General features: G+C 32.8%; 3 protein-coding genes and 1 long non-coding RNA gene across 5 annotated transcripts; all 4 read right to left on the bottom strand.

The window, feature by feature from the left end:
- Positions 1–32863: 32863 nt before the first annotated feature.
- LOC130934301 (uncharacterized) lies at positions 32864–34060 on the bottom strand. The gene has a single exon (XM_057863887.1). The coding sequence runs from the start codon at positions 34058–34060 to the stop codon at positions 32864–32866; it is 1197 nt and encodes a 398-aa protein (XP_057719870.1).
- Positions 34061–34496: 436 nt separating this feature from the next.
- LOC130934300 (glutathione S-transferase T3-like) lies at positions 34497–35867 on the bottom strand. The gene has a single exon (XM_057863886.1). The coding sequence runs from the start codon at positions 35865–35867 to the stop codon at positions 34497–34499; it is 1371 nt and encodes a 456-aa protein (XP_057719869.1).
- Positions 35868–41693: 5826 nt separating this feature from the next.
- Positions 41694–44040, bottom strand: LOC130932462 (beta-fructofuranosidase, insoluble isoenzyme 1-like). The gene is made up of 5 exons (XM_057861793.1): positions 43181–44040; positions 42522–42680; positions 42183–42421; positions 41990–42083; positions 41694–41873 (listed from the first exon to the last, which is right to left on the bottom strand). The coding sequence occupies exons 1-5, from the start codon at positions 44033–44035 to the stop codon at positions 41694–41696; spliced, it is 1527 nt and encodes a 508-aa protein (XP_057717776.1). The 5' UTR covers positions 44036–44040.
- A 10160-nt stretch (positions 44041–54200) lies between these two features.
- On the bottom strand, positions 54201–58400 carry LOC130935961 (uncharacterized). Of its 2 annotated transcripts, XR_009068014.1 has the most exons (5): positions 58063–58400; positions 57806–57927; positions 56267–56407; positions 55385–55471; positions 54201–54671 (listed from the first exon to the last, which is right to left on the bottom strand). It is a non-coding gene; the product is annotated as an uncharacterized LOC130935961 (long non-coding RNA). The 2 variants fall into 2 exon arrangements; XR_009068013.1 differs by lacking the exon at positions 54201–54671 and having other exon boundaries at positions 55215–55471; positions 58063–58392.
- Positions 58401–72089: the final 13689 nt, after the last annotated feature.

Genomic DNA, 72089 nt, shown 5'->3' with positions numbered 1-72089 from the left:
CTTATGCATTGATGTTCTTGTATATAATTTGAAAGAATGAAAAGAATGAGAAAAAAACAAAAGAAAAAGAAAAGAAAAAAAAAGGAAAAAAAATAAAAATAATATGGAAAATAAAAAAAAATAAATAAAAAAGAAGAAAAAAAAAGAAAGGAATAAAAAAGGGGACAAAATGCCCCAAATCAAAGTATAGTCCAATAAAATCAATGCATAGGTGTTGTGAAATGAGAAGGAAATGCATGAGTATGTGAAAAAGTGAGAAATGGGTAGTTAGGTTAGCTTTGAATTTGTATAGGATGTCATAGGCTAGGTGGGAAGTTTAAGCTTATCAAAGATTCAAACTCCAAGCTCACTTAACCATATATGCATCCTACCTTGACCCTAGCCCCATTACAACCAAAGAAAAGACCTCATGATATATGTATGCATGCATAAAATATTTGTTGATTGTTAGAAGAAGAACAAATCTTAGAAAGCATAATTAGGAGAGAATTGAGAGAATCGACCCTAAACACTTGAGCGAATAGAGTGCAAACACATCCGGTGAGGGTTCGATGCTCAATTACATGCTTCCACCTACAATCATCACTTTTCATGCAAGTTTGTAAAAATATTTAATAACTCAATTCGATTGTGGATTAGACTTGCTAGTCCTTAGCCCTTGTGCATATATGCTTCTTGGGAATTGATTTATTTTGACCAAGCAATTGCATTCATGTAGATAGTTACATATAGGTAGATTGCATTTAGTTAGTCTTCATTGAATAAATGTTGATGCCCTTTGCTTTCTCTTGGCTTAAGCATGAGGACATGCTTGGTTTAAGTGTGGGGAGGTTGACAAACCCCAATTTGACGGTTTGTCTTGTATTGATTTTAGGGGATTCTATAACCTTTTACCCACAATTATTCAATGAAATAGCATGGTTTTGTATATTCTCCTTTAATTGTGCTTAAGAGTGAAAACATGCTTTTTAGGTCTTAAAATAGATAAATATAATTTACCTTGATTCCATTAGATGCCTTGATATGTTTGTTAAGTGATTTCAGATTTAGTAGGCAAAGATTGGATTAAAGGAATGAAGAAAAAGCATGTAAAGTTGGAGAACTCATGAAGAAATGAAAGAACCGGAAAGCTGTCAAGCCGGCCTCTTCGCACTTAAACGACCATAACTTGAGCTACAGAGGTCCAAATGATGCGGTTCCAGTTGGGTTAGAAAGCTAACATCCGGGGCTTCGAAACGATATAAGATTTGCCATAGTTGCTACAAGTATGGTGGCGCGCAAGCGCAAAGTACGCGCACGCGCCGTTGCTGCCACCTAGTTCACTTAAAGCAACATGTGGCCAGCGATTTTAGAAGCCTTATGGGCCCAATCCAACTCATTTCTGATGCTATTTAAGCCAAGGATTGAAGGGGAATCAAGAGACTTTTTTTCCACACTTCACATTTTACATGTTAGTTACCAATTAGTTTTAGTTTAGTTCTAGAAGTTAGTTTCTAGAGAGAGAAGCTCTCACTTCTCTCTAGAATTAGGATTAGGATTAGGATTAGTTCTTAGATCTAGGTTTTAATCTTTGCTTTCTTCTACTTCTACCTTTCAATTCTTTGTTGTTAGATTCATCTTCTTCTACTCTTTTGTTGTAATTTCCTTTATGTTGTTCTTACATTTTGTTGTAGATCTAGTATTGTTCCCTCTACATTCTTTCAATTCAATAAGAGGTAATTCATAATAATTGTTCTTCTTTGCTTTTCCATTGTTAATCTCTTGCCTTTGTAGTTAGATCTCTCTTTAATTCTTGCAATTTATGTTGTTTACTTTTATTGCACTCTATGTGTTTGTTAAAATGTCTCTTTTAGTTTTAGTGTAGATTTTGTTCCTCTTGGCCTAGGTAGAGTAATTAGTGACACTTGAGTTATCCAATTCCTTTGTTGATTGATAATTGGAGAGATTGCTAATTGGTTTGGAGTGCACTAAAGCTAGTCTTTCCTTGGGAGTTGGCTAGAACTTGTGGCTCAAGTCAATTCATCCATTTGACTTTCCTTTATTTAGTAAGGGTTAACTAAGTGGTAGCAATGAACAATTCTCATCACAATTGAGAAGGATAACTAGGATAGAACTTCTAGTTCTCATACCTTGCCAAGAGCCTTTTATAGTTGTTAGTTTATTTTCATTGCCATTTATTTTCATGTCTCTTATCTAAAACCCCAAAATACATTTCTAATCAATAACAAGACACTTTATTGTAATTCCTAGGGAGAACGACCCGAGGTTTGAATACTTCGGTTTATAAATTTAGGGGTTTGTTTTAGTGACAAACAACTTTTTGTATGAAAGGATTAGTGATTGGTTTAGAAACTATACTTGCAACGAGAATTCATTTGTGAATTCTAAACCGTCAAAAATCCAATCGTCATGGTCCCCCCACCTTTCTGGCGTTAAACGCCCAGAATGGCACCCATTCTGGCGTTTAACGCCCATTTGTTGCCCCTTTTGGGCGTTTAACGCCCAGCCAGGTGCCCTGGCTGGCGTTAAACGCCAGAATTCCTTTATCACTGGGCGTTTTTCTAAACGCCCAGGATGCTGCACACCTGGCGTTAAACGCCCAGAATGGTGCCCATTCTGGCGTTTAACGCCCAAAATGGCACCTTTACTGGCGTTAAACGCCCAGAATGGTGCCCATTCTGGCGTTTAACGCCCAAAATGCCCCTCACTGGCGTTTTTTCGCCAGTAAGCTTTTTTTCTCTGCTTTTTGAGCTGAATCCTTCTGTAACTCTGTGAATTCCTTCATTTTTGATACTTGCCTTTGTAAAAACAAAACATATAACATGCTAATGACTGGGTTGCCTCCCAGCAAGCGCTTCTTTACTGTCTTTAGCTGGACTTTTACTGAGAATCACTCAAGTCTCAGTTTTGAGCATTCCTGCTCAAAATTGCCTTCAAGATAATGCTTGATTCTCTGTCCATTAACAATGAACTTTTTGTCAGAATCAATATCCTGAAGCTCAACATATCCATATGATGATACTCCTGTAATCACATACGGACCCCTCCACCGGGATTTAAGTTTTCCTGGAAACAATCTGAGCCTAGAGTTGAAGAGTAGAACTTTTTGTCCTGGCTCAAAGACTCTGGTTGACAACTTCTTGTCATGCCATTTCTTTGCCTTTTCCTTATAAATTTTTGCATTTTCAAAGGCATTGAGTCTGAACTCTTCTAGCTCATTTAGCTGGAGCAATCTTTTTTCACCAGCTAACTGAGCATCCATGTTTAGGAATCTGGTTGCCCAGTAGGCTTTATGTTCCAGTTCCACAGGCAGATGACAGGCCTTCCCATACACCAGTTGGTATGGAGAGGTTCCTATAGGAGTCTTGAATGCTGTTCTGTATGCCCACAGAGCATCATCCAAGCTCTTTGCCCAATCCTTTCTTCGGGCTATCACAGTCCGTTCTAGGATTCTTTTTAGCTCTCTGTTAGAGACTTCAGCTTGCCCATTTGTCTGTGGATGATACGGAGTTGCCACTTTGTGGCTAATTCCATATCTAACCATAGCAGAATATAGCTGTCTATTGCAGAAATGAGTGCCCCCGTCACTGATTAGTACTCTGGGAACACCAAACCTGCTGAAGATGTGTTTCTGGAGGAATTTCAGCACGGTCTTGGTATCATTAGTGGGTGTAGCAATTGCTTCTACCCACTTAGATACATAGTCCACTGCCACCAGAATGTAAGTGTTTGAGTATGATGGTGGGAATGGACCCATGAAGTCAATTCCCCATACATCAAACAATTCTATCTCTAGTATCCCTTGTTGAGACATGGCAAATCCGTGAGGCAAGTTACCAGCTCTTTGGCAACTGTCACAGTTACGCACAAACTCTCGGGAATCTTTATAGAGAGTAGGCCAGTAGAAGCCACATTGGAGGACTTTAGTGGCTGTTCGCTCACTTCCAAAATGTCCTCCATACTGTGATCCATGGCAATGCCATAGGATCCTTTGTGCTTCTTCTCTGGGTACACATCTGCGGATCACTCCGTCTGCACATCTCTTAAAGAGATATGGCTCATCCCATAGGTAGTACTTGGCATCTGAAATTAATTTCTTTCTTTGCACTCTGCTGTACTCCTGGGGTATGAACCTCACAGCTTTATAGTTTGCAATATCTGCAAACCATGGAGCTTCCTGAATGGCAAAGAGTTGCTCATCAGGGAAAGTCTCAGAGATCTCAGTAGAAGGGAGGGACGCCCCAGCTACTGGTTCTATTCGGGATAGATGATCAACTACTTGGTTCTCTGTCCCTTTTCTGTCTCTTATTTCTATATCAAACTCTTGCAGAAGCAACACCCATCTTATTAGCCTGGGTTTTGAATCCTGCTTTATGAGTAAGTATTTAAGAGCAGCATGGTCAGTGTACACAATCACTTTGGATCCTACTAGATAAGATCTAAACTTGTCAATGGCATAAACCACTGCAAGTAATTCTTTTTCTGTGGTTGTGTAATTCTTCTGTGCATCATTTAGAACACGGCTAGCATAATAAATGACATGCAGAAGTTTGTTATGCCTCTGTCCTAACACTGCACCAATGGCATGATCACTGGCATCACACATTAATTCAAATGGCAATGTCCAGTCTGGTGCAGAGATGACTGGTGCTGTGACCAGCTTAGCTTTCAGGGTCTCAAACGCCTGCTGACATTGTGTGTCAAACACAAATGGCGTGTCAGCAGCTAGTAGGTTACTCAAAGGTTTTGCAATTTTCGAAAAATCCTTTATGAACCTTCTGTAGAATCCTGCATGCCCCAGAAAGCTTCTGATTGCCTTAACATTGGCAGGTGGTGGTAATTTTTCAATTACCTCTACCTTTGCCTTATCCACCTCTATTCCCTTGCTTGAAATTTTGTGCCCAAGGACAATTCCTTCAGTCACCATAAAGTGACATTTCTCCCTGTTTAAAACCAGGTTAGTCTCTTGGCACCTTTTCAGGACAAGTGCTAGGTGATTAAGACAGGAGCTGAATGAGTCTCCATATACTGAGAAGTCATCCATGAAGACTTCCAGGAATTTCTCCACCATATCAGAGAAGATGGATAGCATACATCTCCGAAAGGTTGCAGGAGCATTACACAGACCACAAGGCATCCTTCTGTAGGCAAACATGCCAGAAGGGCAAGTAAATGCTGTTTTCTCTTGGTCCTGAGGATCTACTGCAATTTGGTTGTAACCTGAATAGCCATCCAAAAAGCAGTAATAATCATGACCAGCTAGTCTTTCTAGCATTTGGTCTATGAATGGTAAAGGAAAATGATCCTTTCTGGTGGCTGTATTGAGCCTTCTGTAGTCAATACACATACGCCACCCTGTGACTGTTCTTGTAGGAACCAGTTCATTTTTTTCATTATGAACCACTGTCATGCCTCCCTTTTTGGGGACAACTTGGACAGGGCTCACCCAGGGGCTATCAGAAATAGGATAAATAATCCCAGCCTCTAGTAATTTAGTGACCTCTTTCTGCACTACCTCCTTCATGGCTGGATTTAGCCTCCTCTGTGGTTGGACCACTGGTTTGGTATTATCCTCCAACAGGATCTTGTGCATGCATCTAGCTGGGCTAATGCCCTTAAGATCACTTATGGACCACCCAAGAGCTGTCTTGTGTGTCCTTAGCACTTGAATCAGTGCTTTCTCTTCCTATGGATTCAAAGCAGAGCTTATAATCACTGGAAAAGTGTCACCCTTTCCCAGAAATGCATACTTCAGGGATGGTGGTAGTGGTTTGAGTTCAGGTTTGGGAGGCTTATCCTCCTCCTGAGGAATTTTCGAAAATTCCTTTGTTTCCTGTGGTTCTTCTTGATTAGGCTGAGCATCCTTGAAGATGTCTTCAAGCTCTGATTCTAGGCTTTCAGTCATATTGATCTCTTCCACCAAAGAGTCAATAATGTCAGCGCCCATGCAGTCATTTGGTGTGTCTGGATGCTGCATAGCTTTCACAGCATTCAACTTGAACTCATCCTCATTGACTCTTAGGGTCACTTCCCCTTTTTATACATCAATGAGAGTCCGTCCAGTTGCTAGGAATGGTCTTCCTAGAATGAGAGTTGCACTCTTGTGCTCCTCCATTTCCAGCACCACAAATTCAGTTGGAAAGGCAAATGGCCCAACCTTGACAATCATATCCTCTATTATGCCTGATGGATGTTTAATAGAGCCATTAGCAAGTTGGAGGCATATCCTGGTTGGTTTGACTTCTCCAGCCAACCCAAGCTTTCTGATAGTGGATGCAGGTATTAGATTGATGCTTGCTCCAAGATCACATAGGGCTGTCTTGGTGCAAGCACCTTCTAATGTGCATGGTATCATAAAGCTTCCTGGATCTTGAAGCTTTTCTGGTAAGCTTTTCAGAATGACTGCACTGCATTCTTCAGTGAGAAACACTTTTTCAGTTTCTCTCCAATCCTTCTTATGACTTAAGATCTCTTTCATGAACTTAGCATAAGAAGGTATTTGCTCAAGTGCCTCTGCAAACGGAATCTTTATTTCAAGAGTCCTCAGATAGTCTGCAAAGCGGGCAAATTGCTTATCCTGTTCCGCTTGGCGGAGTTTTTGAGGATAAGGCATCTTGGCTTTATAGTCTTCAACCTTAGATGCTGCAGGTTTATTCCTTACAGAAGTGGTTGAAGAGGCCTTGTTAGAGGGATTACTGTCAGCACTCTCAGGTGTCTGATCTTCCCTTGGCGTCTGAACGCCAGGAATGGGTGAAGATTGGGCGTTAAACGCCAACTTTTCTCCCTTTTCTGGCGTTTGAACGCCAGAACTGGGCAAGGAATGGGCGTTTAACGCCAGCTTTCCTTCCTTTTCTGGCATTTGAATGCCAATAACATTCCTCTCTGGGCTCTTACTGTCCTCAGAGGGATTTTGAACAGTGGTTTGGTTATCTTCTGTCAATTGTTCCTTGTTTGGCTTTTTGCTCTTTTGAGCAGTGGTATTCAGTGTCTTCCCACTCCTCAGTTGAACTGCTTGACACTCCTCTGTTATCTGTTTAGATATTTGCTGTTTTGCTTGATTCAACTGCAGTTCTATGTTCTTGTTAGCAACTTTAGTTTCATAGAGAATCTCTTTAAATTCTGCTAACTGTTCTGTCATCAGGAGCAATTGTTTATTAAACTCAATCATCTGTTCTTGAGGATTAGGGTCAGTGACTACTGTCATGACTTCCTCTTCTGGAGAGAACTCATTGCTAGAGTACAAATATTGGTTTCTAGTAACAGTGTCTATAAGCTCTTGAGCTTCTTCAATTGTCTTCCTCATGTGTATAGATCCACCAGCTGAGTGATCTAAAGACATCTGAGCTTTTTCTGTAAGCCCATAGTAGAAGATGTCTAACTGTACCCACTCTGAAAACATTTCAGAGGGGCATTTTCTTAGCATACCTCTATACCTCTCCCAGGCATTATAAAGGGATTCATTATCCTCTTGTTTAAAGCCTTGGATGTCTAGCCTTAGCTGTGTCATCCTCTTTGGAGGGTAAAAATGATTCAGGAATTTGTCTGATAACTGTTTTCATGTCTTTATGCTTGCTGTAGGTTGGTTATTCAACCACCTTTTAGCTTGATCTTTTACAGCAAATGGAAACAGTAATAGTCTGTAGACATCCTGATCCACCTCTTTATCATGTACTGTGTCAGCAATTTGTAAGAACTGTGCCAGAAACTCAGTAGGCTCTTCCTGAGGAAGGCCGGAATACTGGCAATTTTGCTGCACTATGATAATGAGTTGAGGATTTAGCTCAAAGCTGCTTGCTTTGATGGGAGGCGTGCAGATGCTACTCCCATATGCAGCTGTAATGGGGTTAGCATATGACCCCAGAGTCCTTCTGGACTGATCAATCCCACTTAGGTCCATAATGGATAAAGGGAAATGATATGGATTGCCAATAGAAAAATTTTGTTTTTTTTTTGAATAAACCGAAAAATAAAATAAAAACAAAAGGAAAATAAAATAAAATAAAATAAATTCAAAAATTGAAAGAAAATAAGATCAAAGCAAATTGAAAACTGAATCAAGTAGTTAATTAAAAAGATTTTGAGATTAGCAATTAGAAAGATAAGATTGAAAAATTTTTTTGAAAAAGATTTGATTTTTGAAAAGAGGAAAGAGAAAAACAACAAAATGACACCAAACTTAAAATTTTAGGAAATCAAACACTAATTTTTCGAAAAATTTTAAGAGAAAAACACAAAGAGGACACCAAACTTAGAATTTTTACGGATCAAAAAGGGACTAAGGACATGCAAAATCGAAAATTAAAAGAAAAGTAAAAGCATGCAATTGACACCAAACTTAGAATATGAAACTAGACTCAACTAAAAGACTCTAAACCAATAAAAACAAAACAGTCCTAATCTAAGCAACAAGATAAGCCGTCAGTTGTCCAAACTCGAACAATCCCCGGCAACGGCGCCAAAAACTTGGTGCACGAAATTGCAATCACACTTTTGCAATCCCGCACAACTAACCAGCAAGTGCACTGGGTCGTCCAAGTAATACCTTGCGTGAGCAAGGGTCGATCCCACGGAGATTGTCGGCTTGAAGCAAGCTATGGTTATCTTGTAATTCTTAGTCAGGATATCAAAAATTATCAGGATTGATTGTGAAAAGCAAAAGAACATAAAATAAGTACTTGTTATGCAGTAATGGAGAATAGGTTGAGGTTTTGGAGATGCTCCATCTTCTGAATCTCTGCTTTCCTACTGTCTTCTTCATCAAACACGCAAGGCTCCTTCCATGGCAAGCTGTATGTAGGGTTTCACCGTTGTCAGTGGCTACCTCCCATCCTCTCAATGGAAATGTTCAACGCACCCTGTCACGGCACGGCTATCCATCTGTCGGTTCTCAATCAGGCCGGAATAGAATCCAGTGATTCTTTTGCGTCTGTCACTAACGCCCCGCCTTCAGGAGTTTGAAGCTCGTCACAGTCATTCAATCATTGAATCCTACTCAGAATACCACAGACAAGGTTTAGACCTTCCGGACTCTCTTGAATGCCGCCATTAGTTCTAGCTTATACCACGAAGATTCTGATTAAAGAATCCAAGAGATATCTACTCAATCTAAAGTAGAACGGAGGTGGTTGTCAGGCACGCGTTCATAGTTGAGAATATGATGAGTGTCACGGGTCATCACATTCATCCGGGTTAAGAACAAGTGATATCTTAGAACGGAAGCAAGCATGATTGAATAAGAAACAGTAGTAATTGCATTAATCCATCAAGACACAGCAGAGCTCCTCACCCCCAACCATGGGGTTTAGAGACTCATGCCGTGGAAGGTACACAAAGAAAACGTGTAAAGTGTCATGAGGTACAGATACAATGTCAAAAGATCCTATTAATAGTGAACTAGTAATCCTAAGGTTTACAGAAATGAGTAAATGACAGAAAAATCCACTTCCGGGCCCACTTGGTGTGTGCTTGGGCTGAGTGTTGAATCTTTCATGTGTAGAGACCTTTTCTGGAGTTAAACGCCAGCTTTCATGCCAGTTTGGGCGTTTAACTCCAAGTTTTATGCCAGTTCCAGCGTTAAACGCTGGAAATTCTGAGGCTGATTTGCCACGCCGAGTTGGGCCATCAAATCTTGGGCAAAGTATAGACTATTATACATTGCTGGAAAGCCCAGGACGTCTACTTTCCAATGCCGTTAAGAGCGCGCCAATTGGGCTTCTGTAGCTCCAGAAAATCTACTTTGAATGCAGGGAGGTCAGAATCCAACAGCATCTGCAGTCCTTTTCAGTCTCTGAATCAGAATTTTGCTCAGGACCCTCAATTTCAGCCAGAAAATATCTGAAATCACAGAAAAACACACAAACTCATAGTAAAGTCCAGAAAAGTGAATTTTAACTAAAAACTAATAAAAATATACTAAAAACTAACTAGATCATACTAAAAATATACTAAAAACAATGCCAAAAAGCGTACAAATTATCCGCTCATCAACAAGCATCAATTTAAGTTTGGTGTTGTGATGAGCAGATAATCTATACACTTTTTGGCATTATTTTTACATAGTTTTTAGTATGATTTAGTTAGTTTTTAGTATATTTTTATTAGTTTTTAAGCAAAATTCACATTTCTAGACTTTACTACGAGTTTGGGTGTCTTTCTGTGATTTCAGGTATTTTTTTACTGAAATTGAGAGACCTGAGTAAAAATCTGATTCAGAGGCCGAAGAAGGACTGCTGATGCTGTTGGATTCTAACCTCCCTGCACTCGAAATGGAATTTTTGGAGCTACAAGAGTTTAAATGGCGCACTCTCAATTGCGTTGGAAAGTAGACATCCAGGGCTTTCCAGCAATATATAATAGTTTACACTTTTCTCGAGTTTAGATGACGCAAACTGGCATTTAATGCCAACTTTCTGCCCTATTCTAGCATTAAACACCAGAAACAAGTTGCAAAGCAGAGTCAAACGTCAGAAACAAGTTACAAACTGGCGTTCAACTCCAAGGAAGACCTCTACACATGAAAGCTTCAATGGTCAGCCCAAGCACACACCAAGTGGGCCCAGAAGTGGATTTCTGCATCATTTACTCATTTCTGTACCCCTAGTAACTAGTCTAGTATAAATAGGACTTTTTACTATTGTATTTTCATCTTTGGATTATCTTTTGATCCTTTGATCACGTTTTTTGGGACTGGCCTCACGGCCATGCCTGGACCTTCATCACTTATGTATTTTCAACGGTGGAGTTTCTACACACTATAGATTAAGGGTGTGGAGCTCTGCTGTTCTTCGAGTATTAATGCAATTACTACTGTTTTCTATTCAATTCATGCTTATTATTATTCTAAGATATTCATTCGCACTTCAAACTGATGAATGTGATGATCGGTGACACTCATCACCTTTCTCACTTATGAACACGTGCCTGACAAACACTTCTGTTCTACTTGCGAAAGCTAGAGTGTGTATCTCTTGGATTCCTGGTCCACGACGCATGGGTGCCTCTCCTGACAACAGAGCCTTCCATTCCATGAGATTAGAGTCTTTGTGGTATAAGCTAGAATCCATTGGCAGCATTCTTGAGATCCAGAAAGTCTAAACCTTGTCTGTGGTATTCCGAGTAGGATCTGGGATGGGATGACTGTGACGAGCTTCAAAGTCACGACTGTAGGGCGTGGTGACAGACGCAAAAGGATAGTAAATCCTATTCCTACATGATCGAGAACCAACAGCTGATTAGCCATGCGAAAAACCGTAGAGGACCTTTTTCACTGAGAAGATGGGAAGTAGCCATTGACAACGGTGACGCCCTACATACAGCTTGCCATGAAAAAGAGTATGAAGGATTGGATGAAAGCAGTAGGAAATCAGAGATTCAAGAGGGATAAAGCATCTCCATACACTTATCTGAAATTCCCACCAATGATTTACATAAGTATCTCTATCTTTATTTTATGTTTAATTATATTTTAATTATTAAAACTCCATAACCATTTGAATCTGCCTGACTAAGATTTACAAGGTGACCATAGCTTACTTGGACGACCCAGTGCACTTGCTGGTTAGTTGTGCGAAGTTGTGAAAAAGAGTGATATTACAATTGTGCGTACCAAGTTGTTGGCGCCATTGAGATCACAATTTTGTGCACCACTCTTCCTCCATGTAGCTACAGTAGCTACCTCCTATGGTGGTTGATCAAAAATAGAGACGAGCCATGCCTTCCAAGGATCTTCTTCCTCTGACCGAAGTGGATCTCTTCCATTTTTGGTTATGGAAGGTTTGAGATTACTTCACCACATCTTACCTTTTGTGGTAAAAATCTTAGCCACTCCATACCTCAGATTTTCTTTTTCTTACCGCCATCATCACAATGGCCTTGCTACTAGCTTCTTCCACCTTCTTCTGATAACTTAAACTTTCTTCCATATTTCCTATGAAGTGACCGAAACTCGAAGAGAGAAGAGAGAGAAGAGAGAGAAGAGAGAGAAATTGAAATGCTTTTAGTGGAACTAAGAAAGAGAATGAAATGAATTAAGTTTCCCAAAACCCATGCCTAGTAGCGTGTAATACACTTAAGGCAATCAAATCAAGTTTCACTTTCTCTTTCCTATTTCCAATGTCTACATTAAGTGCATTTAATCAAAATTTGAAATCCATCAAATGATGAATGTGATATCCGTGGAAGCATGCAAGGTTCCCTCTTTCTCATTTTTCCAATTTGAACCAAGCTAGTGAATCTCTTCTTCAAAATTGATTTGGGCTAATAATAATTAAATTTAGCCCAAAAAGTATAATAACCATTCAGCCACAACATTTAACATTCTTGATAACCAAGGCTGATCTTTTTTAACATCTTGGACTTGCTGTTTTTTCAGCCCAGTAGCAAAATCTGCACAACAAAATTATTATTAACACATATGAATTAACATTAAATTAATAATTTTGCAATTAGTCATATTAATAATGTTTGATCATCACTAATTTAATTTGGAGTTTTCTAAACTCATCAACATGCTAATGTTTAAGTGTGAAAAAGTTGATGAACCATAATTTTATGGTTTATATTGTATTGAATTTGGTGGATTTTATCAACTTTTTCTACATTTAGTCACTAAAATAGCATGGTCTTGTGAATTTCTTCTAAGTGTGCTTAATGATTGAAAACATACTTTCTAGGCTATTAAATTGCTAAATTTAATTTATTTTTCTCCCATTTGATACCTTGATATGTTTGTTTGAGTGATTTAAAGTTTTGAAGGCAAGAATGACTTGAAAGAAATGAAAAAAAAAACATGCAAAGTGGAGAATTCATGAAGAAATGAAAATTTGCTGAATTCATGGCGACGCGTATGCGTGAGAGGGAAGTCTGCCAGGTGACGCGTACGTATGACAAGCATTACGGGAGCCACGTTAGACTTTTCTGTTGGATCTGACGGAGGCATTTGGACAGAGGGACTGATCCGTCCAACTTTTAAGGACGTCAGGGAGTTAAAAGTATTTTTCGATAGTCAAAGACGAAAATGTTCGCGAGAAAAAAAGGTCATAAACCTATTTGTCGTTTACTCTTATTAAAATAATGAGAAAGTCACGCAACAACCTTCACCACACTATAGTTAGTCGTTTGTTGTCGTGATTCGCATTGGACGTTCACCGTTTGCTGTTCACCGTTCACTGTTCACTGTTCACTGTCACAGTTCGTGTTCGCCGTTCACCGTTCGCTGTCCCCTGCGTCGTCCTTTCTCTCCCCATCGAGTGCGACTCCTAATTCCTCGTCCAGTGATTTTTTCTTCTCTTCCAACCTCAATACTAAACACTAATAGTGAGTATTTAATCGTTCTTCTACTATAATTTTTACCCCTGGAATTTCTTTGTTGTTACTTAATGTTTGTTGTGCTAAAGTTTGTTGCAATTATTTGTTCTTGGTGCTCTATTTTATTGCAATTTATCGTAATGATTATATCCTCGTGTTCATATTTGCTAGATTTTTTTAATTCTCTTATTTATTTTTTCGCACTCGACATGTTCGATAAAATATTTCAACTAGATTTCTTTAAATTCTCTATTTATTACTTTTTCTCTCGATTTTTTTTAAGTTTTTGTGTCTTGATGACATCATAAATTGGTTAGTACTCTTTTTGAATTATGCAAATTTCTACGCTAGAAATGAAAAAGTTAATTAGCTAAACTTTAGTCTTGGATTTCATTTCTCTATCTTATGTCTATCCTTGTAAAATCTGGTAATTTTGTTTTAGTACACCTATAAACTTGATGTGAACTTAATGACTAATTTATAGCAAAAACTAAAAGCAAAAGACTACCGTTACAACTAGTATCAAAAAATAATCTCTGACTAACTTTCTTGTGTTCATATTGACTTAGGTATCTAACTTCTATATTATAGGAAATAAATTAATATGGCATATGTGTCATGAGACAGAAATGAATTTGCTAATATATATAAATGGGATCTCCAATTCTCCATTGCAATGATTGTTACTTAAGATATTGTTTAATTTTATAGCACATACCTTATTGACTTAAGATCTTCCCACCTATCAATGTCCCTATTTCATGTGTTTATAGAAAGGTGTATTCGGTGCAGCTGTGCGTACATACATGGGATGCTATAAACATTGCTAATTAGTTTAATTAGTGAAAGTAACATTAAGATTATTATGAAGTATCTATACAGCCCAATTAACTACTTAAGCATCTATGCAGACTTCTATTTTTTTTCATGACTTTTTGAATATCTAAAGTTGAAAATCACCAAAGCCTATGCCAATAAAATTCCATCTCTCTGCTGTTCTGATTTAATTCTTTGGATTGCTTGCTTCTTTTTTTTATTATTTTAAGTAAGAATCTATATATGATTGTTATTCTTTATTTTAAATAATATAATTTTCATTTATTTTTTTATGTTTTATTATTCTTACAAATATGAAGAAAAGAAGGCTAATAAAAAAGTATTAAAGTCTTAAAAAATTTTTCAAAGATACTGAAAATACTAGATTAGCATAATTTTTTAATACCTCAATTTTTAATTTTATCCAATTTTTAAAGTGTCATCCTCTAATATTGTTTTCTCTTTTTTTTTATATTATTGCAGATATTAAAAAGAGAAGGCTTGTACAATTCGAAGAAGAAAAAGATGAACATGTTAAACCGAATGTTATATATGTTAGAGAAAATGTTCATCTCTCAAATGATGAAAATGGTAATTAATTTTATTGTCCTAATTGATATTTTAAACTTTAATATTTTTTTTCTTAATTTATTTATTCACTAATAAAAAATGTTAGCTCAATGTTAGTCCACTAAATTAGTGAAGTGAACCAGTGACACTTAACTCACAAGTAGCTGGCTAGCTGACTTTACTTTTTTTCTAATTTATTTCCTCCTCTTTTTGTTGAATTCTTTAAAAAACCAGGTAAAAGGAACAGCCTAAATCAATATTATACTCTTGTCCAAATTGGGGTACCTGTAAAACCCAGGGAGGGATATGATTTGTATGATTTGGAACTCACTGCTGTGAAGGACAACACTGAGTTGCAGAAGCTGTTGATTGAGACATCAAGCAAGTCCATTATTGTGATTGAGATCAGAGGAGGAAGAAAATTGAAAGTGTGAAGGAAGATGAAGAAGAAGAAAAAGGTCAAAGTAAGAAGAAGCAAAGTGGGTTAAAAACTTAAAATAAAGGGATGTTAAGAGCAGCCAGGTTATCTACAACTTTGTAATTGCCAGGGGACGGAGTGATACGGTACAACAAACACCACACACTCTTTCATTTCATTCACTGTTTGCTACCATCAACATTCACTTCATTTTAAGGTAATAATATGCATGCATGCCAGGTAACTAACCTTGTTTTCTCTATGTTTAATTATTATTTCTATTTTCATCAATAATAATCACAATCATGCCCTTAATTCTCTGTATTGTTCAAAGATAAATATAGATACATACAAAATAATTTCTAGGTGGATACATTGCATTGCGGCTTCCACTCTTCAATCTTCCATCGTTTTTTTTTTTTTTTGTCTTACTGTCGCCACTCGGTTAATCACTTAATCCTTATCTTTTGCTTTATTTATTAATTTATTTATTTGTTTTCATGGAATTTCTGTTTTAGATGTTAAAGAATGAAGAACTACAACAATATGGATTTAATAATAGAAAAAGAAAAGCACCAAAATTTACTTGAACTTGCAATTAGCTAGTTAAAGTTATTGTTAGGAGTAATTTAATAGTGAGTGATTTATTTTATATGAATATGAAATATTAAGTTCAAGTTTTATTATGATTATTAGTTCCATATTGGTTCAAGGTTTTATGATATTGAGTTAGCCACTGACAGGTTTTCGATTGAAAACAAGCTTGGTCAGGGTTGCTATGGTCCTGTTTACAAGGTATAGAATCTAACTACAGCATATTAATCCTAAGATCATGATATCTAATTACTGATATTACGTAGAGTACCTATTTGATTTCTACAGGGCATATTACCATATGGCAGGGAAGTAGCAGTGAAGTAGTTATCAAAGACTTAAACACAAGGATTCGAGGAATTCAATAATGAGGTAACACTCACAGCAAGACTACAGCTTGTGAATCTTGTCCCATTGTTTGGTATGCCAAGAATATTTGGATACATGAATATATTTAATAACATGAACATATGAATATTTTGTAACATCAAGAACTGAATATCAAAACTTGTTGAATATCAAAACTTATTAGCTATGTGATTGTAATTTGTAATCACAACCTCTTAACACTTGTTGATTTGTTAAGTGTCCCTCTAAAATATTTTTTTTATTTTCAATTCTAAGTTGCAAGATTTCAATCACCGGCGTAGACAAGACCATCTTCTTCTGCCGGTCATGAACCTCAACAACATAGACCACCAACATTTACATTTAAAGGAGATTTATGATTGAATTGTTAGCATTCCATGTTTGGATTTGAAATGGTATCAGATTCAAAGAAGAAGATTAAGGAAGAAAGGAGTTGCAGAGTGAAGGAAGAATGAATAGCAGAGTTGTTCTGCACCTTTGGTATTGAAGATTGAAAAAGGTAAAGTGAAAAGTGAGTCACATGGGTTCAGTTGTGTAACTTATAGCACAGTTGTTACCCATTGTAAATCACACGTGTTCTAACAAACTAAGCTAACAGAATCAACTTGCTAAGCTAACAACTAACTAAGCTAACAGCTAACAACCAACAACTAACTGTGTGTGTATGTGTGAGCTAAGCTTAACAGAATGCTAAAGCCAGCTAGCTCCCTTTCTCTTAGCTTACTCTATCATGACCCCTGCTGTTCAACTTCCTTTCTGGTGCTCACAGATTCATTTGGCTTACTAGTTGTCTTGCCATTATGACTCCTGCTGTTATTACTACTGTTTTTGGCCTCTGCTTTCTCATATTGTTCTGAGTTCACATGCTTCTTTGAATCTTCTCCTTTGAATCTGACAGAGAGGGATTTGTATTGTTCCAAGTCTTCTACCATTAGCTTTGTTCTTGACTCTAGAAAGGCAACACTGGGCAGTGACTTTGTTAGTACATCAGCCAACTGCACAGTTCCAGGAACATGAGTGACTTGAACAGCTTGTTTAGTAACATAGTCCCGAACAAAGTGTAAGTCCGTCTCAAAATGCTTTGACTTTGAGTGTAGGATTGGGTTCGCCGCCAACAATACTGCACTAAGGTTGTCACAGTATATTGAGGGAGATGCTTGAAGTGGACTTCTTAGTTCAATCATGAAATTCTTTATCCAGATCAACTCAGCTACTAGGTCAGCCATAGCCCTGTATTCAGCTTCAGTGCTGGACCTTGCAACAGCTCCTTGTTTCTTTGAGCTCCACGACACCAAATTTCTTCCAAGAAAGACACAAAATCCTCCAGTTGATTTTCTATCATCTGGATCACCTCCCCAATCTGAGTCACTGTATGCTGCAATGTTGTGAGGGCTTGTTTTGTGTAAATGTAACCCGAAGCTTGCTGTGCCACTGATGTACCTTAGTACCCTCTTTACCAGCTTCCAATGCTCATCCAGAGGTGTGTGCATAAACTGTGAGAGTCTCCCAACACAATAAGATAGCTCCGGCCGAGTGACTGTGAGGTACTGTAGGCTCCCTACAACTGACCTGTAAAGCTTGGGATTGTGAAATACTGAACCACCAAAGGCAGAGAGTTTAACTGAGGATGGAAGAGGTGTGTGGCAGGGTTTACAATTTTCCATATGTGCCTTTTTGAGTAACTCTTTAACATACCTTTCTTGGGATAGAACTAGACCACCAGCCTCAGTCTTGGTTACCTGAATCCCAAGGAAATAGTGTAAATCTCCCAGATCCTTGAGAGCAAATTTGTGATTTAGTTGCTGAATCACTTGGTCAATTGCCTCTTTTGAATCCCCTGTGATTATTATATCGTCCACATATACAAGCACAAACATTGTAGAGTTTTGTTTGAAGCTCACAAAAACAGAGACATCAGATTTTATGGCTCTAAATCCAAGGTGTTGCAGAGCAGTAGAAAGCTTGTGGTACCAGGCCCTTGGTGCCTGCTTCAGGCCATAGAGCGCCTTTGTGAGTTTGCACACTAGCTGACCATCTCCTTGCTCGTAGCCTCTTGGTTGCCTCATGTATACATCCTCGGTTAAATCACCATGAAGGAATGCATTGTTCACGTCCAGTTGTCTGATTGTCCAGCTTCTACTTAAGGCCAAGGTAAGCACAATTCGAATCGAGGTGGGTTTGACAACCGGGCTGTATGTCTCAGTGAAATCGAAGCCTGGCCTTTGTGAAAAGCCCTGTGCCACCAACCTGGCTTTGTATTTTTGGAGGCTGCCATCAGAGTTGTATTTAACACGAAACACCCACCTACTGCCTACTGCTTCTCTTCCTTTTGGTAAGGGAACCAGCTTCCAAGTGTGATTTTGAAGAAGAGCATTATACTCTGCATCCATGGCAGCCTTCCAGGCTGGATTTATTAAAGCATCTCTTACTGATCTCGGTTCAAGTTGAGCAGAGAAAACCTTAGGCTTAAACACTCCATTCTTACTTCTTTTTACCATGGGATGGACATTTTGTGGTGCAGGCAGGGGTTCCTCTGCTAGAGGGAGAACAGTTTCAAGGTCTGAAATAGGGATTGGGACTGGTGTGGCTGATGGTGCTGATGGTATAGGGAAGAAGGAGGTGGGATTGGGTGGTTGTGTGTTTGTTATAAATGATGGGTTAGGATTTGAGGTTGGTGGTTGTGGAGAAGGAGAGTTGGTAAAGCTGGGCTGAATAGGAGTTGGTGTATGTGAGGTATCATCGGTGTTTTCTTGTAGGTTATCTGTTGAGGTTGAAGTTAGAGCTGCAAGGGTTCTTAGAAGAGGAATGATTGGAACTGACTGAGTTTGGGGTGTGGAGCCTCCTTCTTCTGGCAGAGAGGGTTTGAACTGTCCATTTTTGAAGGGAAACTGGCGTTCATCAAACACCACATTGCTTGTGATTACTACTTTTCCTTGTTTGGTAAGGCATTTGAATCCTTTATGAATTGTGCTATAGCCTAGGAATACACAGGGTGCTGATCTGAAGTCCAATTTGTGCCTGTTGTAAGGCCTCAAATGAGAAAAACATAGACAGCCGAACACTTTGAGGCTTGTGAAATCAAACTATTTTGCAAACAACTTGTTGAAGGGTGATTGACCTTGCAGCACTTGACTTGGCAGCCTGTTTATCAAGTATACTGCAGCTGAAAAGGCTTCTCCCCAGTATTCTGTTGGCATCCCAGCACCTGCAAGCATTGCAAGTCCCTTCTCCACTACGTGTCTGTGCTTCCTTTCAGCACTGCCGTTTTGTTGGTGTTCATGGGGACAGGAGAACCTGTGAATTACTCCTTGTGCCTGCAAATCTTTAGCTAAGCTTGCATATTCAGCAGCATTGTCAGATTGAAGCATCTTAATCTTAGTGTTCAATTGCAATTCAACCATTTGTTGGAAACATTTAAAAACTGATTTAACTTGAGACCGAGTTTTAATGAGATAGAGCCAGGTATATCTACTATAGGCATCAATAAAATTCACAAAGTAATAGTTGCCATTCAAATCAGAAATAGGAGCAGGGCCCCAAACATCTGTGTAAACTAACTGTAAAGGAGCAGTATAGACAGTATTAGAAAGAGGATAAGGGAGGCAGTGAGACTTCCCAATACAACATGACTCACAAGGATTTTTATTAAAAGGGGCAACAATGTTACAGGACTTTAAGACAGCAGTAACAATATTATTGGAAGGATAGCCTAGTCTATTGTGCCAAAGAAGAAATTGGTTGTTATCAGATGTGGAGACAGTTGAGACAAACGCAGCTGAGTTTCTTGATGGAGTGAAGTTGAGGAACTTGTACATTCCCTGTTCAACCTCTCCATGTATAACAATCTGTTTAGTTGCCTGAGATTTTACACAGCAGCCATTAGAGTAAAATTCAAAATAAACGTCATTATCACAACAGAATTTGTACACACTTACTAAATTCTTTGTAATATCAGGGACATGAAGTAGTTTGTGCAGCAGGAAGTTTTTGTTACTTAAATCAGTTTTAAAATAAGAGTTTCCAACAAGGTTAATGTGCAAACCTGATCCGTTCCCAACTATGACTTGATCTGTGCCTTCATAGTTGCTTTTCTCACTCAGGTTTTGCTGGTCTGATGTCATGTGGTGTGAGGCACCCGAATCTGGATACCAGTTTTGGTCTTGTATAGTTGCTGGTGTAGCCAAAATGTTGCTTAAGTTGGCTTGAATTTCTTGCAATGGCTGTGCAATTGACCTATGTGTTCTTGAGTCATCATTCCTCTCATACCTATACCAACATGTCTTGGCAGTGTGTCCAGGTTTATCACATACCTGGCAAACTGGTCTAGCATCATATTTTGAATTGTTTCCCCCTTGAGTTCTTGAATTGTAATATTGTCTAATATTTTCATTGCTAACATTGTTCCCATCAGTTCTTGAATTGTAACTGTTTGGACCAAATTGCTGTCCACTTTCATTATAGAAGCTTCTGCCGCCTCTCATGTTCCTGCTACCACCACGAGTGCCACCTCGAAATCCACCTCTGTTGTTAAAATTCTGTGAGTATCCTTGTGTGCTCTGTGCTACATTGGCTTGTATAAAGGAATCGGACTTTCTAAACCTTTCAAGCATGCTTTCATGAGTCAACAGCAATGATTCTAGCTCTCCAACAGTAATGCTCACTGGTCTTGCAACCACAGAGGTGATTACAGTGCCATATTCCTCAGTCAGACCATTCAAAATTGCATTAACATGATCACTCTTCCTCATCGGTTCCCCTACAGAGGCTAGGGCATCAATTGTCCCTTTTAAAGCTAACACATACTCACTGACAGAATTTCCTATCTTGATCGTACTCAATTTGTTCTTTAATTGAATAATCCTTGCTCTAATTTGTGAAGAGAAATGGTCATCTAACCTTTTCCAGATCTCGTGAGAGTAAACACAGCCTACCATCCGAGTTGTGAAGGGTTTGGTCATGGAAGCGAGGAGCCAAGACTTCAACAACGCATCTTGTCTTTTCTAGATCGCGAATTCTGGTGTTATGCATCCAGATCCATCAAGCCGTTGAGGAATTTGTTCTCCCGTGATGTGATGAAGCAGATTGTGACCTTCGATCGTGGACTCCGCTTGATCTTTCCATTGCAAGAAGTTATCGTCATCGAGCTTCATAGAGATTGGCGAAGAGGTGAAGCTTGGTACCATGAAATGGTATCAGATTCAAAGAAGAAGATTAAGGAAGAAAGGAGTTGCAGAGTGAAGGAAGAATGAATAGCAGAGTTGTTCTGCACCTTTGGTATTGAAGATTGAAAAAGGTAAAGTGAAAAGTGAGTCACATGGGTTCAGTTGTGTAACTTATAGCACAGTTGTTACCCATTGTAAATCACACGTGTTCTAACAAACTAAGCTAACAGAATCAACTTGCTAAGCTAACAACTAACTAAGCTAACAGCTAACAACCAACAGCTAACTGTGTGTGTATGTGTGAGCTAAGCTTAACAGAATGCTAAAGCCAGCTAGCTCCCTTTCTCTTAGCTTACTCTATCAGGATTAAGTTAGGATTTTTCGAATTTATATGTTATGGATTATGACTATGTAAAATTTGTAGAATTTAAACTTTTAAAATACGTTGTTGCTATTTTTATAAAATAGATTCGAATCCCAATATTTGCTTAAGCGAACGAGTGAGCTGACGACTCGACCAACCTAAGTTGATTTCGTGTTTAACACTTTTTTAATAAGTGCAGTTAAGACATTAGCTAGACCCAAACAATAATCATCATTAGCCCAACACTTCTTTGTGTTTTAAATAATTCTCATGTAACTCCTGGTTTTATTAATTTGGAAAGAAAAAAGTCAAATTCTAAAGTTAAAATATAGTTATATATAATTAATTATCATTGATTCTGTAACTTTTATTATATATGAACCCTATTATCAATTTAAGTGTGATTAACCCTTCATTTATTATTTTACCAACTCTCTCGTTCTAGAGGATCTTTATCTCACTTTTAATTGGGTTCTGTGACCTCTTTTCTTTGCAACTACTTGCCTAAAGCTTAGGTTATAGTCATGATTCTTTCCTTTGTAGAAAACTTGAGTCTGGCTAAGGAATATCAATTTACAGTAGAATGTGTTGAAAAAAGTAAATCACTTGTGGTAGAATTATCTATTATCCACGTATCTCAGTGCCCATATCTTAATTCTAGATTAAGATCAACATTGATGGCTCAGTTAGTGAATTTGGTTTGGCAGCTTGCAGTAGTTTCATTCGAGACCACCATGAGAATTTTATTGAAATTTTTAGTGCAAGTTTAGAAGCTTACTCTATCACTCTGTCTAGCTTAACTCTCTAGTATCTTCCTTGGGCTTTCAATTGCCTCCCAAGAAAGATATCACAATGTTTCGGTTGAAGTAGATTTCATGTTTGCTTTGGAGTTCCGCCAAAGCAGTTTAAAAGTTCTCATGCAGCCTCCCCTCTTGTTGCATATATCTTTTTTTTAATTGTTTATAATTCTCTTTCTACTATAATTTCGTTCTAATTCTTTACGGATTTTGAGTTGTCTTTCCTCGTGCTCACTACAACATTTTGGGTCTATGGTCACGGTTTTTTTTGTCACGGTAAAAAACCGTGACCATAGACCCTCTATGGTCACGGTTTTTTACCGTGACCAAAAAAAAAAAAGCTGTGGTCACGGTTTTCAGAAAAAGGGTGACCATAGAGTACCTATGGTCACGGTTTTTTAAAAAGGGTGGCCTAAAAGGGTCTATGGTCACGGTTTTGGGGGGTGACCTAAAGGAGTCTATGGTCACGGTTTTTTACAGTGACCAAAAAAGGTCTATGGTCACGGTTTTGGGGGGGGTAGCCTAAAAGGATCTATGGTCACGGTTTTGGAGGTGACCTAAAGGGGTCTATGATCACGGTTTTTTACAGTGACCAAAAAGGGTCTATGGTCACGGTTTTTCAAAAACGGTGACCTAAAAGGGTCTATGGTCACGGTTTTGAGGGGTGACCTAAAGTGGTCTATGGTCACGGTTTTGGGGGTGGCCTAAAAGAGTCTATGGTCACGGTTTTGGGGGGTGGCCTAAAGGGGTCTATGGTCACGGTTTTAGTGAGTGGCCTAAAAGAGTCTATGGTCACGGTTTTTTGAAAGGGTGACCTAAAAGGGTCTATGGTCACAGTTTTTGAAAGTGACCTAAAGGTATCTATGGTCATGGTTTTTGAGAGTGACCTAAAGGTATCTATGGTCATGGTTTTTTAGAGTGACCTAAAAGTATCTATGTTCTATTTGCTTAAATATGAAAGCTAATTATTTTATTTAAATAAATTATCTTTATTATTATTTAATTTATATTAGCAAATCCATTTTTAAGAATATAATTAATTTAATGTATATACATGCAGTGCAAAAAAAAAAAGATTACATCGACGTTCAATTTTTTGTATTGCCACACCTTAAAAACTACTCAAACCATTCAACATCCATCACAAAAATTGAATAAATACAAGTATTTTTATTAAATGGCATGACAGTTACATTCTTAACTTTTAAGTAATTATTATTTTTATAAATTTTAATAAATTCCATTCACATAAATTTTCATGTAAAATTAGATAGCCAATTAAGTTTTTTTGTAATCAACACTTTTGTGTGTGTCTGTTTGTGTGCATTTCCGTTATATTGTTACTATATATAAAATATGAAATATTCATCTTCGTTGTGGATTTTTCTTATTAATAATGTGATGATTAATTTTAGAAAAATCAATAAAAGAATGGATTTTTCTTATTAATAATGTGATGATTAATTTTAGAAAAACCAATAAAATAAATGTATTTAACTGTACAATCTCATTTTAACTTATACTGATATGTTTGTATTGTCTTATAATGTTATTATCTAATTGGAAAAGTGAGTGCATCTAATTAAAGAGTGTCCCCCTGAAATTTCCCCATTCCCTTCCCGAATTTCTCCATTTCCTCCTCATCATCTTCTAAGTTAGGGTTAAAAGAAATAAGAGAACCATAGTGCCTGCCCAGCCACGTGCACCCTCCTCCCCTCTCTCGTCGTTTCAATGCCCGTCCGTTAGAAGCCATCGCTCCTCTCTTCACAAAGACACAAACTCATCGCTCCTCTCTTCTTCTCTGAGAACCGTAGTCCATAGAAGCCACAAATCGAGTAGCTGCTGCATGCGTCCTGTAGCCACCGCAGCGATGGGTTCGACCACCACAGCCCCTATCGCTCCTCTCTTCTTCTCTGAGGACCATAGTCCATAGAAGCCATGAATCGAGCAGCTGATGCGTCTTGTAGCCACCACAGTGACGGGTTCGACCACCACAGCCCCCACCGCTCCTCTCTTCTTCTCTGAGGACCATAGTCCATAGAAGCCACGAATCGAGCAGCTGATGCGTCCTGTAGCCACCGCAGCGACGGGTTCGACCACCACAGCCCCCACCGCGTCGTTGTCGTCGCTGAGCTCGCCTTCTCTGTGTTCGCCGGTGTCGCCTCCTCTACCGTCGCCGTTGCTCGCCTTCCTCCTCGCCACCGGTAAGTAATACTCTGTTTACAAACTTTATAGCTATTTCCTTGGTGTCTGCTTGCTGGTTTAGGGTTTAGAAGTTGATTTTCTGATTATCTGGATTAGCTGGATTAGCTTAGGTTATTGTTAGTAATTTGTTAATAATTCATTTGCTGAGTAGCTGGATTTTCTGAGGTTATTATTTACTGGAATAGATTTATTTGTTTTTTCTTATTTTCTCTTCATGATTTTTTTGCCCAGGTTATTATTTGCTTGCTGAGCTTATTGTTTGTTGAGCTTATTGTTACTCTATTCGTGATTTGGTTATTATTTTTGATTTTCTGTTCATGATTTTTTTTTTAGGTTATTATTTGCTTGCTGAGCTTATTGTTATTCTATTCATGATTTGTTTGTTGAGCTTTTTTGTTGCTGAGCTTAATTTATTTTGTCATTGGTTGCTGAGTTTATTGGTTGCTGAGGCCTAAGGGTTTTTGTTGTATGTTATAGGCAAAACCCAGTCGCCGGTCACCAGCTTCGAAGGCCACCATCCGTCGAAGTCTTGCTCCAACCCGTGAAGTTGGGCATCAGCCCCGCTGGTGTGCATAGCCCTTAAAGCTCTTCGTGTCAGCACTCATTCATACCATTGAGTATTCCAAGTAAGTTTCTTTCTTTTCTTTTCAATTTAATTAGTTTAGTTTTTACAATTAGCTAAGTTTTTTCAATTTGATCTCATAATTTCAATTCTAATGAGCATTTGATCTCATAATTTCAATTAGCTAAGTTTTCTAATTTGCTAATTTAATACTTTATTCTAATCAGTGAAACAAGTTTTTAAGGTTATCGTTTCAATTTTAAGAACATTCCCTCCCCCCCTTTCCCAAAATTTCAAGAAAGATATAAATATAAATTTTTTTTTATATTGTTGTATGATGCAACCAGTGAACAATGAGATTGAGTTTACAAAGTTGAGTGGAATTAGTTTCTTCTGTTAAAAATTTCCTTTGATTAAACTCCATGTTAGTGTTACTTGATTAGGTTGTTGCTTGATTAGGTTAGCTTAGTTGAATTAGGTGGTTAGGTAGTCAATTGATTTTGTAGTGGATTTAGGTTTGAACTCTGATGTTTATTCTATCTGAAATTGGTTTTTCTGTGCTGGTAATAACTTGCCCTGTTCTAATTTATTTTTTTGCTGCTGCTTCATTGATATGTCCTGTGCTAAATTAGTTTGCTTGGCGGTGTTGATTATGTTTAAACTGTTATTGATCCTATGTTGCTGTTTCATTATTTTATTTTTGTGCTAAACTGGTTTATATGATGCTGCTGCATATGTATTGCATATGTATTGATCCTTTTGCATATGCTGCTGCTGCTAAACTGGTTTATTGATGCTGCTGCATATGTTATTGATCCTATTGCATATGCTGCTGCTGCTAAACTGGTTTATTGATCCTATGTTGCTGTTTCATTATTTTATCCTTTGCTGCATATGTATTGCATCATCAAAACCATTTTTGCAAGATATTAACATGTTTATTTTTTTACGTGCAGGAAGACATGATGTGATGAAAAAAATATGTTCCATACAAATATCACATGGGATGGGTCTTACAATGACCTTAATTAGTTATGCAAATGTAATATTTGATGTGTTATGTACTTTTTGAGGTAGTACATGTAATTGAAAAAATTTCACTCTATTTGGATTTGTGTTGTTTAGATTAAAGATTAAACATATCTATCTTATAATGAAACTTTTATGATTTAAATTTCTTTAATTTCTTATTTCTAGATTTATTTTGTGATTATTATCATATTGGGATGTGATTATAATTTAAAAAAATTGAATCTCATAAACAACAACAGGCTATAGTCACCGTTTTAAAAAACCGTGACCATAGATAGGGCTATGGTCACGTTTTTTAGGGGTGACCATAGAGACTATGGCCACGGTGAAAAACCGTGACCATAGATAGGGCAAAGAGGCTATGGCCACGGTGAAAAATCGTGACCATAGATAGGGCTATGGTCACGGTTTTAGGTGGGGTGACCATAGAGGTTATAGCCACGGTGAAAAACCGTGACCATAGATAGGCTATGGTCACGGTTTTAAGTGGGGTGACCATAGACTCTATGGCCACGGTGAAAACGGTGACCATAGGTTGGGCTATGGTCACGGTTTTAAGTGGGGTGACCATAGACTCTATGGCCACGGTGAAAACCGTGACCATAGGTTGGGCTATACGGTTTTAAGGAGGGGTGACCATAGAGGCTAAACCGTGACCATAGATAAGGCTATGGTCACGGTTTTTTACCGTGACCATAGATTAACCTATGGTCACGGTAAAAAAACGTGGCCTAAAGTGTCAGATTTTGAAAATTGAAACCGTGACCATAAAAACCGTGACCATAGATCAAAAAACCGTGACCATAGACCTATGGCCACGAGAGAATAGGCCACGGTAAAAAACCGTGACCATAGGTCCAAAACCGTGACCACAGATCTATGGCCACCCTTTTTACTAGCTATGGTCACGGTTTTTTACCGTGACCATAGGCCTTTTTTTTTGTAGTGGCTGTTTCTTTGAAATTGATTTTTTTTTTTTGCTTCTTGCTCGTCGATAACTTAAAACAATAAATATTAAATACAAAAATTAATAGAAAGGTACCTTACAAAGTTATATATTTGATGTTTATAGAAAAGTAAGATTATGCTGCGACTAAAAAGTTTAATTATTATATCAAAATATGTTTGAATATTCTATGATAAAATTTTAATTATTTTAGTGGTTAATTTTTTTTAATTATATTGTAACTTATATATATCTACTATAATAATTAATGGGGATTAGTGTTTTTAGCATGATTTGCTTCGTATATCATTCTTATATTTCTCTGCAATGAATAATAAAAGAGAAGATCCCAATAAGGTGAATTTTATGGTGTAAAAATATTTTTTTTTAACACATGAAAAAACGATCGTGACATAGATTTAGGAGTGATACTTATCTTTTACTATTAGTGTTTGTTTTGTTGAGATATGACAAGATAAATGTATAAAAGTTTATATTTTATCTTTTTTAATTAAATATTAATTCTAATGAAACTTTAATTACAGATATATTTTTATTGTATTGGGCCAAAAAAATTGAGCCAAAGAAAAATAATAATTTTTGGATTGTAATGGATTATTATTAAAAAAATATATTTTATTGTGTTTACTTTATCAATAAAATTAATTAGTTTTTATTAAATATTTAAGTATGTATAAATAATGTTAAATACTACAAACAATAAATATTAAAAAAATAAATTTTTAAATTCAAAATTTAGTCTCTAAACTATTGTGTATAATACTAAATTTTTTTTTACATTTTGTATAAGAAATTAACAAGTGTTATTTTTATTTTGTGAGAGTACCTTTAAAAAAAATTTGTCAATAATATTAATTTTTTTACATTTTATATAAGAAATTAACAAGTGTTATTTTTATTTTGTGAGAGTATCTTTAAAAAAAATTGTCATTTCATTTATGAATTAGTTAAAAAATTCTTTAGTCCATGAATTATTTATTTTTTAAAATTAATTTATAATATTTTGATTTCTAGTAAGAATTATAATTTATTTAGAATTACAAATATAACAACAAAGTTAAATTTAAAAAATAAAAAAATATTCATATACAAAACTGGAACACAAGTAAATATTTATATATATCAAATAATTTTAAATATTTAAATAATTTTAAATATTAAACATTTTAAAAATTATTCATACGTACCAAATAATTTTAGTTATGTTCCAGACCTTAATTTTGTTCTTTAAGTTTTTTTTTTCATTTTTCAAATTTAACTTTGTTGTTATATTTGTAATTTTAAATAAATTATCATTCATACTATAAATCAAAATATTATAAATTAATTTAAAAAATAAATAATTCATAGATTAAAGAATTTTTTTAACTAATTCATAAACACTTTTTAATTTTGATATTGAATTTATAATAGTATTTTCCAATAACGTATGAAATTTGGTATATTTTTTTATATGAAGATCACAAATCTAACTTTTTAATTTGTGAAGTTTAATTTTTTTAAACATAAAATCGACCCTCCGATTTGTGACACAAATCTAATTTTTCTATTTGTAAATTTTAATTTTTAAAAATTTTTAAAATACAAAATCGACCTTTTTTGAACTACTTACAGAAAATCAATTCTCCGATTTGTGAATTTACACAAATCTGACCCTCTGATTGATGAATTTTATTTTTTTTAATTTTTTAAATACAAATGAGACTCTTTGATTTGTGATTACATCTATACTAAATTAAAACATACCACTTCTACATAACCGAGAATAATACAACAATAATTTCATATACAGAAATCAGCCCCTTCATAAATTAAATGACAAAAATTTTTAAAGTTACTCTCACAAAATAAAAATAACACCTATTTTTTTTATACAAAATGTAAAAAAAGTTCAGTGTTATACATAATAATTGGGACTGTGAATTTTGGGATGAGATAGAGTGGGTGTGGAACTTCCAATGGAGGAGAGAACTCCGCCAATGGGAGATTGAGAATTTGAATCAAATGCTAGATATCTTGCACTATGTAAGATTAATAGCAAGTGTACAAGATAGAGTGGTGTGAAAATTTGACAAGGAAAGCGTTTATACTACTAACTCATTTGTGCAGGTTTTGCAGGAACATACTTTGACAGATGATATCCTCAAGTACAAGTACATAAATGGAATCTAGAGAGGACTAGTGCCCCCTCGAATTGAGTTGTTTACGTGGTTTGTGCTAGTAGGTCGAGTTAATACAAAGGATCGATTGAATAGATTTAAAATTATTGATCATAATGACAATATTTGTGTCATGTATAACAAGGAACTTAAAACTGTGCAACATTTGTTTGTTACGTGTGAGTATGCTTGGCAGGTATGGTGCGTATGGATTACTCATGTGGGTCAGAGTTGGTGCAGGTCCATCAGAGAACACTTTGAGAGTTGGAGGACAATGCCGCCGTGGAGAAAAGAAGAGCGCAAAACATGGTTATTGGGATTTTTCTTCGTGATCTGGAATATCTGGCTATGTAGGAATGAACTTATTTTTTAGAATAAGACAACGGTGGTGGTGAAATGCATTAATAGATCATTCCGTAAATCAAAGGAATGGTATGAAACAAACACATGTCGTTGATGGCCATGCCGGAGATGACATAGAAGTTGCTATAATTTAGTTTTCAGCTTGTATGCTCCATCCAGTGTGTTGAGCCTTATGACTTTCAAAAAAAAAGTTAGTGTTATACATAATAATTTAGAAACTAAACTTTGAATTTGAATGTTTATTTTTTAAATATTTATTGTTTATAGTATTTAATATTATTTATCGCATACTTAGAATATTTAATAAAAATTAATTAATTTTATTGATAAAGTAAACACAATAAAATATGTTCCTTTTAATAACAATCATTATAGTCCAAAAATTATTATTTTTCCTTGACCCAATGTAACAAAAATATATTTATAATTAATGTTTTATTAAAATTAATGTATTTAATTAATAAAAATAAAATCTAAATTTTTATGTATTTGTCTATCAAATTTAAACAAAGCAATAATAACAAAAAATAAATGTTATTCTTAAATTTATGCCACGTTGACTTTTTTATGTGTAGAAATAATTTTATTTCTACACAATAAAATTCACCATATTCTTATATAAATGAAACAAATATTTGACTAATGAATGATACTCGCTCTACACCTACACCTATATTTGGTTGGTGTGATGTTTTGGAGGTCTTTGTTCATGAAAATTATGTTGTGATTGTGGTATATATTATTATATGGAAAAGTTTAGGTATTTAGGGACAGCAATTTTATTAAATTCTGACTAATATGTAATTAGTATAAAAAAATGAGTAATTTTATATTATTAGATAAAATTTTATACTATTATAAATATTATTGATAATTATTTAATAACTACAAATTATAAAAGTTACTGTCTTTACTACTCTTCTTATTATATTATATTAATTTATTGTATTATTATTCTATTTAAAAGGTAGATTCAAAAATTGATTTTTTTTTTTTTTCACGATGCAGGTAGAAGATTGAATTACTCGGCACCATGCATGCACTCTTTTATTGTGCACCTTTGTACATATTGTTTTCTGCACAATATATATGCACATACAGGCACAGACCCACCGCACACAATACTATGTGGGGGCAATTGAGATTTCTAAAAAAGAAAAGTTTTATAGTATATGAATATTTACCCCAGAATATAATTAAAAGTATATTTTAAACTTTATTTTATTAATAAAATTATTTTATTAATTTAATTTATGTAATAATAAAATAATTTTTATTAAATTTAATTTAATAATTTCAATAAATAACAAAAGAAAATCTAAACTTACTATTTTACTTTATTTAAAAAAAACTAAAAAATTATACTAATATCACTGTATTATTTTCTCTTTTTTTTTTTTTACTAGAGTGACTTTTTTTTCAATTCACTCTCCTCTCTCACTGGTATATAGGTGGCATAGAAATAATCTAGGTTAGACCATATTTTATTCTTAATAGATTAAGTTTGTCATATAATTAATTAGTCTAAACTTTGATCTATAGTCTATTATAGATTTTTTTTTAAATACTAAGTCTAATTTGTTATTGAGCCTGGTCTAATTTAAAATCTATTAAAAATTTGACAATTTTTTTAAAAAAATAAAAATTTTAAAAATATTATTTAATAATTGTTTTTTTTAATAAAAAGTTGCTTATATGTAATCTGCCAAATTAATGTTTACAAGAATTTTTAAACTTTTAAAATACACAAAAAAATATTTATAATAAAATATAACAAATATAAAATATATAATAATTTTATTGATAATAAAATATTATTTATATATTTATTTATATTTTAACAGATTCAGACAAATCTAATAAGTCAATAAAGTTAATTAGTGAGTTTGGTTCTAAAAATGGTAAAAAAATATGCGTCCACACGCAGATACTAGCATCTGTGGATATCCGCAGGGATTACCCACAACGGAAGAGCTAACGGAGACCCACAAAATCTCTATGGGAACGCAAGCGGAAATTGAGGTACCCGCTAACCCGTCCCATGGAGACCTACCCGTGAAATTTCTACGAAAAAATTACTTAAATATCCTTAAGTGTATATTTTTTTTAGTTTTTCACGGTATTTTCTAACTTAATTGGCTAATGATTAATTCGCCGCGATACTGAGCTTTATTTAAGAATTTGTCGCTGGCCAATGAGTTGCTGCATACATGAGGTGGAATTCAAACCCCCAATACTTAATTAAGTGGACTAGTAAATTAATCATTAGACCAACTCAATTTAGTTTTATGTAAGTGTATGTTTTTAATGACCTTTTTTAAGTTTTATCAAAAAACAAATTAATGATGCGTATAATATTTAAATTTGTAATAACTAATTATTCACATTTGTGTTTTACAAGGGGTATGCTATTATTCAGCAATGATCGACCACCAAGAATTATTATATTATTCTGTTGGAAGCTTTTCTATTTCATTTTATTTTAAATTGTATGTTAGAAATTGTGTTTATATTGATTATGTTAAATTTGTATTTAGATTATATTTTAATTTGATATATTTAATTAAATTGTATTAAATTTTATTATAATAATATTAATTTTTAAATTTTATTTAAATTTAATATCTATGAACACTTTTGAGAATTTGCCTTTTCAGTAGAAAAAAATAAATGAAAATTTGTAACGAGAATAAGACGGAAATGAAAGACTTTACTGAACATGAACAGGAGATACGACAGGCGTCTCCACTCTATGGAGTACCTTTATCATTTTTATTTAGACCATCTCCAGTAGGGAACTCATCCCAGTTCCTGTTTATGGTCCACCTGTCATAAAAAGTAACTCCACATCAGCTTTTGCGTCATAAACAGTAAATAGGAATTTATAGCATTTTTCTCTTCTCCATTAGGAGGAACTAACTTTAGTCCCTGTTGTGGTCCCACCTAATTAATTAATTAATTAAAATACTTGAAATTAATGTAATTAATTTTTTTTAATAATATAATTTAAATATTTAAATTTAAAAATAATTCACTATTAAAATATATTTAATATTAAATAAATTTATACATAACAACAATACACAATATATAATTCGGGATTACACAAATTTGTAAAATTACTTAATACAAAAAAAACATAATTAAATTCTATAGTTGACGACAAGCATTGTGAAATTGTCATATGTGTTCAATCAAGTCCTCTTTCAATTGTCTATGCTGCTGCCTATTTCGAAGTTGGGCATTTCTTTGGAGAAATTGATGGTATGGTGCAAAATCTTCTTCTCCCAGCTGAGGTTGTGATAATCCATTTTCAACATCATCATACTCTAAGCCTTGAGCAAAATTTCCTGCATAAGTGTCTCTTTCATCCTCAACAATCATATTATGCAATATAATACAAGCTCTCATTATGTTGGCAAGCTTCTTCTTTTCCCAAAAACGAGCTGGACCACGTATAATTGCAAAGCGTGCTTGCAACACTTCGAATGCTCGTTCCACATCTTTTCTTTGCCCTTCTTGGTATTGTGCAAATAACTTGCGTTTCTCCCCTTGTGGCTTTGAGATTGATTTGACAAATGTGGCCCATTCAGGATAAATACCATCTGTTAAGTAGTATCCCATTGTATAATTATTACCATTAATAGTATAATTTATCTCCGGAGCACGATCATTTAGAATGTCATCAAATACTGGAGAACGATCTAACACGTTGATATCGTTGTTTGAACCAGAAACTCCAAATAACGCATGCCATATCCAAAGGTCTGAAGATGCTACAACCTCAAGTACAATGGTTGCAACCCCACAATAACCACTCATGTACATACCTTTCCACGCCTTTGGACAATTTTTCCATTGCCAATGCATGCAGTCAATACTACCCAACATGCTAGGGAAGCCACGACCCTCCGCCATTTGTAGCAGGCGGTGTACGTCATTTGGATTGGGTTTTCGCAAGTATTCATCCTGGAACACAGAAATGACACCTTCAACAAATTTTTCCAAGCATTCAATTGTAGTGCTCTCGCCTATGCGCACATAATCATCAACAGCATCAGCTGCTACGCCATATGCTAACATCCGTATCGCAGCGGTACATTTCTGAAATGGCGACAAGCCTCTTCTTCCAGTTGCATCAACCCTCTGGTGGAAATACGGATAGACGTTTGAGAGAGCGTCTACTATCCGAAGGAACACATCTCTTCTCATTCGAAATCTCCGTCGAAAAATGTCAGCATTATACACCGGTTCATCTGCAAAGTAATCTTGAAAAAGGCGATCATGTCCTGCTTCTCGATCTCTGTTGATCCATCTACGAGTAATTGGGATAGGGCTTCTATCGATATCTTCTTTAATCTTCGAGTAAATACTCATCGATCCAATTATCTATCAGTGTGTTATCTTGCCGTCTTCTTTTGCCATACAAAGCCTCATTAAACATATCATCAAAATTTTTAGCCATATGAAGAAATGTAATTTTTAGTTCTCTGTCGAGGTGAGAAAGAAGAGTTGAAGTAGAGTTGTGGAGTCATTGATAGTTGATATTTATAAGTGGAGAAACTAGTTTTGTAACGGCTAGTTTTGCAACGGCTACTTTTGCAACGGCTAGTTTTCCTTAACGGCTACTTTTGCAACGGCTACTTAACGGCTAGTTTTACAACGGTCACTTTCATGAACAATAACGGCACAATAATATTGACTAATTTAAAAACTTACATCAGAAGTAAATAAAACAAACTACATCACATGGCAGTAATACGCAATAAATAAATAAGAACATACTACATAACACTACGAATACAAGGAACCATTAAGTAAACCACTTGGCCATTATTTTCTCACATGCAATCTCATGAAGAGCTCGTCGTTTCTCACTCATTGTAGACGTGTCAGCATTAAGTATTTGCATATCCATTTCCCTTTCTTTTGCTTTTATCTCCATTTCTTTAATATACCTCTGAGTTTGTAATTCTTGTTCTTTCATTGCCGCTTGAATTTGTATCTCCTTCTCTTTGATTGCCATCATCTTTGCTCTATGTTCCTTCTCCTCTTCTCTTTCTTTTTTCCTTTCCATTAGTTCCTTTTCTCTAACATTCTTAATATCTTCCATGAGAGATAATTTTTTGACAACCGATGATTTTCTTTCGCTAAAATCTTCAGACATCTGTGCTTTTCCCTTACCTCTTCGCTTGCTCTTCTTTGATCCTTGTGGGCGAACGGGAGAGTCCACACCGGGTTCGTCAGCCAACGGTGTTTCTGGGTTTGATGAGGATGAGTATGCTCCAGTTGCACTAACTTTGGTTCTCTTTGAGCCGCCACTTTGTGTAGGTAGTTGGCTTCTCCATTTTTGCTCCAACCGAAGCATGTTCCAATGCCTCTCAAAAGTGAACTTTTGACCATAATTTGTGGAATAAAGTTTATAAGCCAACTCCTTTATATCATCAGCGTTCGAACCATTCCTTATGTTTCGACTAGCTTGATCGTAGCAACCAGCAAATTGTGCAACAGCCTTGTTGATCTTATACCATCGTTTCTTACATGCAACTACCCCCCTTGTCATGTCGGTGCAAAATTCTACACAGTAGCTATGAATTCGACTCCAAAATGTTTCTCCCTTTTGATCGGTACCAACTACAGGGTCAGTTGAAACATTTAACCACGCACTGATCAACATCTCATCCTCTTCCCAATGCCAGTGTTGAATACTATCTTGCCTCCGATCTTCAATATCATCATCATTGAGGTCGATAGCATCTAATCCACGAGGGTTGGCAAAATCGGAATATTGCGAATTTGGACTAGATTGTATAGGAGTCTGAGAAGATGGGTTAGAAGAGCCACCAACACCAGATGAGTTATGTCTTGATGCACTGAATTGAGTTGGAAACGGCAAGGAAGTTGGAGTAACATTTCCGATAGAAGGGTTAAATATGGATGAAAATGGAAAATGAGGTGTTTGTGAATTTTGATTTTGCGGTTGGAATATAGGAAACTGATTATTATAAGGAGCTTGAAAATTGAAATTAGAAAGATTTTGTGGATTTGGATTTTGAAATGTATTTGGTAGTATGATGTTTTGATTTGGAACTTGAGTGTTTGAGGTTTGAGATTGTTGGGTATTTGGAATTTGAGGAAAGTTTTGTAAGTAATTGAAGAAAGAGTTGAGTTGGTTTGGATCCATTTTTTCGAAAAAAAATAATAGTAGTAGAACTTTGATTTTGTAAACTTGGAAGAAGATGAGGAAGAGTAGTAGAGAGTGTGAGAATAGAAGTGTATCTAAGTGGTATATATAGAGTAACAAAATATTAATTTATTAATAATAACAGTAACATAGTAACGACTAGTTTCCAACAGCTAATTTTACAACGGCTAATTTAATGTAATAATATAAATTATTAATTAAATAAAAATTTAATCATTTAATTAATTAATTATTATAATTATTAATAAATTAAATATGATTTAATTATTATATATAATAATTAAATCATATTTTATTTATTAATAATTATAATAATTAATTAATTATATAAAGTATACTATATATAACGTTAATATGTATGATATATATGAAATATACTATATGTAACGGTTCAATACATATATATATATATATATATATATATATATATATATATAAAGTTTTAAACTTTTAATTTTATTAATAAAATATCATTTTTTTTGAGAGAGACCGAGTCCCTCTGAGCAGGGCTTCACCTGCTTTGAAAATTGTGAAGGTCCTCATTTGATATTTGCTCCAACGGTAAAGCCTCCCTTTTTACTGACACACAGTAAATGAGGTTCATAATTTTTGAACCGATGGAGTTGCTCTTAGGCTCGACCTATTAATATATTAAAACTTTTATAATAGTCTAACTTTAAGTCTCTTGTAACAAGTCCATCTAACCTATTTTTACTCACACTCGTATATCACTTTATTTTCTTGTCTCTTTCTATCTTTATTTCTATCTAACTTCTCACTTTCTCAATCTAAATATTTTGGTAAAAAAAACTTTACTCCAACTTAACTTTTTTGAGGTAAGACCATCCTCTTCTTTTTAATACTTACTTAAATTTCAATTAACTATTGTTATTTTAAATAGGTTTAATTACTCTGTTGGTTCCTAACTTCCTATAGTTTTGCAAAATTTTTAATTAGATCTCTATATTTTTTTCTTTTTAATTGAGTTCTTGTACCAAATTTTTCTTTAATTAGGTCCCTACACTTTTTTTTTTCCTTTTATTTAGGTCTCTATATCAATTCTTTTTTTTTAGTTGGATCCCTACAAAATTAAGTCAATTACTACTAAGAAGGACTTAATTGAAAAAAAAATTAGTGTAGGAATTCAATTAAAAAAAAAAAAATAGGGACCTAATTGAAAATTTCACGAAACTACAAAGACCAACAGAGTAATTAAACCTTTTAAATATTCAAATATTCAAAGTATTTATGTAACTTTTAATCTCTTTAATATTTTATTTTCAATTCTTATCGTTTAGTTTTTTTATTTTTCTAATATTATAAATTTTTAGTAATATAAATTTATGTAGTATGTTCCTTTGCTTGATTGTTATGTATTATATATATTCATAAAATTACTTGTGTCATTTTATATGAAATTAAGTTGTATATGAACTTTAGAAATGGCTTTATCAATATACTAATTTAGAATATATAATTTCTTATTTTTTATAATAAAATTGAAAAGATATTTTATAAAAAAATTATTATTAAAATAAAAAATGAATGGTTACATGATTATTTGATAACATATTGTAATAATCAGAAAAATAAATAAATAAATAAATAAATAAGTAAGACAATAGAATCTATTCTTAGATATTTTTTTTCTTTCTCTAACCCTAATCACATAATAACATTTCACATTTACCTCGTCCTCTCACTATCTCTCAGCCCCACACACACACTCTCTCATTCTCACTCATGCTCAGAGAAGAAAAGAGAGGAGGGAGGAGAGAGACAGCACCGGCAGAATTGGAAACTGCCATTACTATCGGGAAACAGAGTGGAGGATTGAGAGAGGAAGATCGAGATAAAAAGATAGATGCGGAGGAGAAGGAAGCGCGCGACGGAGAAGAGGAGAAAGGCTTTGTCCTTGCGATCGCCGTACAACATTATCACTCATGGAGTCGGGCGGAGCCGTCGCCATTGCCGTTTGGGTGAACCTGAACCAAGCCATCATCCTTGCTGTCGGAGTTGTTGGTACCGCTGGAGCTGAACCACCTGTCATCATTCTAGTCTAGCATTTTTTCTTGATTCTACTCTACCTTTCATGTTCTATTCTGCCACCATTTAATCTGCCTCATCTTTTTTTTAATTCAACTTTAGTTCTACTTTATTTTGGATTCCTAGAACTATTTTCAGCTCAACTTTGTCACTTCCCTAGTCTAAATTCTGTGCTCATTCATTCTATTCTATTTCAATCCTCCTCACCTTGAACTTGGCACTCCAGGTTCGGTATCTTTAGTCCCTTGGGACCAAGTTGTGAGTAGGCTTTATATTTATAATTGTTTTGCTTTGCGTATATAATTATTTTAGTATACGGTGCTTTGAACTTATGATTATACTTACAAAGGTTAATATCAAAATTACTATCAAAGGATTTTAGTTTGGCTTGAATGATCGATTTATTAAAACTAAATATTTATTCTTGTTAAAATCATTTTAATATGCACATGAGACTATTTTTATGAGATTATAGCAGATCGAGAGAGGAGAAAGAGCAGATTCCCTCACCACCAGAAGCTCGACGACAGTGATGAAGCTCGACACTGACATAGCAGCTCCCACCTCAGTCACGACGTAATGGCGGCGGCCACACTCTTTTCCGTTGTCATCTCTCTTTCATGACGCGACGGCGATGACCGCACTCTTCTCCACCGTCACCTCCCTCTTCTTCCTTTCCTTTCCTTTCTTCTCCCTCTTTATTTCTCTCTTCTTTCATTCTATCTCTCATATCCTCGTCTTGTCTCTCTCTACAATCACAACACTGTGGTGGCTGCCCTCTTTTCCGTTGTCACTCCCTCTTCTTCCATTCCTTTTCTTTCTTCTCCCTCTTTTGTTCATTTTCTTTGTTTTAGTTTTTCTATTTAGGTGGGAAGGGGTGGGAGTAACAAGTGGGCAGGATAATGGTGGTGATAATAGAAAAAGGGCATTTGTGTCGTTTAAAAATTATTATATTTAAAAAGATTATTTTAAAATATTCAATAGCTTTGAAGATGATATTAATAAAAAAATAAAAATGATTTTGATTTTGATTCAAGATGTTAAAAAAAAATAATATATATATATATATTATGTTTTCTGATTAATTAATAAATTTTGATACTAGATAAGCAAACATATACAAATAGCTTTTAATTTTTTTTTGTTATTTTGAAAGACCCAATCTTTTATAATTAAAGAAGAAAAAAAATACAAAGCCTAAATATTTGTAGACCAACCTTGAAACATTAGAAGTAAATGAAGTTAAAGAAAATAATGGGAAGCGACAATACAAAAAGGCAATACAAGAAAAACTGAACAACATACAACAATCATAAAACAAAAATAGAATATCCATAAACCAAATCGAATCGGTCAGTTCGATTGAAAAAAAAAAAATAATTCAAGATTCAAACAAGGAACCTCACAAGTGATGCACTCTCCATTTACCACTCAACTATTATATTTCCTATTATTGTATATGGCAAAAATTTATTATATAGTAAGCATTTAATTAAATAATTTTATAAATATCTAAATTTAATTTAATTTTGTATTTTCTATTTTTTGAATTAATTATATTTTAGTTATGTACAATTATTAATATATTTGATCTATTTCAACGTTAGTATTGTGATTAAAGTTATCTGTTTTGATGTTAATATTGAAATCTATTGATATTATAGTTAGACGATAGATTTTGTGAATTAATTATTACTGTTATTGTGTTAAATTAAGATATTATTATAGTAATACCCATAAATTTTATATTTATTTTTACATTTGTTATTTTTAGAGTTTGAAGATATGTATTTTAAATTTGTTATTAATTATACTGTTATTGTAAAGATATGTATTTCAAATTTTAATTTTAATTTTTTTATTATTTTATACTTTTATAAGTAAGATCAATTTTATCGGTTCAACTAATAATTTTTCAATTGAACTAATAAACCAATAAAATAATAATTTAACTGATTTTATAATCAGTTTGATTCTAACAACTATCCCATCATAATTATAAATCAAAATCACAAGCAATAAGATAGAAGTAATATCAGAAAAATAAAACAAAACAACAAATTAAATATTTGACAGCACACCATTAGAAAAAATAATTGAACAATCATAAAAATTAAAAACAGTAATCGTTACATAAATCAACATGCTCCCTTTTTTCTTATCAAGAATCTTTGACACAGTCCTCTTTGGGATAATTATTATCATGGCTTTGAATATTAAGTATACTAATAAAAAAATTCGTTACCTCATGACTATAAAATAATGGATAAATAGTATAAAACATAACAAAAAAATGCAATCTATCTTCTCCTTTATTTCCCTTTTATTTTATTTTAGTAAAAGGCCAAAATGAATATGAAAAAAAAAATATTAACATTAGTAATACAAGACAAAATAATTAAGAGTTAGTAATACACTTAAACAAAAATAATTGTATTAGATTTGTTATTTTATTAGGACATATAAGAAAAAGAAACTATTTGTAGAGATAGAACTGTTTAAGTATGGATTTTTGATTTAATTTTTATATGAAACTGTTTTATTAATTCACTTATTCATATAGATTATTATTTTTTAACTAAAATTATTTTATAAAAATATTTATATAATTTTATGTGAATTATAGATATATTGTCTAATTATTGGGTTATAAAATTTATTCCATTTTTTCTAAAAATATCTTTTAGGAATAAACATTTGATTATATGAGTTTTTTTATTCAAGAGTAATGATGTACAATAAGTACTTATTCTTTATTAAATTTTTAGATATTATCTGCTCCATACATTACAAGTAAGATCCATTTATATTTATATTTATTTATTTTATTTTTTTGTTAAATATGTAATTTTTATTTTAAAAAATATAAATTTATTAAAAATATTTATAACTTTTTATTTATATTATATTCGAATCTGTTAGGTTTATTAGAAGACTATCTCCTTGAACACCGGTCATAACTCATTTTAGACGGTAACACGTATATAAAAGAGATCTTTAATCAAATTGATAATAAAATAATTATTTAGCATTTTTAGCTCATGGTGGATGATGACACTTCAAGCACACGAACAAAAGGCGAATCTCTACTGCAACAGATAACTTTTTGGATGGCTTGGAAGGAATAGAAGAGCTAAATTTTTTAGCACAATACGTCGCAGCCCAGCGGAAGTGGTAGCTTCGGCAAGAAAGCTATACCAAGAATTGCAAGATCTTCCGCGTCAATCTCCCTTTCTTAGTGCTTATTACTAATGTTCACTTTTCCCTTTTGATTTTACGTTTTATTCGTTTCTGATATTTTTGGGAGATCTGAGAGATCCCTTTTTATTTTATTAAGTCCTGTTAATGAAATATCATTAGCTTTGAATAAAAAAATAAAAGATAAATAGCTTAAAAGATTTGAACTTAAAAAAAAAAGTTAGTGACTAATATAAATTTTTTTTAATTTTATATTCTGATAACTAATGTGTATTTATCTTTTATAAATTAGAATTAATATACTTTTTATAGTAATATGTATTATTTATTTATTTTTGCCCCTACACAGTACCATCAATTTTCTGATTCTGTTACTGTGCATATATATTATGTCTGCTCTGTAATTTGTGCATAAATTAATGTATTAGTGCGTTGGAAAAAAATTATTAACCTTCTAAAATTTATGAAAATGATATAAAAAGATAACAAAAAAATTCAATTAAAAAGAGATAAAAGTACATTTTTAAAGCTTTAAGATAAACTAAATGATCTTTTGGCATGTCAATTTATGACGGCAGATTTCATGCTCCATGATCTAAGATTTTCCACAACGATTGGTACGGTTCCATTGTTAAACACAAATAAGTGAGCTTGATCTGCCACAGCTAACTCAGGATAAACTCTAGATAAAATATTTGTTTTTCCTCCTGCTCCAAAACTCTCCACTACAGAATGATCAATCTGTCATTTAATTGAAAATAGCATAGAATGTTAGCCAATATTAATATAGTAATTCTTATATCACATAAATGTTAACACCAATAATAAGAATATGGAGGGTTTGCATTTGTACATACCAAACTCCTAAGAGAAAGCTTCTTAGTAGTAGACAAATCCACATCTACAAATCCAGCAAATGATGGCTTGTACAACTCACTCTTCAAAGAAGAACTATTGAAAAACGAGAAATTGAAGTAAGTTAATCAATTAGAAGACACGAAAAGAAGGTAACATTCTAAAATCCATTTGAATTATTCGTCAAACACAAACCTTCTTGCATCGGAGCATAAGAGCACTACATGCTTGTTCGAAGCTTTAAAAATTCTAAAGAAGACAGGAGTAAACTCCTCCAAATTTTTTGAAGCCAATGTTAGAATACCAAAAGGTCCAACCCCACCTTGAATATTTGAACCCTTTTTACCACACAAATCCTCTGCGTTGACCCAACTTGGATCAAATGCTTCAGCCTCGTTCAAGCTTGAAAATGAGAAGGTAACTTCTACATCTGCCTGGTGTGTCATGCCATATAATATAATTGTTAGCACTTTAAAATGCATGCAACATAGAAATCAATTAATAAGTTGATGTTTAAATAATTTAGAAGTTGACCTGAGCAGCAGTAATTCCTTTAACTTCAACATAATCTCCCTTTGCAAGCTTTAGATTGCTCATCTCTACTTCTTTATCCCTAAGGCTATTTAATTCCTCAATAGGCCATTGTACCAATTGTCTACCGCCAGGATCAAGCCACAGAGTTCTTGGAATTGCCTGAAATTTTAACAACAGATGTATGCATTCATCAAAATTTATATAGAATTTTATTAATACTATACTAACAATAGTAACCAGAAATGCTTTATGTACACCATAAGATAACCACCACCGACAAAATATTTTCACACACTTCTCTTCTTTGTTATAATAACTAAACCAAATTCACATTTAACCTAATATTTGTAGTGAGTGATGGTGATTGAAATAATGGTATATGCTCATATAGTACTATTCTAATTGAATTATGAAAGACTTGCATAAATTATTAAAAAAATAAATAGACAAAAGTATACTAAAATAATTTAGAATGGACATACAAAAATTTAGATTAAAGTTTATAAATATCAAGATATACACTCTAAATTTTTAAATTTTAAATTCTATATCTTTAAAATAATTTTCAGTACGAATTTTAATATATATATATATATATATATATATATATATTTGTCTATTCTAAATACTTTAATTTTTTTAATCATATTAAAACGTACCTGAATTCCTGCCCATCCTTTGTGAATATCATCTTCCTTAGTATCAGACTCATTAGCCCAACCCCACAAGATCCTTCTATTCATAGTGGGGTCAAAGAAGGACTTGGATGCATAGAAATTACCATAATCATACCTAAGACCACCCCAACCATCAACAGAGGTGTTGTCCGGTATATACCTATCTATATTGGTGAAATAGGTACCTAAAGTATAATACTCAAACCTAGTCTCATCAAGACTATTCTTCAACACATGCTTAACATGATTACCAACCACAGACGTATCCAATCCCATTGTCCCCTTCATAGAAACCGGGTAGAAATCTGGACACTCCCACATACCCGTTCCAGCAGCAGTATGAATAGGGTGTTTGGCTCGAATCCATTTCTTGAAGTCCCTACTCCTATACAAGTATGCAATTCCTCTATGCTTCCTTCTACTACCAACCAAAATCTTCCAGTGTCCGTCTTCGAACCATGCAGTTGTTGGGTCCCGGAAGTCGGTGCGATTGACGCCGGGGCCGGCGACCACGATGGGATTATACTCGTCCGGTTTGATCCATTTTGTGAGGAAAGGGTCAGATAAGTCTTCTGGGACGGCATAGCATTGAACTTGAGTTTTGTTCGCGTCGACTATTCCGGTGTACAGGATCACCGGCCCTTTTCCGGGGATGATGGTGGCTGAACCTGACCAACACCCGAACTTGTCGAAGGGTTTCGATGGATAAATGGCCGGCTCAAGTGCTTTCCAATTGATGAGATCTTTTGAGACTGAGTGAGCCCATACAATGTTACCCCACACTGAACCTTTAGGGTTGTATTGATAAAACAGATGGTAGTATCCATTGTAGTGCATAGGTCCTGTATTAATTCATTTGTGTTCATTAAACTATTCAAAATGACATTCACACATCAAAAATAAGTAACCAAATTAATTATTATATATTTATGTATAAATATATCTTAACTTATTTTTGTCGTAAATTTTATATTTCTATCATGTATTCTTCAAAATTATTAACATGTATTTTAAATAAGAGTATAATTAACATATTTTCACATAGATTTTTTATTTCAACATGTATTATAATTTATATAATTAATTGAATATCATATTTCACTATCAACAGTTTTATGTTGAAAATATTTTTTAAGGAATAAAAATAAAAATAAAATTATTGCTATATATTGGTTAAGGTAGTCAGAAAAATAATCATTAAGAACAATTAGAAAGAAATTAAAGAGGAAAAATAAATACTAACCATTTGGATCTTCATAATTTGATTGTAGCGTCCATTAACCATTTGCGGGACCATATAAAAGGATTAAGAAAAGCAAAGAAATTTAGTTAGCCAGTATCAATAACCAACGATGAATGGAGACCCAAGATTCAAGATAGGAAAAGTATAAGTAAAGAACAATATTGTTGAACAATATGAATAATAGAGTTAAAAAAATAAATTAATCTCAAATTTAATTAGTGACATAAGTTATTAATATTTAATAATAATTAAATTTAGAATTTATTGTTTGTGTTTTCAACAAAATCATTAATTATCTAACCCTTCAAGATAATTTTAGAGGCAAATGCACAAAACAAGAGTTCCGAGTGCATATATAAATTTTCAGCTTCATAAGCTTGGGCTTATGTATATTGTACTATTGTCTTCTATATATAACTAAGATTTTACTTTTGATGCACATGTAATATTAAATTCTATATCTAATAAGCATTCATATTATTAAAAAAATAAAATAAAATAAAACTAATAGTCAAGCAACTTTACTAGGAACTAACTGCATCAGAGGCCATTATTATATGGGAGAAAAGAATATTCCACACACTAGCAAACATATTAATTGTCAAAATCATATAAAAGGACAAATTTGGAAAATTTCCAGATTATTAACGTCTTTCCAAATAAATTTGAGAGGAACATTTATAATAAGACAAAATTTATGGGAATAGTTTTTTTTTTAATTTTTTCTTTCAATTATTTATTTAAGTGTAATTTTTTATTTTTTATTATTTAATATTTTTTTAAATATTTTCTTTTGATTTTATTTAAAAAAATATAAAATAAAAGATCACACTTTACCAAATAATTACAAAAATTAAAAAAATTCATTCTCCCAAATTTACATGTCTGACATTTTATCCTACCAGAGTTCAAAGCCCAGTTTTATCCCCGCCTTTTACTTTGATCAAAGTTCTTGGATAAACCCTAACGTAATAACTAGCAGGACGCTTTTAATATTTTCTATCTTTTATTCCCAACCTTTATTGTATAATGCTACGAGGTCGTTACAACACTAACAATATTTTAAAATCATACACATTGTTCTTCGCTTTTTACCATTGAACTACCATCCAAATGAAGCATATATGAACAAAATAATATGAACATGAAGGAAAAAAACGGTTACAAACCGTTAATCCAATTCCTAGGAGGTTGAAAATGGTATCCAGTTCTGTGTTTGCCTCTCACAGAAATCCTTGAAACAGATTGAAGATGTGGGTGTACTTTGTGAAAAGCGTCAACGCCATTATTGCTAATTATGAGTACCACAGTAAGAAATAACACCGCTATTAAGGAGTGGATGCACCTTAATTGACCCATTCAATTCAAGCAAATAGAATGTATCTTATGAAAAGTTAAAGAGGGTTTGGTAATTTGTGTGGAGTAGCCTTGGATGGAAAACGGAAAAAAAATCAGAAACTATGAGAAGAAGAAGGGATTCGATTGCCATATTTATAGGGTGAGATACAAGAAAGAGTGGTCAAAGGCTAAGGTAGTTTTCAATTTAGATTTTATCTGAAGCAGTAGTTTCTCATTTTTCTGTTATAGATTATTATTCTATGGATAAGATTACAATATAGTATGTATTTTTTTGGATTTATCTTTTATTTCAAAATGGTCAAATCCACTGGAACTTCTTGACTGAATCTAATTTTATCTATTGAGGATACATCATTCAAAATTTTAAAAATACATAAGAAGGAGAAGGAGTTATGAATATGATTATATTTTTTCAAAGATTCATTTACCTATGTCATCTTAGAGAGATACATTGTTCTTCTCGTACCCTACCTCAAACTCGGGATATTTTTAAATAAATAAATAAATTGATTATTTACTTATATATGTATTCTTAAAAATGTTTATATTTTTCATTATTTTTTACGTTCGCAACTAAATATGTGTAATAATATCTGATTTATTTGTCATGATAATGAAATACGTATCTCTTTCGTAGATTATATATTTTCAGTAAAATCAATATTAATTTAAAAAATGAAATCGATATAATTTATTAAAATTTAGATATTGTCATTTGATATTTATTTTTTTTAAAACTAATTCAATTTTATTCAAAAAGATTACTACTTATATTGTATTTATTTTTTAATCAAATTCTTATGATTTTGATCGAACTGATTTAATTCTTTTTAAAACTCTTAATACTCTTTATTTATCCTTTTTTGATGTTCTCTCTTAGAAAAAGAAAAAAAGACTAGTAACTAGATAGACATAAACTAGTAAACTAATAATTAAGACTACTAATATAATAACACCTCTTAAATGTAAATCTAATTGTGTGCCATTTCATGCGTATAAAACTTTTAGAAAAGTCTAAACATACACGGAAAAATCTCACATTCAAGTTAAGGAGTGATATCATATGAGGAGTTTTTGTAGGGTTTAGAATCAAAACATTTTATCTATAACAATATATAATAAAAATATAAATAATATAGTATTCAATTTTCTTTTTCTATTTTATCCCTATTTTTATAATCTAAAATTATATACATGTACTCACATTTTGTAAAACCTCTTAATTGAGTATGAGGAGAGACTATACCATTTGAGCTATTACTCATTGGCCTTCTAATATACTCTAAGTACCTACACAATATATAATATCAATTAACGTTTAAATTTAAGTTCCAATATTATTATTAATGAGATGGATTTATTATTTTTTTAAAAAATATACACACGATAATTTTTGTGTCAATATATCATGATTTATTTTACATATAATATTTATTCGTCTAAATTCATGGAATGCCTTAAAAAATTATATTTAAGTAATTTTTTATTTTTTAATTATTTTATATTTTAGAATTCAAAATTTTATATTTTTATTTTTATTCAAGGTTTATTTTTATATTTTATTTTAAATTTGTTAATCAAAATTATGAATTTTAATTTTTATTTTTAATTTTTAGGATAAATAAAAAGATGAGACTTTTTTTTATAAATTAAATTATGAAGTTAAGTCTATTTCTCGACTATAGAAATATATATAATTCACTCTTGAATGTAATCAAAATAAATAAAAATTTATTCAATTTTTTAAAATTTATATCAACTATTAAAATTATGATATAATGAATGTTACTCTTATAAAAACATAAAAATAATTTCATAACTATTTTTTTGTTTGGAGAAAACACGACTCAATAAGTATAAAGTCTAATTTAAACAAATATAGATAAGTAAAATAAATAACAAAAAAAATGAACATAAAATTTAACTTTTTATTATTTGGTATAAAAATAAATATAATAAAATAATCATTGTTCTCATACATAATGGCATAAAATTTGATAATATTCTTTTTTTAGAATTATTTATTTTTTTAGTTTTTATTCTTATTTTTGTACTTTATTCTAATGTTGTTAAACAAAAAGTACTAATATCATTTAACTTTTATCATAAATGAAAATAGATGACTTTGTATGCATTAAATAATAATAAAAAAAAATACTCATAACAAAAAAAGTTAAGTTTTCTCTTTCGGTATATTTATAGGAGTGTAAATTAATGGATGACATTCAAAATTTTTAAAGAAATACAATAAAGCATTATCATTCTAAAAATACTCTTTGTATATTTAAGAAAAATTAAAAAAAAAATCTTCTCTGTCGAATATCCATATATTATCTAAAATTTTAAACTATGGCAATTTTATATTATTTTTTTATTATGTACTTTTATAATTTAACATTTTAAAAATTTTTATAGTAATTTTAATTTTAAAAAAATATAATATAAATAAGATCATATTAATATTAAAATAAAAAAAATTTATCAAATAAATTTAAAAAATAAATAATATATTAAAAAATAAAATTAATTTCTTAAAAATAATATAAAAGCGGCTGAAAGTGACTATTGAGCCACTAGTATTTATAAAACAAATACACTTTTGTGATTTTTTTATTTTTCTGATTTATCTCCAACTAGTATTAAATCTATGCGGTGCATAATTTTTATTCTAGTCTAACATGATAAATTGAATATGATATAAAATATAAATATAAAATAACATATTCATTATATTTATTATGTATTGATAATTTATCATATTAGTTTATCATGTTAAATGTATATTTAATATAAAATATAAATTGAATAGTTGAATATTTTTTAATCATAATAAAAAAATAAAAAATAAAAATATATGTAATTGTATTATTAGTATATTAATTTTGTGTCATATATTTTTTATTTATATTTACTATAAAAATAAAGATAAAAATTAGATAATATTTTTTTCAAACATATATATTTAAATAAATTATGTTTTTTTATTTTATTTTTTATTTTATATATATATATATATATATATATATATATATATATATATATATCACATCATAATAATTAAACTTAAAAGTTTAGAAATGCAATGAGGGAGGTATATTGAGCCGCTAATAATAATAACGGTCTTATATATCCTTTTATCGTAGGATCATCTTTTATTTCTAGACTTATGTTTCTATCTAAATAAAGATTGCAACATAAATCTTTTTTTAAGATATATCTTTCGTAATAATGTTTTGTTGCACAACAATTTAAAACAGAAATAAAAAGATTCTGTCATTCTTTTACTCTTTTGTCTATTTTTTTAAAGGTGGAAACTTAGGTGCAGTCGACTTTATGTGAAGTTAATATCTGAGAGATTTGACTAAATTTTTATCTAACAGCATTCAAATATTAACTTCATATGAAGTCAACTTCACCTGAGTTTTCACCTTCTTTAAAATAACTTAGTGTTTGGTTAGAAGTTAAAGCAGAGTGAAGATTTAAGAGAGTAATTTTGTTTTATAAATTTGAAAAACAAGTCACCCTAAAAGTTAAGGGGAAAGAAAAACGTCAGCCACTTACAAAGTATATATACAAGAGATTTTGGGTTTGTTTTTTAAAATAAATAAAATAATTTCATTATTTACCTATATATACTTTTTAAAATATTTTCATTTTCCCTCTTGTTCTTGTTTGAAGAGGAGTTTAAAATCTATATTTAAACTTATCTCGATATGTATTAATTTTTTTTTTTTTGTAGCAGTACGACTTAGATCAATTTAAAAGACAAAATTAATTAATATAATTTATTATGATGATATCAGCTAATTTTATGTTTAAATTAAATCATTCTTAAATTTTGGATATCATATAATTTAAATTACAATGTTTTTAACATCAAAATTTAAAATTAATATAAATTTTTAAAATGATAATTTAAAATTTTTAAATTAAAATTTTTTTAAAGTTTAAAAATTGGATAAGAAATAATTCAAAAATTACAAATCTTTTATTATTATAATTTTAGATCTCAAGTGGTGGGTCAAAGACCTGACCATAAATTTTAGAAATTAAATTATAATTAACACGTGTACTCACCCTAAATAAGCTACAAATAACTTTTAAGTTTGAGAAAATATAGAAAAGGATTATTCTCCACATATAAGTCATACAAGTTATTTATACTTACGCTGTTTTTACGTTTTTTTTGTACCTCTTTTTCTTCTTTTTCTTTCTCCGCGCTTCCTCTTTCTCTTCCTCTTCCTCTTCTTCTTCTTCTTTCTCCGTGTCTCTTCTTCTTCTTTTTCTTAATTTTTCTCTCTCGTTATCGTTGTCATCAACACCACCTCTTCCTCCTTCTTTTTTATTGAAATTTCTTCTCCTCTTTTCGTTTTTTCTTTCTCCTTCATCAAAATCACCAGAAAAAACGAAAAAATATTATTCAAGGTACTGTTTTACTGTTCTTCTATAATTTTTTTTAGATTGTCTCTGCCATGTGCCTCAACCTTAACCAGCAAAACATTAAAAGATTTCAAAAAGAAATATACTGTCTCCCTCCTATATTGGGTGTATTTCTTAAATCCTTTGGGTGTATTTTTTAAATCTTTTGGAAAATTTCTGTAATCATTTGGGTGTATTTTTGTAACTGTTTAGGTGTATTTTTGTAATCCTTTGGATGTATTTCTGTAATTGTTTGGGTGTATTTTTGTAATCGTTCGGGTGTATTTCTCAAGTTCCATCATCTTCAAAACAATTTGAAAGCTTGATTTCAGAAACCATGAAAATCGAAAAAAACAGAAGAAGATCGAAGGCAAAGAAAGAACGTACGAAGGAGATCGAACAAATTTGACAAGAAACTCGAAAAAAGAAACGAAGATGAAACACGCAAAGATGGTTCAGTGACACGCGTGTTAGATTTGGCCCAACTTGTAAGACTTGTAAGCCAAAATGACTTGTATGTGTAGCACTCCTCTATAAAAAAATATTAACAATTGTGAACAAGGTAAATAATAAATTAAAAAAAAAAAGATAAAATTATAATTAAAAATTAAATTGTTAATTGATTATTTAATTTCAGATTTTAAAATTTTAAAAATTAGGAATAATAATTAAACTTTTTCACATTACGTACGATTACTTCTAATCTCATTATCACTTTTCAATCTCCAATTTTTTTCGCCACAGCCTCACCCTTGCCGATCGTGCCGACGCTGCTGTGAGGCTTCCACCAACACCACTAAAATCTCAAATTGTGCCGCTGTTTCTCTGTAACCATGACGGATCACTCCGCAGCCGTCCCGTGCCTCCCCCTTTTCGCTGCACACGCTGTCGATCGTGCCGTCACTGTCACAGCCATCCACCGACACCGTTGTAGTCTCACAGTAAATAATAACCCCTGCATTCCCCTCGCATACTCATGGATGGAGTTTACTATGGGTGAAGAAATTTCTATTGCACCATCCTCGTTAATCATTGATGATTCTATTCTTTCATATGGCAAGTGTGCTATAATGGGGCAACAATCCAAGCATGTAATGAATTAAAGTTTTATGTTGGATGCGAATGTTTAGTTTCATACAAGATCAGATGGTTGTTGTTGGTGCAGATAGTTGTATTAACGAATAATCATATGGTTATTTTGTTGGATTCGGTTTAAATGTAAATAATTAACGAATGCGGGATGTTCAGTTCTCTAGAAAACTAGATGGTTATTTTAAGTGTTACATAGATGATTGTTTTTTGTACAAGAGAGAAAATTCATTCATTCGACTAAATGCATTACCCTTTTAAAAATTAAAACCCTGGCCATCAACTAACCTATTGAAGTAGCGAGTGGACAGAGTACGACATCAGTGATAGTGTCTACCTTGCCAACCAGTGACGAATGCAAGGAATCCGACAACATGTATCTCCGGTGAGTGGGTGAGTGTCGCACGGTGATGATAGATGGTGACCCAAGTAGCGCGTCAAGGGGAAGCACGGAGCCGAAACCGATGCCGAGGTTGGCTTTCGACGAGGAAGAGGGAGATGCGCGGGGCACGACAGAGACGCGACGGGGAAGAAGAGCCCGCCGGCGATGTTGGCTACCGGTGAGGGAGAGAGAGAGACATGTAGTGGGGTGCGGGGCTACTTGTTGAGCGGCGACGACATGATGACTCCAGTGGGTGTGGATGATGGCCGGTGAGGATGCAATTGACGCCGGTAAAGTGAGATAATTGATGAAGGTGAGAGTGACAGAAGGTTTAGGAAAAAAAGTGTTTAAGTAAATTAGTTTGGTAAATTAGGATTTGGTATAGTTAAATTTTTTATTAAATAACTAAGTGAATTTTTTTTATTTGGATAATTTAAAAAGTGTTTTTTATTTTTTATTTGTATTGAACCAAATTTCTAATTCATTATTTACGTTGTATAGATATTTTATTATCTATCTAACAGAATTACTTAAGTCTTAACGTCTAATATTCTTGAAGAAAAAAAAAACATTGGATTATCTCTATAATCCTTGATTTAGTTCCCATAACAAAATTCTTCCAAGAAACACTTGTCAAGAGAGTATGAATTAAAGTATCACCATCATAACAAAAATATTTGATAAATTTTTATATTTATATATATGATATTTGTAATAAGAAAAAAACTGAATGGTTATTTCTGGGTGGGATGAATGCAAGTATCCTCATATGTGTCTTTAACATCGTGCCTACCTTAGCTTCCTCATGTTCTTTGAGATTGTGCCTTTGTGATACTGCTAAGCATAATCAATAAATACAAATAAAGAACCTAAATTCCTCATATCTCAGTTCCCTTCTCGAAGTTCAAAATCTACCGTGATATATGTGTCCTCAAATTTGTGCTAAATTATAATCAAATTTTATGCAATTAAACAAAACTTATTAATAAATTATAATCAAGTTGAAAATTTTAAATTGAATTGAAATTCTTAAAGATCTTTAGATATTTTAAGTTCACGATTACTTACACAAATTGATGAAAATATATTATTATTATTATTATTATTATTATTATTATTATTATTATTATTATTTGAGTATTGCTTTTTTTCTGACATATTATATTATTATTGAGAGAAAATTATATTAAAGTTATAATTATGGTTGAGTTGTTTAATTAGTGAATGATCATTTAATTGTGGATTTATAACTTACAAAATTGATTCAAATAATTTTGGTATTAACAAAAAATCTCGTTTAAAAAAGAAATTAAAAATTGTTAAAAAGATAAGATAATTTATTCATTATTAGACCATTTTGTCAAACATTGTGTTGATCAATTAAGATAACTTACACTTAATTAAAAGTGAAATCTCATATGTAATTATTTTGATGTGAAATATCGGACTAACTTGATATCCAACTAATTTTAACTATCAATTCCATACGAAAAATATCTCTATGTAAATTTTCACCTTAATTAAAATTCTGTTTGCTGCTAATACATTTAAATTAATTTGTAAATCTAAACAGCAAAGTATTTTATGTCATTTATTTTAAAAAAATAGGTAGGTATAATTTTATTGCATCATGAATTATTGGGTCCATATGGGCCTCAGACACAAAAACTTAAAGATAGACATTCCCACTTTACCATAACAGTAAACAAACCAAATAGAAAATAAGACCAGTTCTTAATAACCTCTAACATGTTTATCTTCTATATTCTTCCTTGCAGCTAGAACGGTGTGTTGGGGTGAAGATACACGACCCTCAAAAATGACTTCATTTCGGCTTTTTTAGATTTGCCAGAGGAGATTTGTCAGATATAAGGTATTCGTTTGTTTTGCGAGATAGAACATAGAAATATGAACATTAAATATTTAAAAAGTATTTGGAGACAAAGACATGAATACAGAATATATTATCTCAGAACAATATTTTATATTTTTGTGTTTATTCTTTTATAAAGGATAATGATGTTTTTATCAAAATTTTTTCTCTTTCTATCTATAGATATTTTTTATTATTATATTATTATTCTTTCTTATTTTTTTTAATTTTAGCTTCTTCTCTACATCGTAGTTCTTCTTTCTTTGCGTTCTTTTTTTGGATACTTTTTTTGATAAAATTTTTTATTTGACTGGATAATTAATTTAAATCCTTTTTATCGTTCATTCTCTTCTCTATGACATATTATATTAATGGAGACTTAATTCACTCTTCTACTTTATGTTACTTTATTTATTCTTAATCTTGTTACTTTAATACTATTTTTATCTTATTGGTTTATAAATCAATTTTTTTTGTAATTTTCTGTACTTGAATTAATTTGTACTTAATGTAAAAAATTTAGAATCATATCGCTATTTTACTCATTTTGCATAATATCTTAGTTCTGTCTATATCTATCCAAACATAATACAGAACATTACATTAGTATCTTGTCTATCCTATCCAAATACACAATACACAAAAAATAAGTTTTAGTATCTCCGTTTTATTGCGCTGTCTTAGTATAATATCCTGTCTTATCTTTAAAAACAAACGCAACCTAAAATCCTCTCTTTATTTCTTTTTCTATGTCTGATCTCTTTAATTAATTCCATCCGCCATCTCCAAATTTCAATTTGTGAATTAAAATTGGGAATTTGCAGTTCAGAGACTTGCCATACCTTTAAGGAGTGCTCATATGAGAGGAGACAGTGTTGTATAGACTCAGGCAGAAGCTGACATATGGAACAAATAGGTGAAATTTGAACTATTCTTTCATGAAGGTTCTAATTCATTGGGAGACCATTATGCATAATTATTCACAAGAAGGTACACACTTTCTATTGACATCGCAAGTCTCATATGGAAGCCCATAATTCTTTAACTTGACATTGCTCGCGAAGGAGCTCAGCTGGAGGATAGAGAAACTGGAAGGCAGTCGTGTAACCTGACAACAAAAAAAACACTTATTTAGATATATTTGAAAAGTGTGGCTAAAAAAATGATGTCTTAGGCAAGGGTTACGTTTTTTAGGTTTTGGAGACGTTTTTGTAGGGAATGTCTGTACCAGTGTTGTCTATTCTTAAAGGCTACGTTTTTCTGTATCAAACTACGCCTCTAGTCTTTGAAAATAGAGTGCACTTTTTAAGTGATGTTGTTCAAGTCTAAAGGCTATGCTTTTTAGCATTAATGGTTACCAGAATTCAAAAAAATAGGCTACACCTTTTAGGGCTACTGCATCACTTTGTAAACATAACAAATAATATATCTATAACTACTCTATATAAGTGCAACCTTTTGTCCCTTATTTTTTTTAATTTTTGTTTATAATCTTTTTATCAAAAATCTAATATTTAAGAATATAATCCTATATTTTTAATTAAATTAGTTAATTATTATAAAATAAAAAATATATATATAATAATACTATATAATAATCTTTAAATAATAATCCAAAAATAAAATATATTTATATAATGAACCAAAAATATTGGGATGATCATAATTTTTAGTATTCATACATCTCACACTAGAATAAGCATACTCATATCAAAATATGCATGAGATCACGTAGAGTTTATTACTAATAAATTAGAAAAAACTAAAATATTATATCATACAAATGTATCTTTTAATAAAAGACATTATCATCAACCATACATCTTTCAATTTCTAACACCAACTCCATCTTTGCCAATAAATCATCATGATAAACATCTCAATATTCATCAAATCTTTAGAATTATCCTGCATAATTATATAGAAAAATAATTATGATTTGAAAAAGTATAACAAGAAAAAAATAATTAACATATTAATAACACATACAATATCGGAGCGACATAGGGTAATTCAAACTACTCTTCTTTTCTTGTCACCAAAAACGTAAAATAAGAAACAAAACAATACTATGCTTCAATTAAAAATAAACTAAAATACTTAAAAATTTTAAATTACTGGAACATAAAACCTAAAAACTATAGACCCTTTTGTCTTAAAACAACAATCACATTTAAGGGGATACTATAAGTCACCATAAAAGATATAAAAAATTGAATCATAACACAACTTCATACTAAATGGGAAGTAAAATAAGAAACTCAAGTGCATTGTGCAAGTGACAAGCAATAACATTTTTCTTTCTTTTTGGTTTTAACATTATAAAAAGCTCAAATTTTGTCCAGTATGGGTAAGGAGGCACCAAAACAGAGTATCCAATAGTACATTCAATAACACAACAATAACCTCGGAACAACACAAAGGCACAAAAAAACCTACAAATATTAGTTACTTAGTTAAGTTACCGTATATATTAGCATACTTATATACATTATGTAGCCTAACTTATTTGAGAATAAGCATACTCAATGAAAAAATTACTTAGGTATGAAACTATTTCTACCATTTAATCAAAGGATAAATACAATAAGTTGAAGCAAACAAAGTTTAGAGAAACTCAAGAGCATGAGATATAAAAACATAGTTAGGCACAATATTTAAAATAATATCATAGTATGAAAACAGATTCTAACAGAAATATACCTCTTTAATTCCAAAACAAAAGAGTGCAGTGATAATAAATGTCACGATTGCTGCGCATGGATCCATAACAATATCACGCCCGGGAATATGATGACGTGATAAAAAGATGGGCAAATTTTCTGCACCTCCAACAAGTGCAGCCTAACCAGAGAAATATATATATTGAAGTTAATAGTTGCATCAGAAAATTTGTACAAGTCTACTTACAGTTCCAACAAATGAATCTGCTAATTATATATATGTATGAATCTTGAAAAATAGAATTTGCTAATATTCCTTTAGACTTTAGAGTCAAACACCAATTCAGACTAATAAACCATGTGATATACCAAGTTATTGACGATGGATTCAAGGGTGTACTTCATGTATTTGCTAATAAGAACCTACAAAAGAGAGCTTCAGAGGGTAGTTTCAAATAATAGTTTAGACCTAAAATTTTATTTCTAGTAGAATGGGTAACAAATGAGTGAATAACAGAATCACATAAAAACTTTCATAAATAATAAATAAAACCAATTAGAAAATTGATTTTTTTTCTTTTTTTTAAATAAATATTCGAAAAGTTTAAACCAATTACAAACAAATAAGTCAAAGAAAAGGAAAATTATGATCTACACTCATACAGTGCAGCACAATCTTATTGGAAAAAAAATTAAGAGAGAGAGGAGTGGAATAATATAATAAAATCCTATAAAAAAGATCTAAAAAGTGCTTAAGATGAGATAAATGTGCATGATTAAGAGTTTTTAGAATTTTACATTAAAATGTTTTTTGATATAAAATTTCTAAAAATGCAAAAAAACATCCCATAAATAATGATTCTTGCTTGGTGTGTCCTAATAACTAGCTAAGTAATTATTAATTTTAATATATAGTGATAAAACTATTTTATTGTTATGAAATTTGAGCATTGCAAAACAAGTACTTTGAAAAACATACACAAGTAATGATCACTACATAGTACTTAAAACTATAAATTAGTAGAATTGAAAGAAAAAAAATTATAAATTAGTACCAAGTCCATGAGAGAAACAGATAGAGACATAATGTTATGCTATGATTTGTGAATTCATGAAATGATTATAATTTAGCAAACAAAGTCAAGTCACGCGGGGGCATTATTGCAATTGCATCCGAAACTTTTATCATTTCATGAAATCTCATATCGCCTCATGTGTATACCCAACCATTCTTTATATAAAATTTATCATGTCCTTAACTCAAAGGATTACTAATATTTATTATATGCTACTATCTTCTTTCTTCTTCCCTTCGTCAGCAGTCACCACTGCACCTCTGCTATAATAATAAATTGATAACCTTCTCTTTTATTTAATACTATTGCTTGTAAACATGAGTTTCCACACTTTCTACAACTTTTTTTATTTGGTTAACTGATTTCACTAATCAATCAATTATTGGTATATTAGAGAATATTTTACAACAATCTTTTATCCAACCTATTTAGCAGTCTCTCTATTTTATAATAAGCAACAAACATAATAAGCAACTAATATTATTTGTAGTGGCCAAGCTCACCTGCGTTAAACGGAATAAAACTCCCAAATTTATGAGTTCTCCTGCGCCGCAACAATCCCAAATTCACGAGTTCTCATGCGCCACAACAATAACGGAATGAAACCCCAAATTCACAAGTTCTCCTGCGTTGCAAAATAGTATGCATGTTCATCAATTCACAAGTTCGTAAATTATTATACCAAATCTCCAAATTGAAACCTTAAAATCGGAACCCTACCCTCTCAGATTTTAGAAACCAAACAAAGGTGAATACATACCTTCTTGGCGATGGTAAACGAATAAAGAGAGGCTTTCAGATGAGCGCAGAGTCTTCCTGATGTGAGTGCGCAGCAAAAAAAGCGACGATAAAGATGAGTGGTGGCGTGGTGAGTGATGAAGATGAGTGAGTGGTGAAGATGGTGAGTGGTGAGTGGTGACGCCGTGAGTGGTGAGTGGTGATGGCGAACCCTTTCTCTGATTTGGGGGTGATGAGTGGCACAAAAAAGGGAAAAGCTAAGGGTGAGTATTATGTTTTCATTTGATTTGGCTAAGTGTTTGTGTATCACTTGCTGAAAAGTGAAAACAATTTACTAAGCGTTGGACATTTGACCTGAGATATATTAGGCAACACTTTTAAAGCGTACCTGAAACATGACAAATAGACTATCTTTTAAAAGTGCTCTCTTTGGTGTAAAAAGTAAACTCATAGCTCTTAATATAAGGCTACGCTTTATAAGTAATATTTATAATATCTAAAGAGACACTTTTCAAGTGATGCCACAAATGTGTTTCCTATTCTCCTACAAAAAAGAAACACGGAAAAAAGCGTAGGAATAGGCTATGCTTTTCAAATGTAGTTTAAAAAAAGTGTGGCTGAATGGGTGTTTTTCAGGTAATAAAATCTTCTTCTTCTCTAATTTATGTTTGCAAAATACTTTGAACTATCTCTAGACTAAAATTATCTGAGATTAATTGTTGATTCCACTATCTGTTGAATGTGATCAGTTATGAAACCCACTGTGATTGAGAGTCTAGGTCAAAATTGGATTCTATAAAAAGTATAGTATGGTTTTGCAACTAGTTTTCTTCCTGAATTCGAACTCGATTCCCTCTGCCTATCTCCAGAAAACGCCTTTTTCTAGAACTTTTCTCTCTTTTATTAAGCTCTTCCAACCCTAAGAGAGGTTATTTCCTGTCTCTGCCTTAAGAAAATTAGAATACCAAAAATACTTGCTTTTGTATACCTTATATAGTAGTGAGTTAGGTCTGGTCAAAATTCTCCATCCATGCTTCATCAACATTGCCAGGTTAAACGCTTTTAGATATTTAAAATTTAACCCACCCTGATTTTTGGGTTTGCAAATCATACTCCATCTGACCCAGTGCAATCTTCTCTCTGATCCTTTTTGCTCCCACCAGAATCGCATCATCATTATTTGGATATCATCTAATGATGTGTCTGGTAGCTTAAAATAGCTAAGTGTATTGATGGGTACTGTAGTAGCTATAGCCTTAATAAGTATTTTCCTTTCACTAGATGATAGAAGGGACCACTTCTACTATTTCAGCCTTTTAGCCACTCTGTCCTTAATATAATTGAAGGCATTATATTTAGATTTTTGAATCACTAAAGGGAGACCCAAATATCTATCCTAATTACCAACATGAGGAATGTGTAGTATAGCAGCCAACTGGTCTCTAACATTCTCGAGGGTATTCTTGCTGAAGAAAACTAATGATTTATCTAAATTCACCAACTGTCCACTAATCTGACCATAGACATGTAGACTATCTAACATGTTTTGACAGTCTTGTATTGTGGCTTTACTGAACGAAATAGAGTTATCTGCAAAAAAAAGATGGCTGATTTTAGGACATCTTTGATTCAATATCAAGCCTTTAATTTTGTTCCCCTGTTCTCCTCTATGGAGCAGATGGGACAAGCCCTCTGCACAAAACAAAAATAGATAGGGAGAGAGTGGATCCCCTTGTCGAAGACCCCGTGATAGTTTGAAAAAATCATAGGGTTGACCTTTCACAGTAATAGAGTAAGAGACGGTAGTGACACACTCTTTTAACTAGTCTAACCATGTTTTGCAAAAAGCCTATCTTTTCCATAATTGCCCAAAAAAAATTCCATTCCACTCGGTCATAAACCTTGTTCATGTCTAGTTTAAGAGTTATATCATAGTCACCAAATTTCTTATTTTTAAAAAATGCATGTATTCGTGAGCAATCAATATGTTAGCACTGATAAGCCTGCCCTTAATAAATACACTATGATTATCATTAATAATTCATTATACATAGCATGCGATGAATCAAAATTTTAGAGATAATTTTATAAAAGACGCTATCCAAGCTAATCGGCCTGATGTGTTTCATAGTGTGAGCATTATCTGTCTTAGGAATGAGACAAATGTGTGTATGATTAAAAGCTCTAAGAATATGACCTTCAGAAAAGAAGCTAAATATAGCCAAAATAACATCATACTTAATTGTATTCCAGAAAAATTAAAAAATCTAGCAGTAAAACCATCATCACATGGGGCAAAGAAAGGATATATGGAGAATACTGCTGCCTTGACTTCATCTTCTGTAGCTCTCCTTGTGAGCTATCTATTAGTTCCTTTATCAACTTTAGTTGGGATCTCATCTAATTCATCATCAGGGTCTTGGGATTAGAAGATCTGAACAACTCTTCAAAGAATGTTTGGGCTATTGAGGCCATACCTGCTGCATCTGATTTACTCTCTCCCTCTGCTTCTTCTAATCAGGTCAATTTGTTCTTTCAATTCCTTAAATGAAATTTCGAATGAAAAAATTTAGTATTATTACCAACTCCCCCCCCTCCCGCGCGCCCATTTGAGCTACTGTATTCAGGATTTTTCTTTCCATAACCTTTCTTATATCTCATTTTCATCCTCCAGATTAATTTCAAGCTACCAAATCATATCACTATTTGCTGCTTCTCCCTTATTCTTTTTCTCATTAATCTGGTCAGTTAGATTTTGGATTTGCACTCGAGAGTTGGCATTAGCTGTCTTCTACCAATTAACCAAGGCATGTTTACACTTTTTAGCTTTTGGGATAACTTAAACATCGCTGATCCATCCACTTCTTCTATCCAAACCTCCTTAACAATATCTGCCACATCTTCCTTATCATACCAACTATTACAAAATTTTTGTTTATTTGTGACAATTTTTTCTCCTATTTGTTGAGGTTTCAAACTTCCACAAAAAGGTTGTACCAGTTCTAAAAACTTTCAAAATTTGAGGTGTCACGAACTCCTTTGTGGCAGTTTTTCACAATCCCACAATATCATTTAGTGTCGATTTTTTTATCCTTTTTGTGGGGGTTCTGTGCTGACATTTTGTGGCAATTCTTGGTTAATGTTGTTGCGGTTCAAAACCCCCAAAAAGAATTTTTCATTAAAAAAATAACTATTTTGTGGAGATTTTAAACCTCCACAAACCTGTCAATATTATTTTTAAAAAATTAATCTACGTTATTACACTACTGATCATTTATTATTTAAAAGAAATGTTTAAGTAAGACATTAAAAATGTAGAAAAAAATTAAAAAAATATTGTAAAACAAAATCAATATAATACACTACCATTATTTTTCAATCACATTAATTACAATAACAAAATATTAAAAATAACATTATAAAATACAGACTTATGTCCAAACTCCTGAATAATGAACATAACTAGATAAATGTATTTGCAAACAATGTAACTAGATCTTGACTTTCAGCCATACCATTATCATCCAAAAAAATGAGAAACTAACAATGCAGTTAACAAGTCCTAATGCTTGCACAACGTCCTCTTTTACACTAGTTGTTGCAGGATCTGTTAAAGCTTATTCATACCCTGGCCCAACGCTATGACCCAGGTCCAAATAAACCAAAAAAGCCCAATCCAAAGGTTGGCCTTTACTACTCACCGACCTTCTCAAAAGAAGTCAGATTCGACACAGACTCCTTCTTAAAGAAGTCGGGTTCGATGGATAGCTGGCAGAACTGCCCCTAAAATCTCTCAACCAACTTCCAAGAGCCATATCTCAACTTTCCTAAGATAAAGGGATGGTTATCCACCTTAAAAGGTGGCACTACTCCAACGGTGGTTATTGATTCACCACTATAAATACACTAACACCCCTCAGTTATTCTCAAGTTCTCATATTCTAAAAATTTGCTTAGACCCTTGCTGACTTAGGTAACAGAATGTCTTTGCAGGTACCACCCCCTATTCACGCACACGCAAACAAGTCGGACGGAGGCTTCCAGACGCTAACCCGGTCAGAGGGCCCCTCCTTTGAGCGATTGGGCAACCTAAAAAGTCTAACCGCTAATCTCCAATTACCCATCGTAACAAAGCTAAAACAGAAGTATTTAAAAATTTATGTTTCAATATGCCAAGTCTTTGTGCAAGTCAACAACATCAACTAAAATTTATATGATATATCATGCAACATCAATTTAAAAGGTATTAATTAGCTCCAACCTGATAATCTGGTCTAAAATCATGTCCTTATTGTGTGACCTCATCAATTAAAACCCTAGCAAGCAATTCTCGAATATGTAAACTCTCCAAATTTCGTAAAAGCGAGTCACTTCTACCATCACAATAAAAACTAAAAAATTTCAACAAAAATAAAAAATATACTTCTCAATTAAAAAGCAACATTTGCATATCAAGAAAAAAAATAAATTTGGAAGGGTGGAAGAGTATAATGGCACTCATTTTGTGACAATTCTAATTTTTGTACTAACGCGAATTTTTCTTAAAATAATATTTTAAAGTAATTAGTTTTATTTTGACGAGTCGACTTTGAACTCCGAAATAAAATAAAGAATAATATAATTTTATTATTATGTTATTTATTTATTTACTTGCTCTAATTATAATGGAAGCTAGATAATAATAATAATATTATTATCAAGTTTGATTTTTGTCGATATAAGTAATTATCGGTATTTTTTGATGAGCTTAGACTTGTTAATACTTCATTAAATATCTTTTATCCTTAAGTTACTAATACCATTTATATTAGTAATTTATATTTAATTCTAAATATATTATTACTTACATAATAATATATCCAATTTTTATAATTATTTGTTTAAGATATTTATAATTTAAATTGCTGACTCAGCAACTTATAATCGTGACACATGCCTCTTTTATTATTGTAACACCTTATGTTTCACTTCATTTAATTCATTGGAAGCCAAAGAAGCCAAAGAAATTGGTCGAAGCCTTTAAGGAACAATGAAAGAAATGAAACGTGGCTTAATTATATATGTATATGTATATATACTCATGACACATAATAATGTCTTAACTACCCCAAAATTTTCATTCATTAACATCAGCCTTAATCATCTTCCTTTTCTTTTTATTTCACAACCGAATTGAGCTTGAAAGAAAAGAGAGAGACCGAGAGTGCTCTTATAAGAACCGTGACCGTGAAGCTTTTGGCTTCGATTTCTTGTGATTCATAACTCTAATAAAAAATATAATTTAATAAAAAGTATTTGTATTTTTTTTTTATATGTTGGTATTATTTTTATTCGGTAGAAGTTAATGGTAACGTAGCTTTTTTTTTTTTTGAGTTTAGCCAATTGGAGTTCTAGAAGGCATAGATAATTTTTAATGTTTTCTTTTTCAATAACTCGATCAAAAAGTTTTTCTGGAATTTTCTTTGATTTTGAATTCGTACAGAAGTAAGGTTTGATAACTCTATAATAATTAAATGTGAATTTGATAAATAAATGTTAATTTGATTTATTACTGTTTGAGTTTGATTAAGTTTAGGTTGAAATTTTGTGAAATTATTAGCGTTATTTGTGAATTACGGTTCGGCCATGCAAAATAATCCAGCTGGGGTTATTTTGATGATTTTGGGGCCGTTGTAAATTAAAATTATTAATTAAAATTGATATGGTTTGATGGCCAAGAGAATAAACTAAAAGCTGTGAAAAATCGGTAAGCGAAAAACTCGAAAACAGATTAAAATACGAATAATACTTTGAAAGAAAATGGTTAAGAATTTTGGTTTTGGTATAAAAGAAAGATTAGTAATTATATTTTATATTTAAAGGGTAATATTGTATTTGTATATAAAAATCGAGGTATAATTTGCAATTGTATAAGTTTTTGGGTATTTTAGGTAATAAGTAAAGTTTATAGAAAAAATGGATATTTTATAAAAGTTCATGTTATTTTTATAAATATGAAAATAAGTGAGAGTTTAAATATAATTTTATAAAATATTGAGGTTGAAAATAGAATATTAAAAAGTTCATGATTTAAAAAATAATTAATAAAAAGTTAAAAATAAGGTTTTATAAACTAAATTTTAAAAAAAGATTATAAATATTATTTTAAATACTTTTTTAAAATTATACATTTATATTAAAATAAATAATTATTATAATTAGTATTTATCAAAGATATTATTTTGTAATAATATTATAATGTGTAGTATTAATGAGAAAGCAAGCAAGCAAAGTAATCTTAAAAGCTTTAGAGAACACATACTTAAATAAAGAACTTTATAATTCTTTTTCATAAGACACTTAGGGAGAGGCGAGAAAATAATGCGAAAATAATTTATATTATGGAATAATAGAAAAGAAAAGAAGAAGAAAGAAAAGAAAAAGGAAAAAAATATTAAAAAAACCTTTGTCACAGCCTCACAGGAGAGTAGAGAACAAAGATTAAAACAATCTAAAAGAATCTTTATTGTAACACCCTACCACACAGAGCTTTACGCTTAAGCCGTAAAACAGAGGTGGTATGGTATTATGAGCTCTAAAACAATATATATATATATATATATATATATATATATATATATATATATATATATATATATATATATGAAAGATAGTAATATACGAGGAGCCTTGGAAAACAGGTAAAACAAAATCGCCAATAACAAATGCAACGCTCAGAAAACGAGATTATTTGCGTGCTAAGAAACCTAAAGTTCATAGGTGTAATTAAACAAAAAGAGGAAATAAAGAGTCAAGGATACAGAATAACTAGCTCCTAACTCAGCCTGCGAAGCCAAGGCTGGCCGGAGAATATTTACATACATATATACGTATCCCAAAATATCCAAAATACAAAGATAAAACCTTAACTCTCCTTAAACCTCTAAGAAGGACAAAGTAAACAAGTTTTTTGGAGAGAAAGCTAAGTACATATATACATAAACTGAATAACAAAAGAACCCAGGAACCACTCCACTTCAGAAGTCCATACGCCTAGCGAGGTGTCTCTCGACTTGCATCTAAAAATAACAACACAGTATGGGGTGAGAACGGGAGATTCTCAGCATGGTAAAGGTGCCACGCACATAAGATATAAGGTACTGGGAATGCTAGAGGCAATCCTAGAACGCCGACACTCAGATTATACAGCTTAATATACTAAACGGAAACCACAAAAGGGGTAGGTGTCTAGAAAAATCTAAAATTAACTTAAACTTAACCTGAACACTAAATCTATCCACCTTTCCTCCGTTCCTACATCTCCAATGATATTTCACAAACAGTCAAGCAGATAAAGACAAGCACAAGTAGAGTACAAGTTCTGCAGTTAACAATTATACATTTAGCATAGCAAGTGCGTTTAGGCACACCCAGTTAATGCACAAATAAGTAATTCAAGCAATATGCATATGATGCATGTCTTCCCTATAGTTGATGAGGCTCATCTGTCAGTTATCAAGCCAATCCAACAAGTTCGGTTTACTAAACCGTGGACTGTCCCCCGACGTGCATCCCCAAGAGTCTATGCATAGCTTTTTCTCAAATATATATAAAATTGCTCAATGGGGGTCAACCTTCCCAGGAATTTAGAGTGCCCGGTCACATCTTACATCGTAGGGTCAACAAAGTATCGAGTGTCGATCTGGAACACGTGGGGACAAGCCACGGTACTTTACCCAGGGAAACTCGTATCTCGGATCAATTGAGTATATAATGCCAAAACAATATTCATAATCATTGTAATCTTTGCAAAATCATATCATACATGCCATAATATCCTATATACTCCAATTATACTCATTTCCATATTTACTTCACCATTTTTCCTATTTTACCTCACCCCCAAGTTATCTCAATTTCCTATCTCCATCTTAATACTAGATCTCATACTATGATTTGAGAATAAAACGATGAAAATAGAGGTATAAAAGTTTAAAATTTGGTTTAAAAACTCAAAATCTAGTTTTGCAGAAAACAGGGCCACGCATACACATCCCCTGATTACGCGTACGCTTATGCACCAGGCAGAAGCGCATGGTTGCCTATGAGAAACTTGCGTACGCATAAACCCCAAGTCACGCGCACGCGTCGCCCACGCGTACTCGTGGGCGTGCAAATTTAGCCCATTATGCGTATGTATAGGCTCGTTCGCGCACGCATACATGAGCGGCAGAAACTACCATATGTGAATGAGGGTTATGTGTATGCAAAAGTCTCATGTCACGCGTATGCGTTGGCCACGCATACGCGTGGGCATACGTTTTACCAAAATTTTTACTAAGTCTGACATCTGCAGAATTTCAATTGAAAACCTCAAACTTCAGACGCGCATAACTTTTTCATTTTAAATTATTTTTCTTCCGTTCCTCGAACGGCGTAAACTTCACGGACCCAAAAACTATTTTTTCACAAAAACCTTCCAACCTCTATTTCACTGATTAACCATTTAAATATTAACCATTCCAAACTTAACACCAGTAGTAAAACATGCATTATCACAATGACATAATGCTATAACCTGCTATCATCCACCAAGAACAAACATTATACAATTTTGCTCCCAAATTCCTACTTTAAATAACAAAACTATGAACAATTCACCAATTATGCACAAACATCCTTACCAACAAACCCATCATTAATCAAATACCACTTTAACATTCAACTTCCAATATAATCACAATCACCAACACATACTCAATCCATGTCATCAACCATTATCACAGATTCTAACATTCAACATACTTATCATTTCAACCTATCCTATGGTCCTTTAGCCTACAGTTTTACAGAACATTATATATTAAATACGCGAAACCTAAACCATACCTTGGCCGATTTTCACGTATTAACCAAGGTAACCCGCAAGGCAAGAAGCAAGTCCTCTCGCCACAATTCCAGCTCTAGCACCAACCCAAGCTTCCACTAATCACCAATGTCCACAATTCAAGCTCCAATTACATACACACAACCTAATTCACATATATATGACACATATACACCCAAAATCAATATCTAACATACTAAATCAAGAAATTAACTAGGGTTAGTGATCCTCACCTTAACCAAGCATCACACAAGCAAGAGTAAATGTTTCCTCAAGTAAATTTGAGCCTAAACATCAAGATATTGAATTTCAATAACCAAAGCCCCAAATTTTCAAAAATTCAGGAGAATAAGAGGCTTAGATGAGAAATGAGACTTACCTATGAAATTGTAGAGCTCGACGCGGTGGACGCGTGACTGCAAACGGTACAGCGATCAGAGCCCGGAGCAAAAAGTTATGGTGGTTGGAATTATGAGCAAGGGTTTGTCTTCCTTCCCCCTTTCCCATAAGGTTTTGATGAGCGGATAATTTATACGCTTTTTGGCATTATTTTTAGGTAGTTTTTAGTAGGATCTAGCTACTTTTTAGTATATTTTTATTAGTTTTTAAGCAAAATTCACTTTCTAGACTTTACTGAGAATTTGTGTGTTTTTCTGTGATTTCAGGTATTTTCTGGCTGAAATTGAGGGACCTGAATAAAAATCTGATTCAGAGGTTGAAAAAGGACTGCTGATGCTGTTGGATTCTGACCTCCCTGCACCCGAAATGGATTTTCTGGAGCTATAGAAGCCCAAATGGCACAATCTCAATTGAGTTGGAAAGTAAACATCCTGGGCTTTCCAGCAATATATAATAGTTCATACTTTTCTCGAGTTTTGATGACACAAACTGGCGTTTAAACGCCAAGTTCCTGCCCTATTCTGGCGTTAAACGCTAGAACTGAGTTATAAGCTGGAGTTAAACGCCCAAACTGGCACCAAGCTGGCGTTTAACTCCAAGAAAAGTCTCTACATATGAAAGCTTCAATGCTCAGTCCAAGCACACACCAAGTGGGCCCAGAAGTGGATTTCTGCATCATTTACTTATTTCTGTAAATCCTAGTAACTAGTCTAGTATAAATAGGACATTTTACTATTGTATTAGACATCTTTGGATTATCTCTTGATCCTTTGATCAGTTTTATGCTATCTTAGACTTTTATGGGGGCTGGCCATTCGGCCATGCCTGGGCCTTCATCACTTATGTATTTTCAACGGTGGAGTTTCTATACACCATAGATTAAGGTGTGGAGCTCTGCTGTTCCTCGAGTATTAATGCAAAGTACTATTATTCTTCTATTCATTTCAAGCTTATTCTTATTCTAAGATATTCATTCGCATACAAGAACATGATAAATGTGATGATCAAGTGATACTCATCACCGTTCTCACCTATGAACACGTGTCTGACAACCACTTCTGTTCTACCTGAAAACAAGCTTGAATGTATATCTCTTGGATTCCTGGTTCATGACGCATGGTTGCCTCTCCTGACAACAGAGCCTTCCATTCCGTGAGATCAGAGTCTTCGTGGTATAAGCTAGAATCAATTGGTAGTATTCTTGAGATCCGAAAAGTCTAAACCTTGTCTGTGGTATTCGGAGTAAGATCTGGTATGGGATGACTGTGACGAGCTTCAAACTCATGACTGTTGAGCGTAGTGACAAATGCAAAAGGATCACAGGATCTTATTCCAACACAAGTGAGAACCGACAGATGATTAGCCCTACGTAACCCATAGTTGGACCATTTTCACTAAGAGGACGGGAGGTAGCCATTGACAACAGTGAAGCCCGAACATACAGCTTGCCATGGAAAGGAGTATGAATGATTGAATGAAGACAGTAGGAAAGCAGAGATTCAGAAGGAATAACGCATCTCCATACGCTTATCTGAAATTCCCACCAATGAATTACATAAGTATCTCTATCTTTATTTTATGTTTATTTATCTTTTAATTATCAAAGCTTCATAACCATTTGAATCTGCCTGACTGAGATTTACAATATGACCATAGCTTGCTTCAAGCCAACAATCTCGTGGGATCGACCCTTACTCACTAAGGTATTACTTGGACGACCCAGTGCACTTGCTGGTTAGCTGTGCGAAGTTGTGAAGAGACGTGTGAATCATGGTATTGTGCACCAAGTTTTTGGATCCATGCCTAGTGATAACAATTTCTTGCACCAAGTTTTTGGTGCCGTTGCCAAGGATTGTTCGAGTTTGGACAACTGACGGTTCATCTTGTTGCTTAGATTAGGTATTTTTCTTTTTATTTTGTTCTTCAGAATTTTTAAGAATGAATTCTAGAGTTTCAGATGATGCTTTTATCATCACAGGAGCTAGTTGATTTCCATCAATTTGGCTGTTGTATGCAATGTCTTGCTGAAGCTTGGCTGACCATGTCTAATCTTTTTAGAGACTAACATTGCATGATTCCTGGAATTCTTATTAAAAATCTTTGAGTTTCTTATTTTCTTCTTCAAAAAAAAAAGTTTTTTTTCGAAAAATTACAAAAAAAAATTCTTTAATAAAATCATAAAAACCAAAAATTTGTGTTTCTTGTTTGAGTTAGTGTCAATTTTTAAGTTTGGTGTCAATTTCATCTTTTTAATTTTTCAAAAAAAAAAATTTCGAAAATTCATGCATTGCATTCTTCATGATCTTCAAGTTGTTCTTAATGAGTCTTCTTGTTTGATCTTTAAATTTTATTGTTTTGTATCTTTTCTTATTTTTCATATGCATTTTTGAATTCTTAGTGTCTAAATATTAAAAATTTCTAAGTTTGGTGTCTTGCATGTGTCTCTCTTCTTAAAATTTTTTTCAAAAATGTGTTCTTGATGTTCATCATGATCTTCAAAGTGTTCTTGGTGTTCATCTTGACATTCATAGTGTTCTTGCATGCATCATTTGTTTTAATCTAAAATTTTTATGTGTTAAGTCATTTGTGATTTTTCTCTTTCCTCATTAAATGCAAAAAAATAAAAAAAATTAATTATTATCTTTTCCTTATTTTACTCATGAATTTCAAAATTTTTGGGTTGACTTAGTCAAAATTTTTAAAATAAGTTGTTTCTTGTTAGTCAAGATTTCAATTTCAAAAATTTATCTTTTCAAAATCTTTTTCAAAATCAAATCTTTTTCATTTTTTCCTTTGTTTTTCGAAAATTTTCAAAAATCTTTTTCAAAACTTTTCAAAGTCTTTTTCTTATTTTTACCTCATATTTTTCGAAATTAATACTAACAATTAATGTTTTTATTCAAAAATTTCAAGTTTGTTACTTTCTTGTTAAGAAAGATTCAAACTTTAAATTTTAGAATCATATCTTTTAATTTCTTGTTAGTCAAGTCATCAAATTTTAAAATTGTTAGTCAAGTCATCAAATCTTTTTCAAAAAAAATTGTTTTTCAATCATATCTTTTTAAAAATCAAATTCTCTTCAACCATATCTTTTCAATCATATCTTTTTTCAAACCTTAATTTCAAAATATCTTTTTCTAACTTCTTATCTTTTCAAAATTAATTTCAAAATCTTTTTCAAAATCACCTAACCACTTTTCCACCTTTAATTTTCGAAAATCACTAACCATTTTTCAAAAATAATTTTCGAAATTCTCTCCCTCTCATCTCTTTCTATTTATTTTATTTATCTACTAACACTTCTCTTCTACTCATAATTCGAACCTTCTCTTCTCTCTGTGTTCGGATTTTTTCCTCCTTCTCTCTTCTCATCCTTCTATTCTTCTTCTCTTCTACTCACATAAGGGAATCTCTATACTGTAACATAGAGGATTCATCTTCTTTTCTGTTCTCTTCTTTTTCATATGAGCAGGAGCAAGGACAAGAACATTCTTGTTGAAGTTGACCCTGAACCTGAAAGGACTCTGAAGAAGAAGCTAAGAGAAGCTAAAGCACAACAATCCAGAGAAAACCTTACAGATAATCTCGAAAAAGAAGTAATGGCCGAACCCCAACAATAACAACGCAAGGAAGATGCTTGGTGACTTCACTGCACCAAATTCCAACTTTCATGGAAAAAGCATCTCAATCCCTGCCATTGGAGCAAACAATTTTGAGTTTAAGCCTCAATTAATTTCTCTGATGCAACAGAATTGCAAGTTTCATAGACTTCCATCAGAAGATCCTTTTCATTTCTTAACTGAATTCTTGCAAATCTGTGATACTTTTAAGACCAATGGAGTTGATCCCGAGGTCCATAAGCTTATGCTTTTCCTTTTTCTGTAAGAGACAGAGCTAGAATATGGTTGGACTCTCAACCTAGAGATAGCCTGAACTCTTGGGATAAGCTGGTCACGGCTTTATTAGCCAAATTCTTTCCTCCTCAAAAACTGAGCAAGCTTAGAGTGGATGTTTAAACCTTCAGGCAGAAAGAAGGTGAATCCCTCTATGAAGCTTGGAAAAGATACAAGCAACTGACTAAAAAGCGTCCTTCTGACATACTCTCAGAATGGACCATCCTGGATATATTCTATGATGGTCTGTCTGAATTGTCTAAGATGTCATTAGACCATTCTGCAGGTGGATCTATTCACCTGAAGAAATTGCCTGCAGAAGCTCAGGAACTCATTAAAATTGTTGCAAATAACCAGTTCATGTACACCTCTGAGAGGAATCCTGTGAGTAATGGGACGCCTCAGAGGAAGGGAGTTCTTGAAATTGATGCTCTGAATGCCATATTGGCTCAGAAAAAATGTTGACTCAGCAAGTCAATATGATTTCTCAGAGTCTGAATGGATTGCAAGCTGCATCCAACAGTACTAAAGAAGCATCTTCTGAAGAAAAAGCTTATGATCCTGAGAACCCTGCAATGATAGAGGTGAATTACATGGGTGAAGCCTATGGAAATACCTATAATCCCTCATGGAGAAATCATCCAAATTTCTCATGGAAGGATCAACAAAAGCCTCAACAAGGCTTTAACAATAATAATGGTGGAAGAAACAGGTTTAGCAATGGCAAGCCTTTTCCATCTTCCTCTCAGCAACAGACAGAGAATTCTGAGAAGAATCCATCTAGCTTAGCAAATATAGTCTCTGATCTATCTAAGGCCACTCTCAGTTTCATGAATGAAATAAGGTCCTCTATTAGAAACTTGGAGGCACAAGTGGGTCAGTGACGTTAGG

Source organism: Arachis stenosperma, chromosome 6 (assembly GCF_014773155.1).
Source record: "Arachis stenosperma cultivar V10309 chromosome 6, arast.V10309.gnm1.PFL2, whole genome shotgun sequence".
Lineage (NCBI taxonomy): Eukaryota > Viridiplantae > Streptophyta > Magnoliopsida > Fabales > Fabaceae > Arachis > Arachis stenosperma.
The sequence above is the reverse complement of the archived record's forward strand: the minus strand, read 5'-3'. Positions and strand labels throughout refer to the sequence as shown.

Coding starts and splice junctions, on each gene's coding strand:
- LOC130932462 (XM_057861793.1), bottom strand. CDS start 44,035: ATGCACTACAATGGATACTACCATCTGTTTTATCAATACAACCCTAAA. Junction 42,422..42,521: donor AAGGAATTACTGCTGCTCAG/GTCAACTTCTAA, acceptor ATGACACACCAG/GCAGATGTAGAAGTTACCTT. Junction 41,874..41,989: donor AGCTTTCTCTTAGGAGTTTG/GTATGTACAAAT, acceptor ATTAAATGACAG/ATTGATCATTCTGTAGTGGA.
- LOC130934300 (XM_057863886.1), bottom strand. CDS start 35,867: ATGGATCCAAACCAACTCAACTCTTTCTTCAATTACTTACAAAACTTT.
- LOC130934301 (XM_057863887.1), bottom strand. CDS start 34,060: ATGAGTATTTACTCGAAGATTAAAGAAGATATCGATAGAAGCCCTATC.